Source organism: Narcine bancroftii, chromosome 1 (genome assembly GCF_036971445.1).
Source record: "Narcine bancroftii isolate sNarBan1 chromosome 1, sNarBan1.hap1, whole genome shotgun sequence".
NCBI classification, from domain to species: Eukaryota; Metazoa; Chordata; class Chondrichthyes; order Torpediniformes; family Narcinidae; genus Narcine; species Narcine bancroftii.
In genome coordinates, this window is record NC_091469.1 from 179,421,382 (window position 1) to 179,493,470 (window position 72,089).

The following is a 72,089-nucleotide window of genomic DNA, read 5'->3' on the forward strand; positions in this document are numbered from 1 at the left end:
AGCTTCTGATTCCCTGCCTCTGATTCCCCGCCTCTGATTCCCTGCCTCTGATTCCCCATATCTGATTCCCCGCCTCTGATTCCCCAACTCTGATTCCCCGCTTCTGATTCCCCAGCTCTGAATCCCCGCCTCTGATTCCCCGCGTCTGATTCCCTGCCTCTGATTCCCCGCCTCTAATTCCCCATCTGTGATTCACAACTTCTGATGCCCCACCTCTGATTCCCCATATCTGATTCCCCGCCTCTGTTTCCCCACCTCTGATTCCCTGCCTCTGATTCCCTGCCTCTGATTCCCAACCTCGGATTCCCCACCTCTGATTCCCTGCCTCTGATTCCCTGCCTCTGATTCCCAACCTCGGATTCCCCACCTCTGATTCCCCATATCTGATTCCACGCCTCTGTTTCCCCGCCTCTGTTTCCCCGCCTCTGATTCCCTGCCTCTGTTTCCCTATATCTAATTGCCCACCTCTGATGCCCCAACTCTGATTCCCCGCCCCTGATTCCCCAGCTCTGATTCCCCGCCTCTGATTCCCTGCATCCGATTCCCCATATCTGATTCCCCGCCTCTGTTTCCCCGCCACTGATTCCCCGCCTCTGTTTCCCCATATCTGATTCCCCGCCTCTGATTCCCCACCTCTGATTCCCCATATCTAATTCCCCGCCTCTGTTTTCCCGCCTCTGATTCCCCGCCTCTGTTTCCCCATATCTGATTCCCCGCCTCTGAATCCCCAACTCTGATTCCCTGCCTCAGATTCCCCAGCTCTGATTCCCCGCCTTTGATTCCCCCCGTCTGATTCCCAGCCTCTGAATCCCCGTGCCTGATTTCCTGCCTCTGATTCCCCGCCTCTGATTCCCCATCTCTGATTCACCGCCTCTGATTCCCCACCTCTGATTCCCCATCTCGGATTCCGCACATCCAATTCCCTGCCTCTGATTCCCCAACTCTGATTCCCCACCTCTGATTCCCCAGCTCTGATTCCCCGCCTCAGATTCCCAGCTTCTGATTCCCTGCCTCTGATTCCCCGCCTCTGATTCCCTGCCTCTGATTCCCCATATCTGATTCCCCGCCTCTGATTCCCCAACTCTGATTCCCCGCTTCTGATTCCCCAGCTCTGAATCCCCGCCTCTGATTCCCCGCGTCTGATTCCCTGCCTCTGATTCCCCGCCTCTAATTCCCCATCTGTGATTCACAACTTCTGATGCCCCACCTCTGATTCCCCATATCTGATTCCCCGCCTCTGTTTCCCCACCTCTGATTCCCTGCCTCTGATTCCCTGCCTCTGATTCCCAACCTCGGATTCCCCACCTCTGATTCCCTGCCTCTGATTCCCTGCCTCTGATTCCCAACCTCGGATTCCCCACCTCTGATTCCCCATATCTGATTCCACGCCTCTGTTTCCCCGCCTCTGTTTCCCCGCCTCTGATTCCCTGCCTCTGTTTCCCTATATCTAATTGCCCACCTCTGATGCCCCAACTCTGATTCCCCGCCCCTGATTCCCCAGCTCTGATTCCCCGCCTCTGATTCCCTGCATCCGATTCCCCATATCTGATTCCCTGCCTCTGTTTCCCCGCCACTGATTCCCCGCCTCTGTTTCCCCATATCTGATTCCCCGCCTCTGATTCCCAACTATGATTCCCCGCCTCTGATTCCCCAGCTCTGATTCCCTGCCTCTGATTCCCCGCGTTCTATTCCCTGCCTCTGATTCCCCGCCTGTGATTCCCCATCACTGATTCACCACCTCTGACTCCCCACCTCTGATTCCCCATATCTAATTCCCCGCCTCTGTTTTCCCGCCTCTGATTCCCCGCCTCTGTTTCCCCATATCTGATTCCCCGCCTCTGAATCCCCAACTCTGATTCCCTGCCTCAGATTCCCCAGCTCTGATTCCCCGCCTTTGATTCCCCCCGTCTGATTCCCAGCCTCTGAATCCCCGTGTCTGATTTCCTGCCTCTGATTCCCCGCCTCTGATTCCCCATCTCTGATTCACCGCCTCTGATTCCCCACCTCTGATTCACTGCCTCCATTTCCGCTCAACTTTCCTGGCCTACGTTTCCCCACATATCTTTCCCCGCCTCTGAATTCCCGCCTCTGATTCCACGCCTCTGATTCCCCGCCTCTCATTCCCCGCCTCTGATTCCCCGCCTCTGATTCCCCGCCTCTGATTCCCCGCCTCTGATTCCCCGCCTCTGATTCCCCACCTATGTTTACCCGCCACTGATTCCCCGCCTCTGTTTCCCCATATCTGATTCCCCGCCTCTGATTCCCAACTATGATTCCCCGCCTCTGATTCCCCGCCTCTGATTCACCGCCTCCCTTTCCGTGCATCTTTCCTGGCCTACGTTTCCCCACATCTCTTTCCCCACCTCTGATTCCACGCCTCAGATTCGCCGTCTCTGATTTCCCGCCTCTGATTCCCTGCCTCTGATTCCCAACCTCTGATTCCACACCTCTGATTCCCCATATCTGATTCCCCGCCTCTATTTCCCCATATCTGATTCCCCGCCTCTGATTCCCCAACTCTGATTCCCCGCCTCTGATTCCCCAGCTCTGATTCCCCGCCTCTGATTCCCGGCGTCCGATTCCCTGCCTCTGATTCCCCGCCTCTGATTCCCCATCTCTGATTCACCACCTCTGATTCCCCACCTCTGATTCCCCATATCTAATTCCCCGCCTCTGTTTTCCCGCCTCTGATTCCCCGCCTCTGTTTCCCCATATCTGTTTCCCCGCCTCTGAATCCCCAACTCTGATTCCCTGCCTCAGATTCCCCAGCTCTGATTCCCCGCCTTTGATTCCCCCCGTCTGATTCCCAGCCTCTGAATCCCCGTGTCTGATTTCCTGCCTCTGATTCCCCGCCTCTGATTCCCCATCTCTGATTCACCGCCTCTGATTCCCCACCTCTGATTCCCCATCTCTGATTCCGCACATCCAATTCCCTGCCTCTGATTCCCCAACTCTGATTCCCCACCTCTGATTCCCCAGCTCTGATTCCCCGCCTCAGATTCCCAGCTTCTGATTCCCTGCCTCTGATTCCCCGCCTCTGATTCCCTGCCTCTGATTCCCCATATATGATTCCCCGCCTCTGATTCCCCAACTCTGATTCCCCGCTTCTGATTCCCCAGCTCTGAATCCCCGCCTCTGATTCCCCGCGTCTGATTCCCTGCCTCTGATTCCCCGCCTCTAATTCCCCATCTGTGATTCACAACTTCTGATGCCCCACCTCTGATTCCCCATATCTGATTCCCCGCCTCTGTTTCCCCGCCTCTGATTCCCTGCCTCTGATTCCCTGCCTCTGATTCCCAACCTCGGATTCCCCACCTCTGATTCCCCATATCTGATTCCCCGCCTCTGTTTCCCCGCCTCTGTTTCCCCGCCTCTGATTCCCCGCCTCTGTTTCCCTATATCTAATTGCCCACCTCTGATGCCCCAACTCTGATTCCCCGCCCCTGATTCCCCAGCTCTGATTCCCCGCCTCTGATTCCCTGCATCCGATTCCCCATATCTGATTCCCCGCCTCTGTTTCCCCGCCACTGATTCCCCGCCTCTGTTTCCCCATATCTGATTCCCCGCCTCTGATTCCCAACTATGATTCCCCGCCTCTGATTCCCCAGCTCTGATTCCCTGCCTCTGATTCCCCGCGTTCTATTCCCTGCCTCTGATTCCCCGCCTGTGATTCCCCATCACTGATTCACCACCTCTGATTCCCCACCTCTGATTCCCCATATCTAATTCCCCGCCTCTGTTTTCCCGCCTCTGATTCCCCGCCTCTGTTTCCCCATATCTGATTCCCCGCCTCTGAATCCCCAACTCTGATTCCCTGCCTCAGATTCCCCAGCTCTGATTCCCCGCCTTTGATTCCCCCCGTCTGATTCCCAGCCTCTGAATCCCCGTGTCTGATTTCCTGCCTCTGATTCCCCGCCTCTGATTCCCCATTTCTGATTCACCGCCTCTGATTCCCCACCTCTGATTCACTGCCTCCATTTCCGCTCAACTTTCCTGGCCTACGTTTCCCCACATATCTTTCCCCGCCTCTGAATTCCCGCCTCTGATTCCACGCCTCTGATTCCCCGCCTCTGATTCCCCGCCTCTGATTCCCCGCCTCTGATTCCCCGCCTCTGATTCCCCGCCTCTGATTCCCCGCCTCTGATTCCCCGCCTATGTTTACCCGCCTCTGTTTACCCGCCTGTTTCCCCGCCTCAGATTCCCTGCCTCAGATTCCCTGCATCAGATTCCCTTCATCAGATTCCCTGCCTCTGATTCCCTGCCTCTGATTCCCCACCTCTGATTCCCTGCCTCTGATTCCCCACCGCAGATTCCCCCCTCTGATTCCCCGCCTCTGATTCCCCGCCTCTGATTCCCCGCCTCTGAATCCACCCTCTGATTCCCCGCCTCTGATTCCCCGCCTCTGATTCCCCACATCAGATTCCCTGCCTCCGATTCCCTGCCTCAGATTCCCTGCCTCAGATTCCCTGCATCAGATTCCCTTCATCTGATTCCCTGCCTCTGATTCCCCGCCTCTGATTCCCCGCCACTGATTCGCCACCTCTGTCTCTACGCCTCTATTTTGCCTGCACTCTCTCCCCTCCACTCTTTCCGTGCCTCTCTTTCCCTCCCTCAATTTCAACAACTCTGTTTGATCTGTTCTGTGTAACTCATTTTCAACATACAAGTTCCAACCACTATGTTTCGCCCATCTCTTTCGCCGCCTCTATTTGTGCACCTATGTTTACCCGCTTCTGTTTACCCGCCTGTTTCCCCACATCTCTTTCCACACCTCTGATTCCACGCCTCTGATTCGCCGCCTCTGATTGCTCCCCTCTGATTCCCTGCCTCTGATTCCCCGCCTCTGATTCACCGCCTCCCTTTCCGCGCAACTTTCCTGGCCTACGTTTCCCCACATCTCTTTCCCCACCTCTGATTCCACGCCTCAGATTCGCCGTCTCTGATTTCCCGCCTCTGATTCCCTGCCTCTGATTCCCCGCCTCTGATTCCCTGCCTCTGATTCCCCCCTCTGATTCCCCGCCTCTGATTCCCCACCTCTGATTCCCCGCCTCTGATTCCCTGCCTCTCTTTCCCTGCCTCTATTTCCGTGCCTCTTTCTCTGCATCTCGTTTCCCAAATCTCATTTCCCCCTTCTGATAACCCTCATCAGATTCCCTGCCACAGATTCCCTGCCTCAGATTCCCTGCCTCAGATTCCCTGCATCAGATTCCCTTCATCTGATTCCCTGCCTCTGATTCCCCGCCTCTGATTCCCCACCTCTGACTCCCTGCCTCAGATTCCCTGCCTCTGATTCCCTGCCTCTGATTCCCTGCCTCTGATTTCCGGCATCTGATTGCCCGCCTATGATTCTCCGCCTATGATTCCCCGCCTCTGATTCCCCGCCTCTGATTCCCTGCCTCTGATTCCCCGTCTCTGATTCCCCGCATCTGATTCCCTGCCTCTGATAACCTGCCTCTGATTCCCTGCCTCTGATTCCCTGCCTCTGAGTCCCCACCTCTGATTCCCCGCGTCCGATTCCGCACCCATGTTTCACCGCCTCTGTTGCTATGCTTCTGATTTCCCGGCTCAGATTCACCGGCTCTGATTCCGCACCTCTGATTCCACGCCTCTCTTTCTGTGTCTCTGATTCCCCGCCTCTGATTCCATGCCTCTGATTACCCGCCTCTGATACCCTGCCTCTCTTTCCCTGCCTCTATTTCCGTGCCTCTTTCTCTGCATCTCGTTTCCCACATCTCATTTCCCCCTTCTGATAACCCGCATCAGATTTTCTGCCACAGATTCCCTGCCTCAGATTCCCTACCTCAGATTCCCTGCATCTGATTGCCCGCCTCTGATTCCCTGCCTCTGATTCCCTGCCTCTGATTCCCTGCATCTGATTGCCCGCCTCTGATTCCCTGCCTCTGATTCCCTCCTCTGATTCCCCGCCTCTGATTCCCCGCCTCTGATTCCCCACCTCTGATTCCCCACTTCTGATTCCCCGCCTCTGATTCCCCGCCTCTGATTCCCCGCCTCTGATTCCCCGCCTCTGATTCCCCACCTCTGATTCACTGCCTCCATTTCCGCTCAACTTTCCTGGCCTACGTTTCCCCACATATCTTTCCCCGCCTCTGAATTCCCGCCTCTGATTCCACGCCTCTGATTCCCCGCCTCTGAATCCCCAACTCTGATTCCCTGCCTCAGATTCCCCAGCTCTGATTCCCCGCCTTTGATTCCCCCCGTCTGATTCCCAGCCTCTGAATCCCCGTGTCTGATTTCCTGCCTCTGATTCCCCGCCTCTGATTCCCCATCTCTGATTCACCGCCTCTGATTCCCCACCTCTGATTCCCCATCTCTGATTCCGCACATCCAATTCCCTGCCTCTGATTCCCCAACTCTGATTCCCCACCTCTGATTCCCCAGCTCTGATTCCCCGCCTCAGATTCCCCGCTTCTGATTCCCTGCCTCTGATTCCCCGCCTCTGATTCCCTGCCTCTGATTCCCCATATCTGATTCCCCGCCTCTGATTCCCCAACTCTGATTCCCCGCTTCTGATTCCCCAGCTCTGAATCCCCGCCTCTGATTCCCCGCGTCTGATTCCCTGCCTCTGATTCCCCGCCTCTAATTCCCCATCTGTGATTCACAACTTCTGATGCCCCACCTCTGATTCCCCATATCTGATTCCCCGCCTCTGTTTCCCCGCCTCTGATTCCCTGCCTCTGATTCCCTGCCTCTGATTCCCAACCTCGGATTCCCCACCTCTGATTCCCCATATCTGATTCCCCGCCTCTGTTTCCCCGCCTCTGTTTCCCCGCCTCTGATTGCCCGCCTCTGTTTCCCTATATCTAATTGCCCACCTCTGATGCCCCAACTCTGATTCCCCGCCCCTGATTCCCCAGCTCTGATTCCCCTCCTCTGATTCCCTGCATCCGATTCCCCATATCTGATTCCCCGCCTCTGTTTCCCCGCCACTGATTCCCCGCCTCTGTTTCCCCATATCTGATTCCCCGCCTCTGATTCCCAACTATGATTCCCCGCCTCTGATTCCCCACCTCTGATTCACCGCCTCCCTTTCCGTGCATCTTTCCTGGCCTACGTTTCCCCACATCTCTTTCCCCACCTCTGATTCCACGCCTCAGATTCGCCGTCTCTGATTTCCCGCCTCTGATTCCCTGCCTCTGATTCCCAACCTCTGATTCCACACCTCTGATTCCCCATATCTGATTCCCCGCCTCTATTTCCCCATATCTGATTCCCCGCCTCTGATTCCCCAACTCTGATTCCCCGCCTCTGATTCCCCAGCTCTGATTCCCCGCCTCTGATTCCCGGCGTCCGATTCCCTGCCTCTGATTCCCCGCCTCTGATTCCCCATCTCTGATTCACCACCTCTGATTCCCCACCTCTGATTCCCCATATCTAATTCCCCGCCTCTGTTTTCCCGCCTCTGATTCCCCGCCTCTGTTTCCCCATATCTGATTCCCCGCCTCTGAATCCCCAACTCTGATTCCCTGCCTCAGATTCCCCAGCTCTGATTCCCCGCCTTTGATTCCCCCCGTCTGATTCCCAGCCTCTGAATCCCCGTGCCTGATTTCCTGCCTCTGATTCCCCGCCTCTGATTCCCCATCTCTGATTCACAGCCTCTGATTCCCCACCTCTGATTCCCCATCTCGGATTCCGCACATCCAATTCCCTGCCTCTGATTCCCCGCCTCAGATTCCCAGCTTCTGATTCCCTGCCTCTGATTCCCCGCCTCTGATTCCCTGCCTCTGATTCCCCATATCTGATTCCCCGCCTCTGATTCCCCAACTCTGATTCCCCGCTTCTGATTCCCCAGCTCTGAATCCCCGCCTCTGATTCCCCGCGTCTGATTCCCTGCCTCTGATTCCCCGCCTCTAATTCCCCATCTGTGATTCACAACTTCTGATGCCCCACCTCTGATTCCCCATATCTGATTCCCCGCCTCTGTTTCCCCACCTCTGATTCCCTGCCTCTGATTCCCTGCCTCTGATTCCCAACCTCGGATTCCCCACCTCTGATTCCCTGCCTCTGATTCCCTGCCTCTGATTCCCAACCTCGGATTCCCCACCTCTGATTCCCCATATCTGATTCCACGCCTCTGTTTCCCCGCCTCTGTTTCCCCGCCTCTGATTCCCTGCCTCTGTTTCCCTATATCTAATTGCCCACCTCTGATGCCCCAACTCTGATTCCCCGCCCCTGATTCCCCAGCTCTGATTCCCCGCCTATGATTCCCTGCATCCGATTCCCCATATCTGATTCCCCGCCTCTGTTTCCCCGCCACTGATTCCCCGCCTCTGTTTCCCCATATCTGATTCCCCGCCTCTGATTCCCCACCTCTGATTCCCCATATCTAATTCCCCGCCTCTGTTTTCCCGCCTCTGATTCCCCGCCTCTGTTTCCCCATATCTGATTCCCCGCCTCTGAATCCCCAACTCTGATTCCCTGCCTCAGATTCCCCAGCTCTGATTCCCCGCCTTTGATTCCCCCCGTCTGATTCCCAGCCTCTGAATCCCCGTGCCTGATTTCCTGCCTCTGATTCCCCGCCTCTGATTCCCCATCTCTGATTCACCGCCTCTGATTCCCCACCTCTGATTCCCCATCTCGGATTCCGCACATCCAATTCCCTGCCTCTGATTCCCCAACTCTGATTCCCCACCTCTGATTCCCCAGCTCTGATTCCCCGCCTCAGATTCCCAGCTTCTGATTCCCTGCCTCTGATTCCCCGCCTCTGATTCCCTGCCTCTGATTCCCCATATCTGATTCCCCGCCTCTGATTCCCCAACTCTGATTCCCCGCTTCTGATTCCCCAGCTCTGAATCCCCGCCTCTGATTCCCCGCGTCTGATTCCCTGCCTCTGATTCCCCGCCTCTAATTCCCCATCTGTGATTCACAACTTCTGATGCCCCACCTCTGATTCCCCATATCTGATTCCCCGCCTCTGTTTCCCCACCTCTGATTCCCTGCCTCTGATTCCCTGCCTCTGATTCCCAACCTCGGATTCCCCACCTCTGATTCCCTGCCTCTGATTCCCTGCCTCTGATTCCCAACCTCGGATTCCCCACCTCTGATTCCCCATATCTGATTCCACGCCTCTGTTTCCCCGCCTCTGTTTCCCCGCCTCTGATTCCCTGCCTCTGTTTCCCTATATCTAATTGCCCACCTCTGATGCCCCAACTCTGATTCCCCGCCCCTGATTCCCCAGCTCTGATTCCCCGCCTCTGATTCCCTGCATCCGATTCCCCATATCTGATTCCCCGCCTCTGTTTCCCCGCCACTGATTCCCCGCCTCTGTTTCCCCATATCTGATTCCCCGCCTCTGATTCCCAACTATGATTCCCCGCCTCTGATTCCCCAGCTCTGATTCCCTGCCTCTGATTCCCCGCGTTCTATTCCCTGCCTCTGATTCCCCGCCTGTGATTCCCCATCACTGATTCACCACCTCTGACTCCCCACCTCTGATTCCCCATATCTAATTCCCCGCCTCTGTTTTCCCGCCTCTGATTCCCCGCCTCTGTTTCCCCATATCTGATTCCCCGCCTCTGAATCCCCAACTCTGATTCCCTGCCTCAGATTCCCCAGCTCTGATTCCCCGCCTTTGATTCCCCCCGTCTGATTCCCAGCCTCTGAATCCCCGTGTCTGATTTCCTGCCTCTGATTCCCCGCCTCTGATTCCCCATCTCTGATTCACCGCCTCTGATTCCCCACCTCTGATTCACTGCCTCCATTTCCGCTCAACTTTCCTGGCCTACGTTTCCCCACATATCTTTCCCCGCCTCTGAATTCCCGCCTCTGATTCCACGCCTCTGATTCCCCGCCTCTCATTCCCCGCCTCTGATTCCCCGCCTCTGATTCCCCGCCTCTGATTCCCCGCCTCTGATTCCCCGCCTCTGATTCCCCACCTATGTTTACCCGCCTCTGTTTACCCGCCTGTTTCCCCGCCTCAGATTCCCTGCCTCAGATTCCCTGCATCAGATTCCCTTCATCTGATTCCCTGCCTCTGATTCCCTGCCTCTGATTCCCCGCCTCTGATTCCCTGCCTCTGATTCCCCACCTCAGATTCCCCCCTCTGATTCCCCGCCTCTGATTCCCCGCCTCTGATTCCCCGCCTCTGAATCCACCCTCTGATTCCCCGCCTCTGATTCCCCGCCTCTGATTCCCCACATCAGATTCCCTGCCTCCGATTCCCTGCCTCAGATTCCCTGCCTCAGATTCCCTGCATCAGATTCCCTTCATCTGATTCCCTGCCTCTGATTCCCCGCCTCTGATTCCCCGCCACTGATTCGCCACCTCTGTCTCTACGCCTCTATTTTGCCTGCACTCTATCCCCTCCACTCTTTCCGTGCCTCTCTTTCCCTCCCTCAATTTCAACAACTCTGTTTGATCTGTTCTGTGTAACTCATTTTCAACATACAAGTTCCAACCACTATGTTTCGCCCATCTCTTTCGCTGCCTCTATTTGTGCACCTATGTTTACCCGCTTCTGTTTACCCGCCTGTTTCCCCACATCTCTTTCCACACCTCTGATTCCACGCCTCTGATTCGCCGCCTCTGATTGCTCCCCTCTGATTCCCTGCATCTGATTCCCCGCCTCTGATTCGCCGCCTCTGATTCACCGCCTCTGATTCACCGCCTCCCTTTCCGCGCAACTTTCCTGGCCTACGTTTCCCCACATCTCTTTCCCCACCTCTGATTCCACGCCTCAGATTCGCCGTCTCTGATTTCCCGCGTCTGATTCCCTGCCTCTGATTCCCCGCCTCTGATTCCCTGCCTCTGATTCCCCCCTCTGATTCCCCGCCTCTGATTCCCCACCTCTGATTCCCCGCCTCTGATTCCCTGCCTCTCTTTCCCTGCCTCTATTTCCGTGCCTCTTTCTCTGCATCTCGTTTCCCAAATCTCATTTCCCCCTTCTGATAACCCTCATCAGATTCCCTGCCACAGATTCCCTGCCTCAGATTCCCTGCCTCAGATTCCCTGCATCAGATTCCCTTCATCTGATTCCCTGCCTCTGATTCCCCGCCTCTGATTCCCCACCTCTGACTCCCTGCCTCAGATTCCCTGCCTCTGATTCCCTGCCTCTGATTCCCTGCCTCTGATTTCCTGCATCTGATTGCCCGCCTATGATTCTCCGCCTCTGATTCCCCGCCTCTGATTCCCCGCCTCTGATTCCCCGCCTCTGATTCCCCGCCTCTGATTCCCCGCATCTGATTCCCTGCCTCTGATAACCTGCCTCTGATTCCCTGCCTCTGATTCCCTGCCTCTGAGTCCCCACCTCTGATTCCCCGCGTCAGATTCCGCACCCATGTTTCACCGCCTCTGTTGCTATGCTTCTGATTTCCCGGCTCAGATTCACCGGCTCTGATTCCGCACCTCTGATTCCACACCTCTCTTTCTGTGTCTCTGATTCCCCGCCTCTGATTCCATGCCTCTGATTACCCGCCTCTGATACCCTGCCTCTCTTTCCCTGCCTCTATTTCCGTGCCTCTTTCTCTGCATCTCGTTTCCCACATCTCATTTCCCCCTTCTGATAACCCGCATCAGATTTTCTGCCACAGATTCCCTGCCTCAGATTCCCTACCTCAGATTCCCTGCATCTGATTGCCCGCCTCTGATTCCCTGCCTCTGATTCCCTGCCTCTGATTCCCTGCATCTGATTGCCCGCCTCTGATTCCCTGCCTCTGATTCCCCGCCTCTGATTCCCCGCCTCTGATTCCCCGCCTCTGATTCCCCACCTCTGATTCCCCACTTCTGATTCCCCGCCTCTGATTCCCCGCCTCTGATTCCCCGCCTCTGATTCCCCGCCTCTGATTCCCCACCTCTGATTCACTGCCTCCATTTCCGCTCAACTTTCCTGGCCTACGTTTCCCCACATATCTTTCCCCGCCTCTGAATTCCCGCCTCTGATTCCACGACTCTGATTCCCCGCCTCTGATTCCCCACCTCTGATTCCCCGCCTCTGATTCCCCTCCTCTGATACCCCGCTTCTGATTCCCCACCTCTGATTCCCCGCATCTGATTCCCCGCATCTGATTCCCCGCCTCTGATTCCCCGCCTCTGATTCCCCGCCTCTGATTCCCCGCCTCTGATTCCATGCCTCTGATTCCCCGCCTATGTTTACCCGCCTCTGTTTACCCGCCTGTTTCCCCGCCTCAGATTCCCTGCCTCAGATTCACTGCATCAGATTCCCTTCATCTGATTCCCTGCCTCTGATTCCCCGCCTCTGTTTACCCGACTGTTTCCCCGCCTCTGATTCACCACCTCATATTCGCCATCTCAGGTTCCCTGCCTCAGATTCCCTGCCTCAGATTCCCTGCATCAGATTCCCTTCATTTGATTCCCTGCGTCTGATTCCCTGCCTCTGATTCCCTGCATCTGATTCCCCGCCTCTGATTCCCCGCCTCTGATTCGCCGCCTCTGATTCACCGCCTCCCTATCCGCGCAACTTTCCTGGCCTACGTTTCCTCACATCTCTTTCCCCACCTCTGATTCCACGCCTCAGATTCGCCATCTCTGATTTCCCGCCTCTGATTCCCTGCCTCTGATTCCCCGCCTCTGATTCCCTGCCTCTGATTCCCCCCTCTGATTCCCCGCCTCTGATTCCCCACCTCTGATTCCCCGCCTCTGATTCCCTGCCTCTCTTTCCCTGCCTCTATTTCCGTGCCTCTTTCTCTGCATCTCGTTTCCCAAATCTCATTTCCCCTTCTGATAACCCTCATCAGATTCCCTGCCACAGATTCCCTGCCTCAGATTCCCTGCCTCAGATTCCCTGCATCAGATTCCCTTCATCTGATTCCCTGCCTCTGATTCCCCGCCTCTGATTCCCCACCTCTGACTCCCTGCCTCAGATTCCCTGCCTCTGATTCCCTGCCTCTGATTCCCTGCCTCTGATTTCCTGCATCTGATTGCCCGCCTATGATTCTCCGCCTCTGATTCCCCGCCTCTGATTCCCCGCCTCTGATTCCCCGCCTCTGATTCCCCGCCTCAGATTCCCAGCTTCTGATTCCCTGCCTCTGATTCCCCGCCTCTGATTCCCTGCCTCTGATTCCCCATATCTGATTCCCCGCCTCTGATTCCCCAACTCTGATTCCCCGCTTCTGATTCCCCAGCTCTGAATCCCCGCCTCTGATTCCCCGCGTCTGATTCCCTGCCTCTGATTCCCCGCCTCTAATTCCCCATCTGTGATTCACAACTTCTGATGCCCCACCTCTGATTCCCCATATCTGATTCCCCGCCTCTGTTTCCCCGCCTCTGATTCCCTGCCTCTGATTCCCTGCCTCTGATTCCCAACCTCGGATTCCCCACCTCTGATTCCCCATATCTGATTCCCCGCCTCTGTTTCCCCGCCTCTGTTTCCCCGCCTCTGATTCCCCGCCTCTGTTTCCCTATATCTAATTGCCCACCTCTGATGCCCCAACTCTGATTCCCCGCCCCTGATTCCCCAGCTCTGATTCCCCGCCTCTGATTCCCTGCATCCGATTCCCCATATCTGATTCCCCGCCTCTGTTTCCCCGCCACTGATTCCCCGCCTCTGTTTCCCCATATCTGATTCCCCGCCTCTGATTCCCAACTATGATTCCCCGCCTCTGATTCCCCAGCTCTGATTCCCTGCCTCTGATTCCCCGCGTTCTATTCCCTGCCTCTGATTCCCCGCCTGTGATTCCCCATCACTGATTCACCACCTCTGATTCCCCACCTCTGATTCCCCATATCTAATTCCCCGCCTCTGTTTTCCCGCCTCTGATTCCCCGCCTCTGTTTCCCCATATCTGATTCCCCGCCTCTGAATCCCCAACTCTGATTCCCTGCCTCAGATTCCCCAGCTCTGATTCCCCGCCTTTGATTCCCCCCGTCTGATTCCCAGCCTCTGAATCCCCGTGTCTGATTTCCTGCCTCTGATTCCCCGCCTCTGATTCCCCATCTCTGATTCACCGCCTCTGATTCCCCACCTCTGATTCACTGCCTCCATTTCCGCTCAACTTTCCTGGCCTACGTTTCCCCACATATCTTTCCCCGCCTCTGAATTCCCGCCTCTGATTCCACGCCTCTGATTCCCCGCCTCTCATTCCCCGCCTCTGATTCCCCGCCTCTGATTCCCCGCCTCTGATTCCCCGCCTCTGATTCACCGCCTCTGATTCCCCGCCTATGTTTACCCGCCTCTGTTTACCCGCCTGTTTCCCCGCCTCAGATTCCCTGCCTCAGATTCCCTGCATCAGATTCCCTTCATCTGATTCCCTGCCTCTGATTCCCTACCTCTGATTCCCCGCCTCTGATTCCCTGCCTCTGATTCCCCACCTCAGATTCCCCCCTCTGATTCCCCGCCTCTGATTCCCCGCCTCTGATTCCCCGCCTCTGAATCCACCCTCTGATTCCCCGCCTCTGATTCCCCGCCTCTGATTCCCCACATCAGATTCCCTGCCTCCGATTCCCTGCCTCAGATTCCCTGCCTCAGATTCCCTGCATCAGATTCCCTTCATCTGATTCCCTGCCTCTGATTCCCCGCCTCTGATTCCCCGCCACTGATTCGCCACCTCTGTCTCTACGCCTCTATTTTGCCTGCACTCTATCCCCTCCACTCTTTCCGTGCCTCTCTTTCCCTCCCTCAATTTCAACAACTCTGTTTGATCTGTTCTGTGTAACTCATTTTCAACATACAAGTTCCAACCACTATGTTTCGCCCATCTCTTTCGCCGCCTCTATTTGTGCACCTATGTTTACCCGCTTCTGTTTACCCGCCTGTTTCCCCACATCTCTTTCCACACCTCTGATTCCACGCCTCTGATTCGCCGCCTCTGATTGCTCCCCTCTGATTCCCTGCCTCTGATTCCCCGCCTCTGATTCGCCGCCTCTGATTCACCGCCTCTGATTCACCGCCTCCCTTTCCGCGCAACTTTCCTGGCCTACGTTTCCCCACATCTCTTTCCCCACCTCTGATTCCACGCCTCAGATTCGCCGTCTCTGATTTCCCGCCTCTGATTCCCTGCCTCTGATTCCCCGCCTCTGATTCCCTGCCTCTGATTCCCCCCTCTGATTCCCCGCCTCTGATTCCCCACCTCTGATTCCCCGCCTCTGATTCCCTGCCTCTCTTTCCCTGCCTCTATTTCCGTGCCTCTTTCTCTGCATCTCGTTTCCCAAATCTCATTTCCCCCTTCTGATAACCCTCATCAGATTCCCTGCCACAGATTCCCTGCCTCAGATTCCCTGCCTCAGATTCCCTGCATCAGATTCCCTTCATCTGATTCCCTGCCTCTGATTCCCCGCCTCTGATTCCCCACCTCTGAATCCCTGCCTCAGATTCCCTGCCTCTGATTCCCTGCCTCTGATTCCCTGCCTCTGATTTCCTGCATCTGATTGCCCGCCTATGATTCTCCGCCTCTGATTCCCCGCCTCTGATTCCCCGCCTCTGATTCCCCGCCTCTGATTCCCCGCCTCTGATTCCCCGCATCTGATTCCCTGCCTCTGATAACCTGCCTCTGATTCCCTGCCTCTGATTCCCTGCCTCTGAGTCCCCACCTCTGATTCCCCGCGTCCGATTCCGCACCCATGTTTCACCGCCTCTGTTGCTATGCTTCTGATTTCCCGGCTCAGATTCACCGGCTCTGATTCCGCACCTCTGATTCCACGCCTCTCTTTCTGTGTCTCTGATTCCCCGCCTCTGATTCCATGCCTCTGATTACCCGCCTCTGATACCCTGCCTCTCTTTCCCTGCCTCTATTTCCGTGCCTCTTTCTCTGCATCTCGTTTCCCACATCTCATTTCCCCCTTCTGATAACCCGCATCAGATTTTCTGCCACAGATTCCCTGCCTCAGATTCCCTACCTCAGATTCCCTGCATCTGATTGCCCGCCTCTGATTCCCTGCCTCTGATTCCCTGCCTCTGATTGCCTGCATCTGATTGCCCGCCTCTGATTCCCTGCCTCTGATACCCCGCCTCTGATTCCCCGCCTCTGATTCCCCGCCTCTGATTCCCCACCTCTGATTCCCCACTTCTGATTCCCCGCCTCTGATTCCCCGCCTCTGATTCCCCGCCTCTGATTCCCCGCCTCTGATTCCCCACCTCTGATTCACTGCCTCCATTTCCGCTCAACTTTCCTGGCCTACGTTTCCCCACATATCTTTCGCCGCCTCTGAATTCCCGCCTCTGATTCCACGACTCTGATTCCCTGCCTCTGATTCCCCACCTCTGATTCCCCGCCTCTGATTCCCCTCCTCTGATACCCCGCTTCTGATTCCCCACCCCTGATTCCCCGCATCTGATTCCCCGCATCTGATTCCCCGCCTCTGATTCCCCGCCTCTGATTCCCCGCCTCTGATTCCCCGCCTCTGATTCCATGCCTCTGATTCCCCGCCTATGTTTACCCGCCTCTGTTTACCCGCCTGTTTCCCCGCCTCAGATTCCCTGCCTCAGATTCACTGCATCAGATTCCCTTCATCTGATTCCCTGCCTCTGATTCCCCGCCTCTGTTTACCCGACTGTTTCCCCGCCTCTGATTCACCACCTCATATTCGCCATCTCAGGTTCCCTGCCTCAGATTCCCTGCCTCAGATTCCCTGCATCAGATTCCCTTCATTTGATTCCCTGCGTCTGATTCCCTGCCTCTGATTCCCTGCATCTGATTCCCCGCCTCTGATTCCCCGCCTCTGATTCGCCGCCTCTGATTCACCGCCTCCCTATCCGCGCAACTTTCCTGGCCTACGTTTCCCCACATCTCTTTCCCCACCTCTGATTCCACGCCTCAGATTCGCCGTCTCTGATTTCCCGCCTCTGATTCCCTGCCTCTGATTCCCCGCCTCTGATTCCCTGCCTCTGATTCCCCCCTCTGATTCCCCGCCTCTGATTCCCCACCTCTGATTCCCCGCCTCTGATTCCCTGCCTCTCTTTCCCTGCCTCTATTTCCGTGCCTCTTTCTCTGCATCTCATTTCCCAAATCTCATTTCCCCTTCTGATAACCCTCATCAGATTCCCTGCCACAGATTCCCTGCCTCAGATTCCCTGCCTCAGATTCCCTGCATCAGATTCCCTTCATCTGATTCCCTGCCTCTGATTCCCCGCCTCTGATTCCCCACCTCTGACTCCCTGCCTCAGATTCCCTGCCTCTGATTCACTGCCTCTGATTCCCTGCCTCTGATTTCCTGCATCTGATTGCCCGCCTATGATTCTCCGCCTCTGATTCCCCGCCTCTGATTCCCCGCCTCTGATTCCCCGCCTCTGATTCCCCGCCTCTGATTCCCCACATCTGATTCCCTGCCTCTGATAACCTGCCTCTGATTCCCTGCCTCTGATTCCCTGCCTCTGAGTCCCCACCTCTGATTCCCCGCGTCCGATTCCGCACCCATGTTTCACCGCCTCTGTTGCTATGCTTCTGATTTCCCGGCTCAGATTCACCGGCTCTGATTCCGCACCTCTGATTCCACGCCTCTCTTTCTGTGTCTCTGATTCCCCGCCTCTGATTCCATGCCTCTGATTACCCGCCTCTGATACCCTGCCTCTCTTTCCCTGCCTCTATTTCCGTGCCTCTTTCTCTGCATCTCGTTTCCCACATCTCATTTCCCCCTTCGGATAACCCGCATCAGATTTTCTGCCACAGATTCCCTGCCTCAGATTCCCTACCTCAGATTCCCTGCATCTGATTGCCCGCCTCTGATTGCCCGCCTCTGATTCCCTGCCTCTGATTCCCTGCATCTGATTGCCCGCCTCTGATTCCCTGCCTCTGATTCCCCGCCTCTGATTCCCCGCCTCTGATTCCCCGCCTCTGATTCCCCACCTCTGATTCCCCACTTCTGATTCCCCGCCTCTGATTCCCCGCCTCTGATTCCCCGCCTCTGATTCCCCGCCTCTGATTCCCCACCTCTGATTCACCGCCTCCATTTCCGCTCAACTTTCCTGGCCTACGTTTCCCCACATATCTTTCCCCGCCTCTGAATTCCCGCCTCTGATTCCACGCCTCTGATTCCCCGCCTCTGATTCCCCACCTCTGATTCCCCGCCTCTGATTCCCCTCCTCTGATACCCCGCTTCTGATTCCCCACCTCTGATTCCCCGCATCTGATTCCCCGCATCTGATTCCCCGCCTCTGATTCCCCGCCTCTGATTCCCCGCCTCTGATTCCCCGCCTCTGATTCCACGCCTCTGATTCCCCGCCTATGTTTACCCGCCTCTGTTTACCCGCCTGTTTCCCCGCCTCAGATTCACCACCTCATATTCGGCATCTCAGGTTCCCTGCCTCAGATTCCCTGCCTCTGTTTACCCGACTCTTTCCCCGCCTCTGATTTCTCACCTCATATTCGGCATCTCAGGTTCCCTGCCTCAGATTCCCTGCCTCAGATTCCCTGCATCAGATTCCCTTCATTTGATTCCCTGCGTCTGATTCCCTGCCTCTGATTCCCTGCATCTGATTCCCCGCCTCTGATTCCCCGCCTCTGATTCCCCGCCTCTGATTCCCCACCTCTGATTCCCCACTTCTGATTCCCCGCCTCTGATTCCCCGCCTCTGATTCCCCGCCTCTGATTCACCGCCTCTGATTCCCCGCCTCTGATTCCCCACCTCTGATTCCCCACTTCTGATTGCCCGCCTCTGATTCCACGCCTCTGATTCCCCGCCTCTGATTCCCTACCTCTGATTCCCCACTTCTGATTCCCCACCTCTGATTCCCCGCCTCTGATTCCACGCCTCTGATTCCCCACTTCTGAATCCCCACCTCTGATTCTCCGCCTCTGATACCCTGCCTCTGATAACTTTTTACTGATTCCCTGCCGCAGATTCCCTGCCTCCGATTCCCTGCCTCAGATTCCCTGCCTCAGATTCCCTGCATCAGATTCCCTTCATCTGATTCCCCGCCTCTGATTCCCCACCTCTGTCTCTACGCCTCTATTTTGCCTGCACTCTTTCCCCTCCACTCTTTCTGTGCCTCTCTTTCCCTCCCTCAATTTCAACAACTCTGTTTGATCTGTTCTGTGTACCTAATTTTCAACACACAAGTTCCAACCACTATGTTTCGCCCATCTCTTTCGCTGCCTCTATTTATGCAGCTATGTTTACCCGCTTCTGTTTACCCGCCTGATTCCCCACATCTCTTTCCCCACCTCTGATTCCACGCCTCTGATTCCCCGCCTCTGATTCCCCGCCTCTGATTCCCCGCCTCTGATTCCCCTCCTCTGATACCCCGCTTCTGATTCCCCACCTCTGATTCCCCGCATCTGATTCCCCGCATCTGATTCCCCGCCTCTGATTCCCCGCCTCTGATTCCCCGCCTCTGATTCCCCGCCTCTGATTCCATGCCTCTGATTCCCCGCCTATGTTTACCCGCCTCTGTTTACCCGCCTGTTTCCCCGCCTCAGATTCCCTGCCTCAGATTCACTGCATCAGATTCCCTTCATCTGATTCCCTGCCTCTGATTCCCCGCCTCTGTTTACCCGACTGTTTCCCCGCCTCTGATTCACCACCTCATATTCGCCATCTCAGGTTCCCTGCCTCAGATTCCCTGCCTCAGATTCCCTGCATCAGATTCCCTTCATTTGATTCCCTGCGTCTGATTCCCTGCCTCTGATTCCCTGCATCTGATTCCCCGCCTCTGATTCGCCGCCTCTGATTCACCGCCTCTGATTCACCGCCTCCCTTTCCGCGCAACTTTCCTGGCCTACGTTTCCCCACATCTCTTTCCCCACCTCTGATTCCACGCCTCAGATTCGCCGTCTCTGATTTCCCGCCTCTGATTCCCTGCCTCTGATTCCCCGCCTCTGATTCCCTGCCTCTGATTCCCCCCTCTGATTCCCCGCCTCTGATTCCCCACCTCTGATTCCCCGCCTCTGATTCCCTGCCTCTCTTTCCCTGCCTCTATTTCCGTGCCTCTTTCTCTGCATCTCGTTTCCCAAATCTCATTTCCCCCTTCTGATAACCCTCATCAGATTCCCTGCCACAGATTCCCTGCCTCAGATTCCCTGCCTCAGATTCCCTGCATCAGATTCCCTTCATCTGATTCCCTGCCTCTGATTCCCCGCCTCTGATTCCCCACCTCTGACTCCCTGCCTCAGATTCCCTGCCTCTGATTCCCTGCCTCTGATTCCCTGCCTCTGATTTCCGGCATCTGATTGCCCGCCTATGATTCTCCGCCTCTGATTCCCCGCCTCTGATTCCCCGCCTCTGATTCCCCGCCTCTGATTCCCCGCCTCTGATTCCCCGCATCTGATTCCCTGCCTCTGATAACCTGCCTCTGATTCCCTGCCTCTGATTCCCTGCCTCTGAGTCCCCACCTCTGATTCCCCGCGTCCGATTCCGCACCCATGTTTCACCGCCTCTGTTGCTATGCTTCTGATTTCCCGGCTCAGATTCACCGGCTCTGATTCCGCACCTCTGATTCCACGCCTCTCTTTCTGTGTCTCTGATTCCCCGCCTCTGATTCCATGCCTCTGATTACCCGCCTCTGATACCCTGCCTCTCTTTCCCTGCCTCTATTTCCGTGCCTCTTTCTCTGCATCTCGTTTCCCACATCTCATTTCCCCCTTCTGATAACCCGCATCAGATTTTCTGCCACAGATTCCCTGCCTCAGATTCCCTACCTCAGATTCCCTGCATCTGATTGCCCGCCTCTGATTCCCTGCCTCTGATTCCCTGCCTCTGATTCCCTGCATCTGATTGCCCGCCTCTGATTCCCTGCCTCTGATTCCCTCCTCTGATTCCCCGCCTCTGATTCCCCGCCTCTGATTCCCCACCTCTGATTCCCCACTTCTGATTCCCCGCCTCTGATTCCCCGCCTCTGATTCCCCGCCTCTGATTCCCCGCCTCTGATTCCCCACCTCTGATTCACTGCCTCCATTTCCGCTCAACTTTCCTGGCCTACGTTTCCCCACATATCTTTCCCCGCCTCTGAATTCCCGCCTCTGATTCCACGCCTCTGATTCCCCGCTTCTGAATCCCCAACTCTGATTCCCTGCCTCAGATTCCCCAGCTCTGATTCCCCGCCTTTGATTCCCCCCGTCTGATTCCCAGCCTCTGAATCCCCGTGTCTGATTTCCTGCCTCTGATTCCCTGCCTCTGATTCCCCATCTCTGATTCACCGCCTCTGATTCCCCACCTCTGATTCCCCATCTCTGATTCCGCACATCCAATTCCCTGCCTCTGATTCCCCAACTCTGATTCCCCACCTCTGATTCCCCAGCTCTGATTCCCCGCCTCAGATTCCCCGCTTCTGATTCCCTGCCTCTGATTCCCCGCCTCTGATTCCCTGCCTCTGATTCCCCATATCTGATTCCCCGCATCTGATTCCCCAACTCTGATTCCCCGCTTCTGATTCCCCAGCTCTGAATCCCCACCTCTGATTCCCCGCGTCTGATTCCCTGCCTCTGATTCCCCGCCTCTAATTCCCCATCTGTGATTCACAACTTCTGATGCCCCACCTCTGATTCCCCATATCTGATTCCCCGCCTCTGTTTCCCCGCCTCTGATTCCCTGCCTCTGATTCCCTGCCTCTGATTCCCAACCTCGGATTCCCCACCTCTGATTCCCCATATCTGATTCCCCGCCTCTGTTTCCCCGCCTCTGTTTCCCCGCCTCTGATTCCCCGCCTCTGTTTCCCTATATCTAATTGCCCACCTCTGATGCCCCAACTCTGATTCCCCGCCCCTGATTCCCCAGCTCTGATTCCCCTCCTCTGATTCCCTGCATCCGATTCCCCATATCTGATTCCCCGCCTCTGTTTCCCCGCCACTGATTCCCCGCCTCTGTTTCCCCATATCTGATTCCCCGCCTCTGATTCCCAACTATGATTCCCCGCCTCTGATTCCCCGCCTCTGATTCACCGCCTCCCTTTCCGTGCATCTTTCCTGGCCTACGTTTCCCCACATCTCTTTCCCCACCTCTGATTCCACGCCTCAGATTCGCCGTCTCTGATTTCCCGCCTCTGATTCCCTGCCTCTGATTCCCAACCTCTGATTCCACACCTCTGATTCCCCATATCTGATTCCCCGCCTCTATTTCCCCATATCTGATTCCCCGCCTCTGATTCCCCAACTCTGATTCCCCGCCTCTGATTCCCCAGCTCTGATTCCCCGCCTCTGATTCCCGGCGTCCGATTCCCTGCCTCTGATTCCCCGCCTCTGATTCCCCATCTCTGATTCACCACCTCTGATTCCCCACCTCTGATTCCCCATATCTAATTCCCCGCCTCTGTTGTCCCGCCTCTGATTCCCCGCCTCTGTTTCCCCATATCTGATTCCCCGCCTCTGAATCCCCAACTCTGATTCCCTTCCTCAGATTCCCCAGCTCTGATTCCCCGCCTTTGATTCCCCCCGTCTGATTCCCAGCCTCTGAATCCCCGTGTCTGATTTCCTGCCTCTGATTCCCCGCCTCTGATTCCCCATCTCTGATTCACCGCCTCTGATTCCCCACCTCTGATTCCCCATCTCTGATTCCGCACATCCAATTCCCTGCCTCTGATTCCCCAACTCTGATTCCCCACCTCTGATTCCCCAGCTCTGATTCCCCGCCTCAGATTCCCAGCTTCTGATTCCCTGCCTCTGATTCCCCGCCTCTGATTCCCTGCCTCTGATTCCCCATATCTGATTCCCCGCCTCTGATTCCCCAACTCTGATTCCCCGCTTCTGATTCCCCAGCTCTGAATCCCCGCCTCTGATTCCCCGCGTCTGATTCCCTGCCTCTGATTCCCCGCCATTAATTCCCCATCTGTGATTCACAACTTCTGATGCCCCACCTCTGATTCCCCATATCTGATTCCCCGCCTCTGTTTCCCCGCCTCTGATTCCCTGCCTCTGATTCCCTGCCTCTGATTCCCAACCTCGGATTCCCCACCTCTGATTCCCCATATCTGATTCCCCGCCTCTGTTTCCCCGCCTCTGTTACCCCGACTCTGATTCCCCGCCTCTGTTTCCCTATATCTAATTGCCCACCTCTGATGCCCCAACTCTGATTCCCCGCCCCTGATTCCACAGCTCTGATTCCCCGCCTCTGATTCCCTGCATCCAATTCCCCATATCTGATTCCCCGCCTCTGTTTCCCCGCCACTGATTCCCCGCCTCTGTTTCCCCATATCTGATTCCCCGCCTCTGATTCCCAACTATGATTCCCCGCCTCTGATTCCCCAGCTCTGATTCCCTGCCTCTGATTCCCCGCGTTCTATTCCCTGCCTCTGATTCCCCGCCTGTGATTCCCCATCACTGATTCACCACCTCTGATTCCCCACCTCTGATTCCCCATATCTAATTCCCCGCCTCTGTTTTCCCGCCTCTGATTCCCCGCCTCTGTTTCCCCATATCTGATTCCCCGCCTCTGAATCCCCAACTCTGATTCCCTGCCTCAGATTCCCCAGCTCTGATTCCCCGCCTTTGATTCCCCCCGTCTGATTCCCAGCCTCTGAATCCCCGTGTCTGATTTCCTGCCTCTGATTCCCCGCCTCTGATTCCCCATCTCTGATTCACCGCCTCTGATTCCCCACCTCTGATTCACTGCCTCCATTTCCGCTCAACTTTCCTGGCCTACGTTTCCCCACATATCTTTCCCCGCCTCTGAATTCCCGCCTCTGATTCCACGCCTCTGATTCCCCGCCTCTGATTCCCCGCCTCTGATTCCCCGCCTCTGATTCCCCGCCTCTGATTCCCCGCCTCTGATTCACCGCCTCTGATTCCCCGCCTATGTTTACCCGCCTCTGTTTACCCGCCTGTTTCCCCGCCTCAGATTCCCTGCCTCAGATTCCCTGCATCAGATTCCCTTCATCTGATTCCCTGCCTCTGATTCCCTGCCTCTGATTCCCCGCCTCTGATTCCCTGCCTCTGATTCCCCACCTCAGATTCCCCCCTCTGATTCCCCGCCTCTGATTCCCCGCCTCTGATTCCCCGCCTCTGAATCCACCCTCTGATTCCCCGCCTCTGATTCCCCGCCTCTGATTCCCCACATCAGATTCCCTGCCTCCGATTCCCTGCCTCAGATTCCCTGCCTCAGATTCCCTGCATCAGATTCCCTTCATCTGATTCCCTGCCTCTGATTCCCCGCCTCTGATTCCCCGCCACTGATTCGCCACCTCTGTCTCTACGCCTCTATTTTGCCTGCACTCTATCCCCTCCACTCTTTCCGTGCCTCTCTTTCCCTCCCTCAATTTCAACAACTCTGTTTGATCTGTTCTGTGTAACTCATTTTCAACATACAAGTTCCAACCACTATGTTTCGCCCATCTCTTTCGCCGCCTCTATTTGTGCACCTATGTTTACCCGCTTCTGTTTACCCGCCTGTTTCCCCACATCTCTTTCCACACCTCTGATTCCACGCCTCTGATTCGCCGCCTCTGATTGCTCCCCTCTGATTCCCTGCCTCTGATTCCCCGCCTCTGATTCGCCGCCTCTGATTCACCGCCTCTGATTCACCGCCTCCCTTTCCGCGCAACTTTCCTGGCCTACGTTTCCCCACATCTCTTTCCCCACCTCTGATTCCACGCCTCAGATTCGCCGTCTCTGATTTCCCGCCTCTGATTCCCTGCCTCTGATTCCCCGCCTCTGATTCCCCGCCTCTGATTCCCCCCTCTGATTCCCCGCCTCTGATTCCCCACCTCTGATTCCCCGCCTCTGATTCCCTGCCTCTCTTTCCCTGCCTCTATTTCCGTGCCTCTTTCTCTGCATCTCGTTTCCCAAATCTCATTTCCCCCTTCTGATAACCCTCATCAGATTCCCTGCCACAGATTCCCTGCCTCAGATTCCCTGCCTCAGATTCCCTGCATCAGATTCCCTTCATCTGATTCCCTGCCTCTGATTCCCCGCCTCTGATTCCCCACCTCTGACTCCCTGCCTCAGATTCCCTGCCTCTGATTCCCTGCCTCTGATTCCCTGCCTCTGATTTCCTGCATCTGATTGCCCGCCTATGATTCTCCGCCTCTGATTCCCCGCCTCTGATTCCCCGCCTCTGATTCCCCGCCTCTGATTCCCCGCATCTGATTCCCTGCCTCTGATAACCTGCCTCTGATTCCCTGCCTCTGATTCCCTGCCTCTGAGTCCCCACCTCTGATTCCCCGCGTCCGATTCCGCACCCATGTTTCACCGCCTCTGTTGCTATGCTTCTGATTTCCCGGCTCAGATTCACCGGCTCTGATTCCGCACCTCTGATTCCACGCCTCTCTTTCTGTGTCTCTGATTCCCCGCCTCTGATTCCATGCCTCTGATTACCCGCCTCTGATACCCTGCCTCTCTTTCCCTGCCTCTATTTCCGTGCCTCTATCTCTGCATCTCGTTTCCCACATCTCATTTCCCCCTTCTGATAACCCGCGTCTGATTCCCTGCCTCTGATTCCCCGCCATTAATTCCCCATCTGTGATTCACAACTTCTGATGCCCCACCTCTGATTCCCCATATCTGATTCCCCGCCTCTGTTTCCCCGCCTCTGATTCCCTGCCTCTGATTCCCTGCCTCTGATTCCCAACCTCGGATTCCCCACCTCTGATTCCCCATATCTGATTCCCCGCCTCTGTTTCCCCGCCTCTGTTTCCCCGACTCTGATTCCCCGCCTCTGTTTCCCTATATCTAATTGCCCACCTCTGATGCCCCAACTCTGATTCCCCACCCCTGATTCCACAGCTCTGATTCCCCGCCTCTGATTCCCTGCATCCAATTCCCCATATCTGATTCCCCGCCTCTGTTTCCCCGCCACTGATTCCCCGCCTCTGTTTCCCCATATCTGATTCCCCGCCTCTGATTCCCAACTATGATTCCCCGCCTCTGATTCCCCAGCTCTGATTCCCTGCCTCTGATTCCCCGCGTTCTATTCCCTGCCTCTGATTCCCCGCCTGTGATTCCCCATCACTGATTCACCACCTCTGATTCCCCACCTCTGATTCCCCATATCTAATTCCCCGCCTCTGTTTTCCCGCCTCTGATTCCCCGCCTCTGTTTCCCCATATCTGATTCCCCGCCTCTGAATCCCCAACTCTGATTCCCTGCCTCAGATTCCCCAGCTCTGATTCCCCGCCTTTGATTCCCCCCGTCTGATTCCCAGCCTCTGAATCCCCGTGTCTGATTTCCTGCCTCTGATTCCCCGCCTCTGATTCCCCATCTCTGATTCACCGCCTCTGATTCCCCACCTCTGATTCACTGCCTCCATTTCCGCTCAACTTTCCTGGCCTACGTTTCCCCACATATCTTTCCCCGCCTCTGAATTCCCGCCTCTGATTCCACGCCTCTGATTCCCCGCCTCTGATTCCCCGCCTCTGATTCCCCGCCTCTGATTCCCCGCCTCTGATTCCCCGCCTCTGATTCACCGCCTCTGATTCCCCGCCTATGTTTACCCGCCTCTGTTTACCCGCCTGTTTCCCCGCCTCAGATTCCCTGCCTCAGATTCCCTGCATCAGATTCCCTTCATCTGATTCCCTGCCTCTGATTCCCTGCCTCTGATTCCCCGCCTCTGATTCCCTGCCTCTGATTCCCCACCTCAGATTCCCCCCTCTGATTCCCCGCCTCTGATTCCCCGCCTCTGATTCCCCGCCTCTGAATCCACCCTCTGATTCCCCGCCTCTGATTCCCCGCCTCTGATTCCCCACATCAGATTCCCTGCCTCCGATTCCCTGCCTCAGATTCCCTGCCTCAGATTCCCTGCATCAGATTCCCTTCATCTGATTCCCTGCCTCTGATTCCCCGCCTCTGATTCCCCGCCACTGATTCGCCACCTCTGTCTCTACGCCTCTATTTTGCCTGCACTCTATCCCCTCCACTCTTTCCGTGCCTCTCTTTCCCTCCCTCAATTTCAACAACTCTGTTTGATCTGTTCTGTGTAACTCATTTTCAACATACAAGTTCCAACCACTATGTTTCGCCCATCTCTTTCGCCGCCTCTATTTGTGCACCTATGTTTACCCGCTTCTGTTTACCCGCCTGTTTCCCCACATCTCTTTCCACACCTCTGATTCCACGCCTCTGATTCGCCGCCTCTGATTGCTCCCCTCTGATTCCCTGCCTCTGATTCCCCGCCTCTGATTCGCCGCCTCTGATTCACCGCCTCTGATTCACCGCCTCCCTTTCCGCGCAACTTTCCTGGCCTACGTTTCCCCACATCTCTTTCCCCACCTCTGATTCCACGCCTCAGATTCGCCGTCTCTGATTTCCCGCCTCTGATTCCCTGCCTCTGATTCCCCGCCTCTGATTCCCCGCCTCTGATTCCCCCCTCTGATTCCCCGCCTCTGATTCCCCACCTCTGATTCCCCGCCTCTGATTCCCTGCCTCTCTTTCCCTGCCTCTATTTCCGTGCCTCTTTCTCTGCATCTCGTTTCCCAAATCTCATTTCCCCCTTCTGATAACCATCATCAGATTCCCTGCCACAGATTCCCTGCCTCAGATTCCCTGCCTCAGATTCCCTGCATCAGATTCCCTTCATCTGATTCCCTGCCTCTGATTCCCCGCCTCTGATTCCCCACCTCTGACTCCCTGCCTCAGATTCCCTGCCTCTGATTCCCTGCCTCTGATTCCCTGCCTCTGATTTCCTGCATCTGATTGCCTGCCTATGATTCTCCGCCTCTGATTCCCCGCCTCTGATTCCCCGCCTCTGATTCCCCGCCTCTGATTCCCCGCATCTGATTCCCTGCCTCTGATAACCTGCCTCTGATTCCCTGCCTCTGATTCCCTGCCTCTGAGTGCCCACCTCTGATTCCCCGCGTCCGATTCCGCACCCATGTTTCACCGCCTCTGTTGCTATGCTTCTGATTTCCCGGCTCAGATTCACCGGCTCTGATTCCGCACCTCTGATTCCACGCCTCTCTTTCTGTGTCTCTGATTCCCCGCCTCTGATTCCATGCCTCTGATTACCCGCCTCTGATACCCTGCCTCTCTTTCCCTGCCTCTATTTCCGTGCCTCTATCTCTGCATCTCGTTTCCCACATCTCATTTCCCCCTTCTGATAACCCGCATCAGATTTTCTGCCACAGATTCCCTGCCTCAGATTCCCTACCTCAGATTCCCTGCATCTGATTGCCCGCCTCTGATTCCCTGCCTCTGATTCCCTGCCTCTGATTCCCTGCATCTGATTGCCCGCCTCTGATTCCCTGCCTCTGATTCCCCGCCTCTGATTCCCCGCCTCTGATTCCCCGCCTCTGATTCCCCACCTCTGATTCCCCACTTCTGATTCCCCGCCTCTGATTCCCCGCCTCTGATTCCCCACCTCTGATTCCCCGCCTCTGATTCCCCACCTCTGATTCACTGCCTCCATTTCCGCTCAACTTTCCTGGCCTACGTTTCCCCACATATCTTTCCCCGCCTCTGAATTCCCGCCTCTGATTCCACGACTCTGATTCCCCGCCTCTGATTCCCCACCTCTGATTCCCCACCTCTGATTCCCCTCCTCTGATACCCCGCTTCTGATTCCCCACCTCTGATTCCCCGCATCTGATTCCCCGCATCTGATTCCCCGCCTCTGATTCCCCGCCTCTGATTCCCCGCCTCTGATTCCCCGCCTCTGATTCCATGCCTCTGATTCCCCGCCTATGTTTACCCGCCTCTGTTTACCCGCCTGTTTCCCCGCCTCAGATGCCCTGCCTCAGATTCACTGCATCAGATTCCCTTCATCTGATTCCCTGCCTCTGATTCCCCGCCTCTGTTTACCCGACTGTTTCCCCGCCTCTGATTCACCACCTCATATTCGCCATCTCAGGTTCCCTGCCTCAGATTCCCTGCCTCAGATTCCCTGCATCAGATTCCCTTCATTTGATTCCCTGCGTCTGATTCCCTGCCTCTGATTCCCTGCATCTGATTCCCCGCCTCTGATTCCCCGCCTCTGATTCGCCGCCTCTGATTCACCGCCTCCCTATCCGCGCAACTTTCCTGGCCTACGTTTCCCCACATCTCTTTCCCCACCTCTGATTCCACGCCTCAGATTCGCCGTCTCTGATTTCCCGCCTCTGATTCCCTGCCTCTGATTCCCCGCCTCTGATTCCCTGCCTCTGATTCCCCCCTCTGATTCCCCGCCTCTGATTCCCCACCTCTGATTCCCCGCCTCTGATTCCCTGCCTCTCTTTCCCTGCCTCTATTTCCGTGCCTCTTTCTCTGCATCTCGTTTCCCAAATCTCATTTCCCCCTTCTGATAACCCTCATCAGATTCCCTGCCACAGATTCCCTGCCTCAGATTCCCTGCCTCAGATTCCCTGCATCAGATTCCCTTCATCTGATTCCCTGCCTCTGATTCCCCGCCTCTGATTCCCCACCTCTGATTCCCTGCCTCAGATTCCCTGCCTCTGATTCCCTGCCTCTGATTTCCTGCATCTGATTGCCCGCCTATGATTCTCCGCCTCTGATTCCCCGCCTCTGATTCCCCGCCTCTGATTCCCCGCCTCTGATTCCCCGCCTCTGATTCCCCGCATCTGATTCCCTGCCTCTGATAACCTGCCTCTGATTCCCTGCCTCTGATTCCCTGCCTCTGAGTCCCCAACTCTGATTCCCCGCGTCCGATTCCGCACCCATGTTTCACCGCCTCTGTTGCTATGCTTCTGATTTCCCGGCTCAGATTCACCGGCTCTGATTCCGCACCTCTGATTCCACGCCTCTCTTTCTGTGTCTCTGATTCCCCGCCTCTGATTCCATGCCTCTGATTACCCGCCTCTGATACCCTGCCTCTCTTTCCCTGCCTCTATTTCCGTGCCTCTTTCTCTGCATCTCGTTTCCCACATCTCATTTCCCCCTTCTGATAACCCGCATCAGATTTTCTGCCACAGATTCCCTGCCTCAGATTCCCTACCTCAGATTCCCTGCATCTGATTGCCCGCCTCTGATTCCCTGCCTCTGATTCCCTGCCTCTGATTCCCTGCATCTGATTGCCCGCCTCTGATTCCCTGCCTCTGATTCCCCGCCTCTTATTCCCCGCCTCTGATTCCCCGCCTCTGATTCCCCACCTCTGATTCCCCACTTCTGATTCCCCACCTCTGATTCCCCGCCTCTGATTCCCCGCCTCTGATTCCCCGCCTCTGATTCCCCACCTCTGATTCACCGCCTCCATTTCCGCTCAACTTTCCTGGCCTACGTTTCCCCACATATCTTTCCCAGCCTCTGATTTCCCGCCTCTGATTCCACGCCTCTGATTCCCCGCCTCTGATTCCCCACCTCTGATTCCCCGCCTCTGATTCCCCTCCTCTGATACCCCGCTTCTGATTCCCCACCTTTGATTCCCCGCATCTGATTCCCCGCATCTGATTCCCCGCCTCTGATTCCCCGCCTCTGATTCCCCGCCTCTGATTCCCCGCCTCTGATTCCACGCCTCTGATTCCCCGCCTATGTTTACCCGCCTCTGTTTACCCGCCTGTTTCCCCGCCTCAGATTCCCTGCCTCAGATTCACTGCATCAGATTCCCTTCATCTGATTCCCTGCCTCTGATTCCCCGCCTCTGTTTACCCGACTGTTTCCCCGCCTCTGATTCACCACCTCATATTCGGCATCTCAGGTTCCCTGCCTCAGATTCCCTGCCTCAGATTCCCTGCATCAGATTCCCTTCATTTGATTCCCTGCGTCTGATTCCCTGCCTCTGATTCCCTGCATCTGATTCCCCGCCTCTGATTCCCCGCCTCTGATTCCCCGCCTCTGATTCCCCACCTCTGATTCCCCACTTCTGATTCCCCGCCTCTGATTCCCCGCCTCTGATTCCCCGCCTCTGATTCACCGCCTCTGATTCCCCGCCTCTGATTCCCCACCTCTGATTCCCCACTTCTGATTGCCCGCCTGTGATTCCACGCCTCTGATTCCCCGCCTCTGATTCCCTACCTCTGATTCCCCACTTCTGATTCCCCACCTCTGATTCCCCGCCTCTGATTCCACGCCTCTGATTCCCCACTTCTGAATCCCCACCTCTGATTCTCCGCCTCTGATACCCTGCCTCTGATAACTTTTTACTGATTCCCTGCCGCAGATTCCCTGCCTCCGATTCCCTGCCTCAGATTCCCTGCCTCAGATTCCCTGCATCAGATTCCCTTCATCTGATTCCCCGCCTCTGATTCCCCACCTCTGTCTCTACGCCTCTATTTTGCCTGCACTCTTTCCCCTCCACTCTTTCTGTGCCTCTCTTTCCCTCCCTCAATTTCAACAACTCTGTTTGATCTGTTCTGTGTACCTAATTTTCAACACACAAGTTCCAACCACTATGTTTCGCCCATCTCTTTCGCTGCCTCTATTTATGCAGCTATGTTTACCCGCTTCTGTTTACCCGCCTGATTCCCCACATCTCTTTCCCCACCTCTGATTCCACGCCTCTGATTCCCCGCCTCTGATTCCCCGCCTCTGATTCCCCGCCTCTGATTCCCCTCCTCTGATACCCCGCTTCTGATTCCCCACCTCTGATTCCCCGCATCTGATTCCCCGCATCTGATTCCCCGCCTCTGATTCCCCGCCTCTGATTCCCCGCCTCTGATTCCCCGCCTCTGATTCCATGCCTCTGATTCCCCGCCTATGTTTACCCGCCTCTGTTTACCCGCCTGTTTCCCCGCCTCAGATTCCCTGCCTCAGATTCACTGCATCAGATTCCCTTCATCTGATTCCCTGCCTCTGATTCCCCGCCTCTGTTTACCCGACTGTTTCCCCGCCTCTGATTCACCACCTCATATTCGCCATCTCAGGTTCCCTGCCTCAGATTCCCTGCCTCAGATTCCCTGCATCAGATTCCCTTCATTTGATTCCCTGCGTCTGATTCCCTGCCTCTGATTCCCTGCATCTGATTCCCCGCCTCTGATTCCCCGCCTCTGATTCGCCGCCTCTGATTCACCGCCTCCCTTTCCGCGCAACTTTCCTGGCCTACGTTTCCCCACATCTCTTTCCCCACCTCTGATTCCACGCCTCAGATTCGCCGTCTCTGATTTCCCGCCTCTGATTCCCTGCCTCTGATTCCCCGCCTCTGATTCCCTGCCTCTGATTCCCCCCTCTGATTCCCCGCCTCTGATTCCCCACCTCTGATTCCCCGCCTCTGATTCCCTGCCTCTCTTTCCCTGCCTCTATTTCCGTGCCTCTTTCTCTGCATCTCGTTTCCCAAATCTCATTTCCCCCTTCTGATAACCCTCATCAGATTCCCTGCCACAGATTCCCTGCCTCAGATTCCCTGCCTCAGATTCCCTGCATCAGATTCCCTTCATCTGATTCCCTGCCTCTGATTCCCCGCCTCTGATTCCCCACCTCTGACTCCCTGCCTCAGATTCCCTGCCTCTGATTCCCTGCCTCTGATTCCCTGCCTCTGATTTCCGGCATCTGATTGCCCGCCTATGATTCTCCGCCTCTGATTCCCCGCCTCTGATTCCCCGCCTCTGATTCCCCGCCTCTGATTCCCCGCCTCTGATTCCCCGCATCTGATTCCCTGCCTCTGATAACCTGCCTCTGATTCCCTGCCTCTGATTCCCTGCCTCTGAGTCCCCACCTCTGATTCCCCGCGTCCGATTCCGCACCCATGTTTCACCGCCTCTGTTGCTATGCTTCTGATTTCCCGGCTCAGATTCACCGGCTCTGATTCCGCACCTCTGATTCCACGCCTCTCTTTCTGTGTCTCTGATTCCCCGCCTCTGATTCCATGCCTCTGATTACCCGCCTCTGATACCCTGCCTCTCTTTCCCTGCCTCTATTTCCGTGCCTCTTTCTCTGCATCTCGTTTCCCACATCTCATTTCCCCCTTCTGATAACCCGCATCAGATTTTCTGCCACAGATTCCCTGCCTCAGATTCCCTACCTCAGATTCCCTGCATCTGATTGCCCGCCTCTGATTCCCTGCCTCTGATTCCCTGCCTCTGATTCCCTGCATCTGATTGCCCGCCTCTGATTCCCTGCCTCTGATTCCCCGCCTCTGATTCCCCGCCTCTGATTCCCCGCCTCTGATTCCCCACCTCTGATTCCCCACTTCTGATTCCCCGCCTCTGATTCCCCGCCTCTGATTCCCCGCCTCTGATTCCCCGCCTCTGATTCCCCACCTCTGATTCACCGCCTCCATTTCCGCTCAACTTTCCTGGCCTACGTTTCCCCACATATCTTTCCCCGCCTCTGAATTCCCGCCTCTGATTCCACGCCTCTGATTCCCTGCCTCTGATTCCCCACCTCTGATTCCCCGCCTCTGATTCCCCTCCTCTGATACCCCGCTTCTGAATCCCCACCTCTGATTCCCCGCATCTGATTCCCCGCATCTGATTCCCCGCCTCTGATTCCCCGCCTCTGATTCCCCGCCTCTGATTCCCCGCCTCTGATTCTACGCCTCTGATTCCCCGCCTATGTTTACCCGCCTCTGTTTACCCGCCTGTTTCCCCGCCTCAGATTCCCTGCCTCAGATTCACTGCATCAGATTCCCTTCATCTGATTCCCTGCCTCTGATTCCCCGCCTCTGTTTACCCGACTGTTTCCCCGCCTCTGATTCACCACCTCATATTCGGCATCTCAGGTTCCCTGCCTCAGATTCCCTGCCTCAGATTCCCTGCATCAGATTCCCTTCATTTGATTCCCTGCGTCTGATTCCCTGCCTCTGATTCCCTGCATCTGATTCCCCGCCTCTGATTCCCCGCCTCTGATTCCCCGCCTCTGATTCCCCACCTCTGATTCCCCACTTCTGATTCCCCGCCTCTGATTCCCCGCCTCTGATTCCCCGCCTCTGATTCACCGCCTCTGATTCCCCGCCTCTGATTCCCCACCTCTGATTCCCCACTTCTGATTGCCCGCCTCTGATTCCACGCCTCTGATTCCCCGCCTCTGATTCCCCACCTCTGATTCCCCACTTCTGATTCCCCACCTCTGATTCCCCGCCTCTGATTCCACGCCTCTGATTCCCCACTTCTGAATCCCCACCTCTGATTCTCCGCCTCTGATACCCTGCCTCTGATAACTTTTTACTGATTCCCTGCCGCAGATTCCCTGCCTCCGATTCCCTGCCTCAGATTCCCTGCCTCAGATTCCCTGCATCAGATTCCCTTCATCTGATTCCCCGCCTCTGATTCCCCACCTCTGTCTCTACGCCTCTATTTTGCCTGCACTCTTTCCCCTCCACTCTTTCTGTGCCTCTCTTTCCCTCCCTCAATTTCAACAACTCTGTTTGATCTGTTCTGTGTACCTAATTTTCAACACACAAGTTCCAACCACTATGTTTCGCCCATCTCTTTCGCTGCCTCTATTTATGCAGCTATGTTTACCCGCTTCTGTTTACCCGCCTGATTCCCCACATCTCTTTCCCCACCTCTGATTCCACGCCTCTGATTCCCCGCCTCTGATTCCCCGCCTCTGATTCCCCCGCCTCTGATTCACCGCCTCCCTTTCCGCGCAACTTTCCTGGCCTACGTTTCCCCACATCTCTTTCCCCACCTCTGATTCCACGCCACAGATTCGCCGCCTCTGATTTCCCGCCTCTGATTCCCTGCCTCTGATTCCCTGCCTCTGATTCCCCACCTCTGATTCCCCCCTCTGATTCCCCGCCTGATTCCCAGCCTCTGATTCCCCACCTCTGATTCCCCGCCTCTCTTTCTGTGTCTCTGATTCCCCGCCTCTGATTCCACGCCTCTGATTACCCGCCTCTGATACACTGCCTCTCTTTCCCTGCCTCTATTTCCGTGCCTCTTTCTCTGCATCTCGTTTCCAACATCTCATTTCCCCCTTCTGATAACCCGCACCAGATTCCCTGCCACAGATTCCCTGCCTCAGATACCCTGCCTCAGATTCCCTGCATCAGATTCCCTTCATCTGATTCCCTGCCTCTGATTCCCCGCGGCTGATTCCCTGCCTCTGATTCCCCGCCTCTGTTTACCCGACTGTTTCCCCGCCTCTGATTCACCACCTCATATTCGCCATCTCAGGTTCCCTGCCTCTGATTCCCTGCCTCTGATTCCCTGCCTCTGATTCCCTGCATCTGATTGCCCGCCTCTGATACCCTGCCTCTGATTCCCCGCCTCTGATTCCCCGCCTCTGATTCCCAGCCTCTGATTTCCCACCTCTGATTCCCCACTTCTGATTCCCCGCCTCTGATTCCCCGTCTCTGATTCCACGCCTCTGATTCCCCGCCTCTGATTCCGCGCCTCTGATTCCCCGCCTCTGATACCCCGCCTCTGATTCCCCGCCTCCGATTCCCTGCATCTGATTCCCCGCCTCAGATTCCCCGCCTCTGATTCCCCGACTCTGATTCCCCGCCTCTGATTCCCCGCCTCTGATTCCCCGCCTCTGATTCCCCGCCTATGTTTACCTGCCCTGATTCCCCATCTCTGTTTCACCGCCTTTGATTCGCCACCTCTGATTCCCCATATCTGATTCCCCGCCTCTGTTTCCCCGCCTCTGATTCCCTGCCTCTGATTCCCAACCTCTGATTCCACACCTCTGACTCCCCATATCTGATTCCCCGCCTCTATTTCCACATATCTGATTCCCCGCCTCTGATTCCCCAACTCTGATTCCCCGCCTCTGTTTCCCCAGCTCTGATTCCCCGCCTCTGATTCCCCAACTCTGATTCCCCGCCTATGTTTACCCGCCTCTGTTTACCCGCCTGTTTCCCCGCCTCAGATTCCCTGCCTCAGATTCACTGCATCAGATTCCCTTCATCTGATTCCCTGCCTCTGATTCCCCGCCTCTGTTTACCCGACTGTTTCCCCGCCTCTGATTCACCACCTCATATTCGCCATCTCAGGTTCCCTGCCTCAGATTCCCTGCCTCAGATTCCCTGCATCAGATTCCCTTCATTTGATTCCCTGCGTCTGATTCCCTGCCTCTGATTCCCTGCATCTGATTCCCCGCCTCTGATTCCCCGCCTCTGATTCGCCGCCTCTGATTCACCGCCTCCCTTTCCGCGCAACTTTCCTGGCCTACGTTTCCCCACATCTCTTTCCCCACCTCTGATTCCACGCCTCAGATTCGCCGTCTCTGATTTCCCGCCTCTGATTCCCTGCCTCTGATTCCCCGCCTCTGATTCCCTGCCTCTGATTCCCCCCTCTGATTCCCCGCCTCTGATTCCCCACCTCTGATTCCCCGCCTCTGATTCCCTGCCTCTCTTTCCCTGCCTCTATTTCCGTGCCTCTTTCTCTGCATCTCGTTTCCCAAATCTCATTTCCCCCTTCTGATAACCCTCATCAGATTCCCTGCCACAGATTCCCTGCCTCAGATTCCCTGCCTCAGATTCCCTGCATCAGATTCCCTTCATCTGATTCCCTGCCTCTGATTCCCCGCCTCTGATTCCCCACCTCTGACTCCCTGCCTCAGATTCCCTGCCTCTGATTCCCTTCCTCTGATTCCCTGCCTCTGATTTCCGGCATCTGATTGCCCGCCTATGATTCTCCGCCTCTGATTCCCCGCCTCTGATTCCCCGCCTCTGATTCCCCGCCTCTGATTCCCCGCCTCTGATTCCCCGCATCTGATTCCCTGCCTCTGATAACCTGCCTCTGATTCCCTGCCTCTGATTCCCTGCCTCTGAGTCCCCACCTCTGATTCCCCGCGTCCGATTCCGCACCCATGTTTCACCGCCTCTGTTGCTATGCTTCTGATTTCCCGGCTCAGATTCACCGGCTCTGATTCCGCACCTCTGATTCCACGCCTCTCTTTCTGTGTCTCTGATTCCCCGCCTCTGATTCCATGCCTCTGATTACCCGCCTCTGATACCCTGCCTCTCTTTCCCTGCCTCTATTTCCGTGCCTCTTTCTCTGCATCTCGTTTCCCACATCTCATTTCCCCCTTCTGATAACCCGCATCAGATTTTCTGCCACAGATTCCCTGCCTCAGATTCCCTACCTCAGATTCCCTGCATCTGATTGCCCGCCTCTGATTCCCTGCCTCTGATTCCCTGCCTCTGATTCCCTGCATCTGATTGCCCGCCTCTGATTCCCTGCCTCTGATTCCCCGCCTCTGATTCCCCGCCTCTGATTCCCCGCCTCTGATTCCCCACCTCTGATTCCCCACTTCTGATTCCCCGCCTCTGATTCCCCGCCTCTGATTCCCCGCCTCTGATTCCCCGCCTCTGATTCCCCACCTCTGATTCACCGCCTCCATTTCCGCTCAACTTTCCTGGCCTACGTTTCCCCACATATCTTTCCCCGCCTCTGAATTCCCGCCTCTGATTCCACGCCTCTGATTCCCTGCCTCTGATTCCCCACCTCTGATTCCCCGCCTCTGATTCCCCTCCTCTGATACCCCGCTTCTGATTCCCCACCTCTGATTCCCCGCATCTGATTCCCCGCATCTGATTCCCCGCCTCTGATTCCCCGCCTCTGATTCCCCGCCTCTGATTCCCCGCCTCTGATTCCACGCCTCTGATTCCCCACCTATGTTTACCCGCCTCTGTTTACCCGCCTGTTTCCCCGCCTCAGATTCCCTGCCTCAGATTCACTGCATCAGATTCCCTTCATCTGATTCCCTGCCTCTGATTCCCCGCCTCTGTTTACCCGACTGTTTCCCCGCCTCTGATTCACCACCTCATATTCGGCATCTCAGGTTCCCTGCCTCAGATTCCCTGCCTCAGATTCCCTGCATCAGATTCCCTTCATTTGATTCCCTGCGTCTGATTCCCTGCCTCTGATTCCCTGCATCTGATTCCCCGCCTCTGATTCCCCGCCTCTGATTCCCCGCCTCTGATTCCCCACCTCTGATTCCCCACTTCTGATTCCCCGCCTCTGATTCCCCGCCTCTGATTCCCCGCCTCTGATTCACCGCCTCTGATTCCCCGCCTCTGATTCCCCACCTCTGATTCCCCACTTCTGATTGCCCGCCTCTGATTCCACGCCTCTGATTCCCCGCCTCTGATTCCCCACCTCTGATTCCCCACTTCTGATTCCCCACCTCTGATTCCCCGCCTCTGATTCCACGCCTCTGATTCCCCACTTCTGAATCCCCACCTCTGATTCTCCGCCTCTGATACCCTGCCTCTGATAACTTTTTACTGATTCCCTGCCGCAGATTCCCTGCCTCCGATTCCCTGCCTCAGATTCCCTGCCTCAGATTCCCTGCATCAGATTCCCTTCATCTGATTCCCCGCCTCTGATTCCCCACCTCTGTCTCTACGCCTCTATTTTGACTGCACTCTTTCCCCTCCACTCTTTCTGTGCCTCTCTTTCCCTCCCTCAATTTCAACAACTCTGTTTGATCTGTTCTGTGTACCTAATTTTCAACACACAAGTTCCAACCACTATGTTTCGCCCATCTCTTTCGCTGCCTCTATTTATGCAGCTATGTTTACCCGCTTCTGTTTACCCGCCTGATTCCCCACATCTCTTTCCCCACCTCTGATTCCACGCCTCTGATTCCCCGCCTCTGATTCCCCGCCTCTGATTCCCCCGCCTCTGATTCACCGCCTCCCTTTCCGCGCAACTTTCCTGGCCTACGTTTCCCCACATCTCTTTCCCCACCTCTGATTCCACGCCACAGATTCGCCGCCTCTGATTTCCCGCCTCTGATTCCCTGCCTCTGATTCCCTGCCTCTGATTCCCCACCTCTGATTCCCCCCTCTGATTCCCCGCCTGATTCCCAGCCTCTGATTCCCCACCTCTGATTCCCCGCCTCTCTTTCTGTGTCTCTGATTCCCCGCCTCTGATTCCACGCCTCTGATTACCCGCCTCTGATACACTGCCTCTCTTTCCCTGCCTCTATTTCCGTGCCTCTTTCTCTGCATCTCGTTTCCAACATCTCATTTCCCCCTTCTGATAACCCGCACCAGATTCCCTGCCACAGATTCCCTGCCTCAGATACCCTGCCTCAGATTCCCTGCATCAGATTCCCTTCATCTGATTCCCTGCCTCTGATTCCCCGCGGCTGATTCCCTGCCTCTGATTCCCCGCCTCTGTTTACCCGACTGTTTCCCCGCCTCTGATTCACCACCTCATATTCGCCATCTCAGGTTCCCTGCCTCTGATTCCCTGCCTCTGATTCCCTGCCTCTGATTCCCTGCATCTGATTGCCCGCCTCTGATACCCTGCCTCTGATTCCCCGCCTCTGATTCCCCGCCTCTGATTCCCAGCCTCTGATTTCCCACCTCTGATTCCCCACTTCTGATTCCCCGCCTCTGATTCCCCGTCTCTGATTCCACGCCTCTGATTCCCCGCCTCTGATTCCGCGCCTCTGATTCCCCGCCTCTGATACCCCGCCTCTGATTCCCCGCCTCCGATTCCCTGCATCTGATTCCCCGCCTCAGATTCCCCGCCTCTGATTCCCCGACTCTGATTCCCCGCCTCTGATTCCCCGCCTCTGATTCCCCGCCTCTGATTCCCCGCCTATGTTTACCTGCCCTGATTCCCCATCTCTGTTTCACCGCCTTTGATTCGCCACCTCTGATTCCCCATATCTGATTCCCCGCCTCTGTTTCCCCGCCTCTGATTCCCTGCCTCTGATTCCCAACCTCTGATTCCACACCTCTGACTCCCCATATCTGATTCCCCGCCTCTATTTCCACATATCTGATTCCCCGCCTCTGATTCCCCAACTCTGATTCCCCGCCTCTGTTTCCCCAGCTCTGATTCCCCGCCTCTGATTCCCGGCGTCCGATTCCCTGCCTCTGATTCCCCGCCTCTGATTCCCCATTTCTGATTCACCACCTCTGATTCCCCACCTCTGATTCCCCATATCTAATTCCCCGCCTCTGTTTTCCCGCCTCTGATTCCCCGCCTCTGTTTCCCCATATCTGATTCCCCGCCTCTGAACCCCCAACTCTGATACCCTGCTTCAGATTCCCCAGCTCTGATTCCCCGCCTTTGATTCCCCCCGTCTGCTTCCCAGCCTCTGAATCCCCGTGTCTGATTTCCTGCCTCTGATTCCCCGCCTCTGATTCCCCATCTCTGATTCACCGCCTCTGATTCCCCACCTCTGATTCCCCATCTCTGATTCCGCACATCCAATTCCCTGCCTCTGATTCCCCAACTCTAATTCCCCACCTCTGATTCCCCAGCTCTGATTCCCCGCCTCTGTTTCCCCGCCTCTGATTCCCCACCTCTGATTCCCTGCCTCTGATTCCCAACCTCGGATTCCCCACCTCTGATTCCCCATATCTGATTCCCCGCCTCTGTTTCCCCGCCTTTGTTTCCCCGCCTCTGATTCCCCGCCTCTGTTTCCCTATATCTAATTCCCCACCTCTGATGCCCCAACTCTGATTCCCCGCCACTGATTCCCCAGCTCTGATTCCCCGCCTCTGATTCCCTGCATCCGATTCCCCATATCTGATTCCCCGCCTCTGTTTCCCCGCCACTGATTCCCCGCCTCTGTTTCCCCATATCTGATTCCCCGCCTCTGATTCCCAACTATGATTCCCCGCCTCTGATTCCCCAGCTCTGATTCCCTGCCTCTGATTCCCCGCGTTCTATTCCCTGCCTCTGATTCCCCGCCTGTGATTCCCCATCACTGATTCACCACCTATGATTCCCCACCTCTGATTCCCCATATCTAATTCCCCGCCTCTGTTTTCCCGCCTCTGATTCCCCGCCTCTGTTTCCCCATATCTGATTCCCCGCCTCTGAATCCCCAACTCTGATTCCCTGCCTCAGATTCCCCAGCTCTGATTCCCCGCCTTTGATTCCCCCCGTCTGATTCCCAGCCTCTGAATCCCCGTGTCTGATTTCCTGCCTCTGATTCCCCGCCTCTGATTCCCCATCTCTGATTCACCGCCTCTGATTCCCCACTTCTGATTCCCCATCTCTGATTCCGCACATCCAATTCCCTGCCTCTGATTCCCCAACTCTGATTCCCCACCTCTGATTCCCCAGCTCTGATTCCCCGCCTCAGATTCCCCGCGTCTGATTCCCTGCCTCTGATTCCCCGCCTCTGATTCCCTGCCTCTGATTCCCCATATCTGATTCCACGCCTCTAATTCCCCAACTCTGATTCCCTGCTTCTGTTTCCCCAGCTCTGAATCCCCGCCTCTGATTCCCCGCGTCTGATTCCATGCCTCTGATTCCCCGCCTCTAATTCCCCATCTGTGATTCACAACCTCCGATGCCCCACCTCTGATTCCCCATATCTGATTCCCCGCCTCTGTTTCCCCGCCTCTGATTCCCCGCCTCTGATTCCCCATATCTGATTCCCCGCCTCTGATTGCCCACCTCTGATTCCCCGCGTCTGATTCCCTGCCTCTGATTCCCCGCCTCTGATTCCCCATATCTGATTCACCACCTCTGATTCCCGGCCTCTGATTCCCCATCTCTGATTCCGCACATCCGATTCCCTGCCTATGATTCCCCACCTCTGATTCCCCGCCTCTGATTCCCCATATCTTATTCCCTGCCTGTTTCCCCGCCTCTGATTCCCCACCTCTGTTTCCCCATATCTGATTCCCCGCCTCTGATTCCCCAACTCTAATACCCTGCCTCTGATTCCCCAGCTCTGATTCCCCGCCTCTGATTCCCCGCATCTGATACCCTGCCTCTGATTCCCCGCCTCTGATTCCAGGCCTCTGATTTCCCGCATCTGATTCCCTGCCTCTGATTCCCCGCCTCTGATTCCAGGCCTCTGATCCCAGCATCTGATTCCGGCCTCTGATTCCCAGCCTCTGATCCCTGCTTCTGATTCTGATTCCCTGCCTCTGATTCCCAATCTCTGATTCCGCACATCTGATTCCCTGCCTCTGATTCCCCACCTCTGATTCCCCATATCTGATTCCCCGCCTCTGTTTCCCCGCCTCTGATTCCCCGCCTCTGTTTCCCCATATCTGATTCCCCGCCTCTGATTCCCCAACTCTGATTCCCCTCCTCTAATTCGCCAGCTATGATTCCCCGCCTCTGATTTCCTGCGTCTGATTCCCTGCCTCTGATTCCCAGCCTCTGATTCCCCTTCTCTGATTACCAACTCTTAATCCCCACCTCTGATTCCCCATCTCTGATTCCGCACATCCGATTCCCTGCCTCTGATTCCCTGCCTCTGATTCCCCGCCTCTGATTCGCAACCTCTAATTCCCCACCTCTGATTCCCCATATCTGATTCCCCGCCTCTGTTTCCCTGCCTCTGATTCCCGGCCTCTGTTTCCCCATATCTGATTCCCCGCCTCTGTTTTCCCGCCTCTGATTCCCTGCCTCTGATTCCCCATATCTGATTCCCCGCCTCTGATTCCCCAACTCTGATTCCCCGCCTCTGATTCCCCAGCTCTGAATCCCCGCCTCTGATTCCCCGCGTCTGATTCCCTGCCTCTGATTCCCCGCCTCTGATTCCCCATCTGTGATTCACAACCTCTGATGCCCCACCTCTGATTCCCCATATCTGATTCCCTGCCTCTGTTTCCCCGCCTCTGATTCCCCGCCTCTGATTCCCCATATCTGATTCCCCGCCTCTGATTGCCCACCTCTGATTCCCCGCGTCTGATTCCCTGCCTCTGATTCCCCGCCTCTGATTCCCCATCTCTGATTCACCACCTCTGATTCCCGGCCTCTGATTCCCCATCTCTGATTCCGCACATCCGATTCGCTGCCTATGATTCCACACCTCTGATTCCCCGCCTCTGATTCACCATATCTGATTCCCTGCCTCTGTTTCCCCGCCTCTGATTCCCCACCTCTGTTTCCCCATATCTGATTCCCCGCCTCTGATTCCCCAACTCTAATACCCCGCCTCTGATTCCCCAGCTCTGATTCCCCGCCTCTGATTCCCCGCATCTGATTCCCTGCCTCTGATTCCCCGCCTCTGATTCCAGGCCTCTGATTCCCAGCATCTGATTCCGGCCTCTGATTCCCGGCCTCTGATTCCCTGCTTCTGATTCTGATTCCCTGCCTCTGATTCCCCATCTCTGATTCCGCACATCTGATTCCTTGCCTCTGATTCCCCACCTCTGATTCCCCATATCTGATTCCCCGCCTGGGTTTCCCCGCCTCTGATTCCCCGCCTCTGTTTCCCAATATCTAAGTCCCCGCCTCTGATTCCCCAAATCTGATTCCCCACCTCTGATTCCCCAGCTCTGATTCCCCGCCTCTGATTCCCCGCATCTGATTCCTTGCATCTGATTCCAAGCCTCTGATTCCCTGCCTCTGATTCCCAACCTCTGATTCCCCACCTCTGATTCCCCATATCTGATTCCCCGCCTCTGTTTCCCCGCCTCGGATTCCCCGCCTCTGTTTCCCCATATCTGATTCCCGGCCTCTGATTCCCCGCCTCTGATTCCCCGCCTCTGATTTCCTGCCTCTGATTCCCCATCTCCGATTCCGCACATCTGATTCTCTTCCTCTGATTCCCCGCCTCTGATTCCCCGCCTCTGATTCCCTGCCTCTGATTCCCAACCTCGGATTCCCCACCTCTGATTCCCCATATCAGATTCCCCGCCTCTGTTTCCCCGCCTCTGTTTCCCCGCCTCTGATTCCCCGCCTCTGTTTCCCTATATCTAATTCCCCACCTCTGATGCCCCAACTCTGATTCCCCGCCTCTGATTCCCCAGCTCTGATTCCCCGCCTCTGATTCCCTGCATCCGATTCCCCATATCTGATTCCCCGCCTCTGTTTCCCCGCCACTGATTCCCCGCCTCTGTTTCCCCATATCTGATTCCCCGCCTCTGATTCCCAACTATGATTCCCCGCCTCTGATTCCCCAGCTCTGATTCTCTGCCTCTGATTCCCCGCCTGTGATTCCCCATCACTGATTCACCACCTCTGATTCCCCACCTCTGATTCCCCATATCTAATTCCCCGCCTCTGTTTTCCCGCCTCTGATTCCCCGCCTCTGTTTCCCCATATCTGATTCCCCGCCTCTGAATCCCCAACTCTGATTCCCTGCCTCAGATTCCCCAGCTCTGATTCCCCGCCTTTGATTCCCCCCGTCTGATTCCCAGCCTCTGAATCCCCGTGTCTGATTTCCTGCCTCTGATTCCCCGCCTCTGATTCCCCATCTCTGATTCACCGCCTCTGATTCCCCACCTCTGGTTCCCCATCTCTGATTCCACACATCCAATTCCCTGCCTCTGATTCACCAACTCTGATTCCCCTCCTCTGATTCCCCAGCTCTGATTCCCTGCCTCTGATTCCCCATATCTGATTCCCCGCCTCTGATTCCCCAACTCTGATTCCCCGCTTCTGATTCCCCAGCTCTGAATCCCCGCCTCTGATTCCCCCGTCTGATTCCCTGCCTCTGATTCCCCGCCTCTAATTCCCCATCTGTGATTCACAACCTCTGATGCCCCACCTCTGATTCCCCATATCTGATTCCCCGCCTCTGTTTCCCCGCCTCTGATTCCCCGCCTCTGATTCCCCATATCTGATTCCCCGCCTCTGATTGCCCACCTCTGATTCCCCGCGTCTGATTCCCTGCCTCTGATTCCCCGCCTCTGATTCCCCATATCTGATTCACCACTTCTGATTCCCGGCCTCTGATTCCCCATCTCTGATTCCGCACATCCGATTCCCTGCCTATGATTCCACACCTCTGATTCCCCGCCTCTGATTCCCCATATCTGATTCCCTGCCTCTGTTTCCCCGCCTCTGATTCCCCACCTCTGTTTCCCCATATCTGATTCCCCGCCTCTGATTCCCCAACTCTAATACCCTGCCTCTGATTCCCCAACTCTGATTCCCCGCCTCTGATTCCCCGCATCTGATTCCCTGCCTCTGATTCCCCGCCTCTGATTCCAGGCCTCTGATTTCCCGCATCTGATTCCCTGCCTCTGATTCCCCGCCTCTGATTCCAGGCCTCTGATTCCCAGCATCTGATTCCGGCCTCTGATTCCCGGCCTCTGATTCCCTGCTTCTGATTCTAATTCCCTGCCTCTGATTCCCCATCTCTGATTTCGCACATCTGATTCCCTGCCTCTGATTCCCCACCTCTGATTCCCCATATCTGATTCCCCGCCTCTGTTTCCCCGCCTCTGATTCCCCACCTCTGTTTCCCCATATCTGATTCCCCGCCTCTGATTCCCCAACTCTGATTCCCCTCCTCTAATTCGCCAGCTATGATTCCCCGCCTCTGATTCCCTGCGTCTGATTCCTTGCCTCTGATTCCCAGCCTCTGATTCCCCGCCTCTGATTCCCCATATCTGATTCCCCGCCTCTGATTGCCCACCTCTGATTCCCCGCGTCTGATTCCCTGCCTCTGATTCCCCGCCTCTGATTCCCCATATCTGATTCACCACCTCTGATTCCCGGCCTCTGATTCCCCATCTCTGATTCCGCACATCCGATTCCCTGCCTATGATTCCCCACCTCTGATTCCCCGCCTCTGATTCCCCATATCTTATTCCCTGCCTGTTTCCCCGCCTCTGATTCCCCACCTCTGTTTCCCCATATCTGATTCCCCGCCTCTGATTCCCCAACTCTAATACCCTGCCTCTGATTCCCCAGCTCTGATTCCCCGCCTCTGATTCCCCGCATCTGATACCCTGCCTCTGATTCCCCGCCTCTGATTCCAGGCCTCTGATTTCCCGCATCTGATTCCCTGCCTCTGATTCCCCGCCTCTGATTCCAGGCCTCTGATCCCAGCATCTGATTCCGGCCTCTGATTCCCAGCCTCTGATCCCTGCTTCTGATTCTGATTCCCTGCCTCTGATTCCCAATCTCTGATTCCGCACATCTGATTCCCTGCCTCTGATTCCCCACCTCTGATTCCCCATATCTGATTCCCCGCCTCTGTTTCCCCGCCTCTGATTCCCCGTCTCTGTTTCCCCATATCTGATTCCCCGCCTCTGATTCCCCAACTCTGATTCCCCTCCTCTAATTCGCCAGCTATGATTCCCCGCCTCTGATTTCCTGCGTCTGATTCCCTGCCTCTGATTCCCAGCCTCTGATTCCCCTTCTCTGATTACCAACTCTTAATCCCCACCTCTGATTCCCCATCTCTGATTCCGCACATCCGATTCCCTGCCTCTGATTCCCTGCCTCTGATTCCCCGCCTCTGATTCGCAACCTCTAATTCCCCACCTCTGATTCCCCATATCTGATTCCCCGCCTCTGTTTCCCTGCCTCTGATTCCCGGCCTCTGTTTCCCCATATCTGATTCCCCGCCTCTGTTTTCCCGCCTCTGATTCCCTGCCTCTGATTCCCCATATCTGATTCCCCGCCTCTGATTCCCCAACTCTGATTCCCCGCCTCTGATTCCCCAGCTCTGAATCCCCGCCTCTGATTCCCCGCGTCTGATTCCCTGCCTCTGATTCCCCGCCTCTGATTCCCCATCTGTGATTCACAACCTCTGATGCCCCACCTCTGATTCCCCATATCTGATTCCCTGCCTCTGTTTCCCCGCCTCTGATTCCCCGCCTCTGATTCCCCATATCTGATTCCCCGCCTCTGATTGCCCACCTCTGATTCCCCGCGTCTGATTCCCTGCCTCTGATTCCCCGCCTCTGATTCCCCATCTCTGATTCACCACCTCTGATTCCCGGCCTCTGATTCCCCATCTCTGATTCCGCACATCCGATTCGCTGCCTATGATTCCACACCTCTGATTCCCCGCCTCTGATTCACCATATCTGATTCCCTGCCTCTGTTTCCCCGCCTCTGATTCCCCACCTCTGTTTCCCCATATCTGATTCCCCGCCTCTGATTCCCCAACTCTAATACCCCGCCTCTGATTCCCCAGCTCTGATTCCCCGCCTCTGATTCCCCGCATCTGATTCCCTGCCTCTGATTCCCCGCCTCTGATTCCAGGCCTCTGATTCCCAGCATCTGATTCCGGCCTCTGATTCCCGGCCTCTGATTCCCTGCTTCTGATTCTGATTCCCTGCCTCTGATTCCCCATCTCTGATTCCGCACATCTGATTCCTTGCCTCTGATTCCCCACCTCTGATTCCCCATATCTGATTCCCCGCCTGGGTTTCCCCGCCTCTGATTCCCCGCCTCTGTTTCCCAATATCTAAGTCCCCGCCTCTGATTCCCCAAATCTGATTCCCCACCTCTGATTCCCCAGCTCTGATTCCCCGCCTCTGATTCCCCGCATCTGATTCCTTGCATCTGATTCCAAGCCTCTGATTCCCTGCCTCTGATTCCCAACCTCTGATTCCCCACCTCTGATTCCCCATATCTGATTCCCCGCCTCTGTTTCCCCGCCTCGGATTCCCCGCCTCTGTTTCCCCATATCTGATTCCCGGCCTCTGATTCCCCGCCTCTGATTCCCCGCCTCTGATTTCCTGCCTCTGATTCCCCATCTCCGATTCCGCACATCTGATTCTCTTCCTCTGATTCCCCGCCTCTGATTCCCCGCCTCTGATTCCCTGCCTCTGATTCCCAACCTCGGATTCCCCACCTCTGATTCCCCATATCAGATTCCCCGCCTCTGTTTCCCCGCCTCTGTTTCCCCGCCTCTGATTCCCCGCCTCTGTTTCCCTATATCTAATTCCCCACCTCTGATGCCCCAACTCTGATTCCCCGCCTCTGATTCCCCAGCTCTGATTCCCCGCCTCTGATTCCCTGCATCCGATTCCCCATATCTGATTCCCCGCCTCTGTTTCCCCGCCACTGATTCCCCGCCTCTGTTTCCCCATATCTGATTCCCCGCCTCTGATTCCCAACTATGATTCCCCGCCTCTGATTCCCCAGCTCTGATTCTCTGCCTCTGATTCCCCGCCTGTGATTCCCCATCACTGATACACCACCTCTGATTCCCCACCTCTGATTCCCCATATCTAATTCCCCGCCTCTGTTTTCCCGCCTCTGATTCCCCGCCTCTGTTTCCCCATATCTGATTCCCCGCCTCTGAATCCCCAACTCTGATTCCCTGCCTCAGATTCCCCAGCTCTGATTCCCCGCCTTTGATTCCCCCCGTCTGATTCCCAGCCTCTGAATCCCCGTGTCTGATTTCCTGCCTCTGATTCCCCGCCTCTGATTCCCCATCTCTGATTCACCGCCTCTGATTCCCCACCTCTGGTTCCCCATCTCTGATTCCACACATCCAATTCCCTGCCTCTGATTCACCAACTCTGATTCCCCTCCTCTGATTCCCCAGCTCTGATTCCCTGCCTCTGATTCCCCATATCTGATTCCCCGCCTCTGATTCCCCAACTCTGATTCCCCGCTTCTGATTCCCCAGCTCTGAATCCCCGCCTCTGATTCCCCCGTCTGATTCCCTGCCTCTGATTCCCCGCCTCTAATTCCCCATCTGTGATTCACAACCTCTGATGCCCCACCTCTGATTCCCCATATCTGATTCCCCGCCTCTGTTTCCCCGCCTCTGATTCCCCGCCTCTGATTCCCCATATCTGATTCCCCGCCTCTGATTGCCCACCTCTGATTCCCCGCGTCTGATTCCCTGCCTCTGATTCCCCGCCTCTGATTCCCCATATCTGATTCACCACTTCTGATTCCCGGCCTCTGATTCCCCATCTCTGATTCCGCACATCCGATTCCCTGCCTATGATTCCACACCTCTGATTCCCCGCCTCTGATTCCCCATATCTGATTCCCTGCCTCTGTTTCCCCGCCTCTGATTCCCCACCTCTGTTTCCCCATATCTGATTCCCCGCCTCTGATTCCCCAACTCTAATACCCTGCCTCTGATTCCCCAACTCTGATTCCCCGCCTCTGATTCCCCGCATCTGATTCCCTGCCTCTGATTCCCCGCCTCTGATTCCAGGCCTCTGATTTCCCGCATCTGATTCCCTGCCTCTGATTCCCCGCCTCTGATTCCAGGCCTCTGATTCCCAGCATCTGATTCCGGCCTCTGATTCCCGGCCTCTGATTCCCTGCTTCTGATTCTAATTCCCTGCCTCTGATTCCCCATCTCTGATTTCGCACATCTGATTCCCTGCCTCTGATTCCCCACCTCTGATTCCCCATATCTGATTCCCCGCCTCTGTTTCCCCGCCTCTGATTCCCCACCTCTGTTTCCCCATATCTGATTCCCCGCCTCTGATTCCCCAACTCTGATTCCCCTCCTCTAATTCGCCAGCTATGATTCCCCGCCTCTGATTCCCTGCGTCTGATTCCCTGCCTCTGATTCCCAGCCTCTGATTCCCCTTCTCTGATTCACCACCTCTGAATCCCCACCTCTGATTCCCCATCTCTGATTCCGCACATCCAATTCCCTGCCTCTGATTCCCCGCCTCTGATTCCCCGGCTCTGATTCGCAACCTTGAATTCCCCACCTCTGATTCCCCATATCTGATTCCCCGCCTCTGTTTCCCTGCCTCTGATTCCCGGCCTCTGTTTCCCCATATCTGATTCCCCTCCTCTGATTCCCCAACTCTGATTCCCCGCCTCTGATTCCCCAGCTCTGATTCCCCGCCTTTTATTCCCGGCCTCTGATTCCCTGCCACTGATTCCCCGCCCCTGATTCCCCACCTCTGATTCCCCATATCTGATTCCCCGCCTCTGTTTCCCCAGCTCTGATTCCCCACCTCTGATTCCCCAGCTCTGATTCCCTGCCACTGATTCCCCGCCCCTGATTCCCCACCTCTGATTCCCCATATCTGATTCCCCGCCTCTGTTTCCCCAGCTCTGATTCCCTGCCTCTGATTTCCTGCCCTGATTCCCCATCTCTGTTTCAACGCCTTTGATTCGCCACCTCTGATTTCCCATATCTGATTCCCCGCCTCTGTTTCCCCGCCTCTGATTCCCTGCCTCTGATTCCCAACCTCTGATTCCACACCTCTGATTCCCCATATCTGATTCCCCGCCTCTATTTCCCCATATCTGATTCCCCGCCTCTGATTCCCCAACTCTGATTCCCCGCCTCTGATTCCCCAGCTCTGATTCCCCACCTCTGATTCCCGGCGTCCGATACCCTGCCTCTGATTCCCCGCCTCTGATTCCCCATCTCTGATTCACCACCTCTGATTCCCCACCTCTGATTCCCCATATCTAATTCCCCGCCTCTGTTTTCCCGCCTCTGATTCCCCGCCTCTGTTTCCCCATATCTGATTCCGCGCCTCTGAATCCCCAACTCTGATTCCCTGCCTCAGATTCCCCAGCTCTGATTCCCCTCCTTTGATTCCCCCCGTCTGATTCCCAGCCTCTGAATCCCCGTGTCTGATTTCCTGCCTCTGATTCCCCGCCTCTGATTCCCCATCTCTGATTCACCGCCTCTGATTCCCCACCTCTGATTCCCCATCTCTGATTCCGCACATCCAATTCCCTGCCTCTGATTCCCCAACTCTGATTCCCCACCTCTGATTGCCCAGCTCTGATTCCCCGCCTCAGATTCCCCGCGTCTGATTCCCTGCCTCTGATTCCCCGCCCTTGATTCCCTGCCTCTGATTCCCCATATCTGATTCCCCGCCTCTGTTTCCCCGACTCTGATTCCCCGCCTCTGATTCCCGACTCTGATTCCCTGCCTCTGATTCCCAACCTCTGATTCCACACCTCTGATTCCCCATATCTGATTCCCCGCCTCTATTTCCCCATATCTGATTCCCCGCCTCTGATTCCCCAACTCTGATTCCCCGCCTCTGATTCCCCAGCTCTGATTCCCCGACTCTGATTCCCGGCATCCGATTCCCTGCCTCTGATTCCCCGCCTCTGATTCCCCATCTCTGATTCCCCGCCTCTGATTCCCCATGTCTGATTCCCTGCCTCTGATTCCCCGCCTCTGATTCCCCGCCTCTGATTCCCTGCCTCTGATTCCCAACCTCTGATTCCACACCTCTGATTCCCCATATCTGATTCCCCGCCTCTATTTCCCCATATCTGATTCCCCGCCTCTGATTCCCCAACTCTGATTCCCCGCCTCTGATTCCCCAGCTCTGATTCCCCACCTCTGATTCCCGGCGTCCGATACCCTGCCTCTGATTCCCCGCCTCTGATTCCCCATCTCTGATTCACCACCTCTGATTCCCCACCTCTGATTCCCCATATCTAATTCCCCGCCTCTGTTTTCCCGCCTCTGATTCCCCGCCTCTGTTTCCCCATATCTGATTCCGCGCCTCTGAATCCCCAACTCTGATTCCCTGCCTCAGATTCCCCAGCTCTGATTCCCCGCCTTTGATTCCCCCCGTCTGATTCCCAGCCTCTGAATCCCCGTGTCTGATTTCCTGCCTCTGATTCCCAGCCTCTGATTCCCCATCTCTGATTCACCGCCTCTGATTCCCCACCTCTGATTCCCCATCTCTGATTCCGCACATCCAATTCCCTGCCTCTGATTCCCCAACTCTGATTCCCCACCTCTGATTGCCCAGCTCTGATTCCCCGCCTCAGATTCCCCGCGTCTGATTCCCTGCCTCTGATTCCCCGCCCTTGATTCCCTGCCTCTGATTCCCCATATCTGATTCCCCGCCTCTGTTTCCCCGACTCTGATTCCCCGCCTCTGATTCCCAACTCTGATTCCCCGCCTCTGATTCCCCAGCTCTGATTCCCCGTGTTTGATTCCCTGCCTCTGATTCCCTGCCCTGATTCCCCATCTCTGTTTCACCGCCTTTGATTCGCTACCTCTGATTCCCCATATCTGATTCCCCGCCTCTGTTTCCCCGACTCTGATTCCCTGCCTCTGATTCCCAACCTCTGATTCCACACCTCTGATTCCACATATCTGATTCCCCGCCTCTATTTCCCCATATCTGATTCCCCGCCTCTGATTCCCCAACTCTGATTCCCCGCCTCTGATTCCCCAGCTCTGATTCCCCGACTCTGATTCCCGGCATCCGATTCCCTGCCTCTGATTCCCCGCCTCTGATTCCCCATCTCTGATTCCCCGCCTCTGATTCCCCATGTCTGATTCCCTGCCTCTGATTCCCCGCCTCTGATTCCCCGCCTCTGATTCCCTGCCACTGATTCCCTGCCCCTGATTCCCCACCTCTGATTCCCCATATCTGATTCCCCGCCTCTGTCTCCCCGCCTCTGATTCCCCGCCTCTGATTCCCCATATCTGATTCCCTGCCTCTGATTCCCCAACTCTGATTCCCCGCCTCTGATTCCCCAGCTCTGAATCCCCGCCTCTGATTCCCTGCGTCTGATTCCCTGCCTCTGATTCCCCGCCTTGATTCCCCATCTCTGATTCACAACCTCTGATTCCCCACCTCTGATTCCCTATATTTGATTCCCCGCCTCTGTTTCCCCGCCTCTGATTCCCCGCCTCTGATTCCCCATATCTGATTCCCCGCCTCTGATTGCCCACCTCTGATTCCCCGCCTCTGATTCGCCAGCTCCGATTCCCCGCCTCTGATTCCCTGCCTCTGATTCCCTGCCTCTGATTCCCCGCCTCTGATTCCCCGCCTCTGATTCCCTGCCACTGATTCCCTGCCCCTGATTCCCCACCTCTGATTCCCCATATCTGATTCCCCGCCTCTGTCTCCCCGCCTCTGATTCCCCGCCTCTGATTCCCCATATCTGATTCCCTGCCTCTGATTCCCTGCCTCTGATTCCCCGCCTCTGATTCCCCATCTCTGATTCCCCACCTCTGATTCCCCATCTCTGATTCCGCACATCCGATTCCCTGCCTCTGATTCCCCGCCTTTTATTCCCGGCCTCTGATTCCCTGCCACTGATTCCCTGCTTCTGATTCTGATTCCCTGCCTCTGATTCCCCATCTCTGATTCCGCACATCTGATTCCCTGCCTCTGATTCCCCACCTCTGATTCCCCATATCTGATTCCCCGCCTCTGTTTCCCCGCCTCTGATTCCCCGCCTCTGTTTCCCGATATCTGATTCCCCGCCTCTGATTCCCCAACTCTGATTCCCCTCCTCTAATTCGCCAGCTATGATTCCCCGCCTCTGATTCCCTGCGTCTGATTCCCTGCCTCTGATTCCCAGCCTCTGATTCCCCTTCTCTGATTCACCACCTCTGAATCCCCACCTCTGATTCCCCATCTCTGATTCCGCACTTCCGATTCCCTGCCTCTGATTCCCAGCCTCTGATTCCCCGCCTCTGATTCGCAACCTCTAATTCCCCACCTCTGATTCCCCATATCTGATTCCCCGCCTCTGTTTCCCTGCCTCTGATTCCCGGCCTCTGTTTCCCCATATCTGATTCCCCTCCTCTGATTCCCCAACTCTGATTCCCCGCCTCTGATTCCCCAGCTCTGATTCCCCGCCTTTTATTCCCGGCCTCTGATTCCCTGCCACTGATTCCCCGCCCCTGATTCCCCACCTCTGATTCCCCATATCTGATTCCCCGCCTCTGTTTCCCCAGCTCTGATTCCCCACCTCTGATTCCCCAGCTCTGATTCCCTGCCACTGATTCCCCGCCCCTGATTCCCCACCTCTGATTCCCCATATCTGATTCCCCGCCTCTGTTTCATCAGCTCTGATTCCCTGCCTCTGATTCCCTGCCCTGATTCCCCATCTCTGTTTCACCGCCTTTGATTCGCCACCTCTGAATCCCCACCTCTGATTCCCCATCTCTGATTCCGCACATCCAATTCCCTGCCTCTGATTCCCCGCCTCTGATTCCCCAGCTCTGATTCCCCGCCTTTTATTCCCGGCCTCTGATTCCCTGCCACTGATTCCCCGCCCCTGATTCCCCACCTCTGATTCCCCATATCTGATTCCCCGCCTCTGTTTCCCCAGCTCTGATTCCCTGCCTCTGATTTCCTGCCCTGATTCCCCATCTCTGTTTCAACGCATTTGATTCGCCACCTCTGATTCCCCATATCTGATTCCCCGCCTCTGTTTCCCCGCCTCTGATTCCCTGCCTCTGATTCACAACCTCTGATTCCACACCTCTGATTCCCCATATCTGATTCCCCGCCTCTATTTCCCCATATCTGATTCCCCGCCTCTGATTCCCCAACTCTGATTCCCCGCCTCTGATTCCCCAGCTCTGATTCCCCACCTCTGATTCCCGGCATCCGATTCCCTGCCTCTGATTCCCCGCCTCTGATTCCCCATCTCTGATTCACCACCTCTGATTCCCCACCTCTGATTCCCCATATCTAATTCCCCGCCTCTGTTTTCCCGCCTCTGATTCCCCGCCTCTGTTTCCCCATATCTGATTCCGCGCCTCTGAATCCCCAACTCTGATTCCCTGCCTCAGATTCCCCAGCTCTGATTCCCCGCCTTTGATTCCCCCCGTCTGATTCCCAGCCTCTGAATCCCCGTGTCTGATTTCCTGCCTCTGATTCCCCGCCTCTGATTCCCCATCTCTGATTCACCGCCTCTGATTCCCCACCTCTGATTCCCCATCTCTGATTCCGCACATCCAATTCCCTGCCTCTGATTCCCCAACTCTGATTCCCCACCTCTGATTGCCCAGCTCTGATTCCCCGCCTCAGATTCCCCGCGTCTGATTCCCTGCCTCTGATTCCCCGCCCTTGATTCCCTGCCTCTGATTCCCCATATCTGATTCCCCGCCTCTGTTTCCCCGACTCTGATTCCCCGCCTCTGATTCCCAACTCTGATTCCCCGCCTCTGATTCCCCTGCTCTGATTCCCCGTGTTTGATTCCCTGCCATTGATTCCCTGCCCTGATTCCCCATCTCTGTTTCACCGCCTTTGATTCGCTACCTCTGATTCCCCATATCTGATTCCCCGCCTCTGTTTCCCCGACTCTGATTCCCTGACTCTGATTCCCAACCTCTGATTCCACACCTCTGATTCCCCATATCTGATTCCCCGCCTCTGATTCCCTGCATCCGATTCCCCATGTCTGATTCACCGCCTCTGATTCCCCAGCTCTGATTCCCCGCCTCTGATTCCCTGCATCCGATTCCCCATATCTGATTCCCCGCCTCTGTTTCCCCGCCACTGATTCCCCGCCTCTGTTTCCCCATATCTGATTCCCCGCCTCTGATTCCCAACTATGATTCCCCGCCTCTGATTCCCCAGCTCTGATTCTCTGCCTCTGATTCCCCGCCTGTGATTCCCCATCACTGATTCACCACCTCTGATTCCCCACCTCTGATTCCCCATATCTAATTCCCCGCCTCTGTTTTCCCGCCTCTGATTCCCCGCCTCTGTTTCCCCATATCTGATTCCCCGCCTCTGAATCCCCAACTCTGATTCCCCGCCTCAGATTCCCCAGCTCTGATTCCCCGCCTTTGATTCCCCCCGTCTGATTCCCAGCCTCTGAATCCCCGTGTCTGATTTCCTGCCTCTGATTCCCCGCCTCTGATTCCCCATCTCTGATTCACCGCCTCTGATTCCCCACCTCTGATTCCCCATCTCTGATTCCACACATCCAATTCCCTGCCTCTGATTCACCAACTCTGATTCCCCACCTCTGATTCCCCAGCTCTGATTCCCTGCCTCTGATTCCCCATATCTGATTCCCCGCCTCTGATTCCCCAACTCTGATACCCCGCTTCTGATTCCCCAGCTCTGAATCCCCGCCTCTGATTCCCCCGTCTGATTCCCTGCCTCTGATTCCCCGCCTCTAATTCCCCATCTGTGATTCACAACCTCTGATGCCCCACCTCTGATTCCCCATATCTGAATCCCCGCCTCTGTTTCCCCGCCTCTGATTCCCCGCCTCTGATTCCCCATATCTGATTCCCCGCCTCTGATTGCCCACCTCTGATTCCCCGCGTCTGATTCCCTGCCTCTGATTCCCCGCCTCTGATTCCCCATATCTGATTCACCACTTCTGATTCCCGGCCTCTGATTCCCCATCTCTGATTCCGCACATCCGATTCCCTGCCTATGATTCCCCACCTCTGATTCCCCGCCTCTGATTCCCCATATCTGATTCCCTGCCTCTGTTTCCCCGCCTCTGATTCCCCACCTCTGTTTCCCCATATCTGATTCCCCGCCTCTGATTCCCCAACTCTAATACCCTGCCTCTGATTCCCCAACTCTGATTCCCCGCCTCTGATTCCCCGCATCTGATTCCCTGCCTCTGATTCCCCGCCTCTGATTCCAGGCCTCTGATTTCCCGCATCTGATTCCCTGCCTCTGATTCCCCGCCTCTGATTCCAGGCCTCTGATTCCCAGCATCTGATTCCGGCCTCTGATTCCCGGCCTCTGATTCCCTGCTTCTGATTCTAATTCCCTGCCTCTGATTCCCCATCTCTGATTTCGCACATCTGATTCCCTGCCTCTGATTCCCCACCTCTGATTCCCCATATCTGATTCCCCGCCTCTGTTTCCCCGCCTCTGATTCCCCGCCTCTGTTTCCCCATATCTGATTCCCCGCCTCTGATTCCCCAACTCTGATTCCCCTCCTCTAATTCGCCAGCTATGATTCACCGCTTCTGATTCCCTGCGTCTGATTCCCTGCCTCTGATTCCCAGCCTCTGATTCCCCTTCTCTGATTCACCACCTCTGAATCCCCACCTCTGATTCCCCATCTCTGATTCCGCACATCCAATTCCCTGCCTCTGATTCCCCGCCTCTGATTCCCCGGCTCTGATTCGCAACCTTGAATTCCCCACCTCTGATTCCCCATATCTGATTCCCCGCCTCTGTTTCCCTGCCTCTGATTCCCGGCCTCTGTTTCCCCATATCTGATTCCCCTCCTCTGATTCCCCAACTCTGATTCCCCGCCTCTGATTCCCCAGCTCTGATTCCCCGCCTTTTATTCCCGGCCTCTGATTCCCTGCCACTGATTCCCCGCCCCTGATTCCCCACCTCTGATTCCCCATATCTGATTCCCCGCCTCTGTTTCCCCAGCTCTGATTCCCCACCTCTGATTCCCCAGCTCTGATTCCCTGCCACTGATTCCCCGCCCCTGATTCCCCACCTCTGATTCCCCATATCTGATTCCCCGCCTCTGTTTCCCCAGCTCTGATTCCCTGCCTCTGATTTCCTGCCCTGATTCCCCATCTCTGTTTCAACGCCTTTGATTCGCCACCTCTGATTTCCCATATCTGATTCCCCGCCTCTGTTTCCCCGCCTCTGATTCCCTGCCTCTGATTCCCAACCTCTGATTCCACACCTCTGATTCCCCATATCTGATTCCCCGCCTCTATTTCCCCATATCTGATTCCCCGCCTCTGATTCCCCAACTCTGATTCCCCGCCTCTGATTCCCCAGCTCTGATTCCCCACCTCTGATTCCCGGCGTCCGATACCCTGCCTCTGATTCCCCGCCTCTGATTCCCCATCTCTGATTCACCACCTCTGATTCCCCACCTCTGATTCCCCATATCTAATTCCCCGCCTCTGTTTTCCCGCCTCTGATTCCCCGCATCTGTTTCCCCATATCTGATTCCGCGACTCTGAATCCCCAACTCTGATTCCCTGCCTCAGATTCCCCAGCTCTGATTCCCCGCCTTTGATTCCCCCCGTCTGATTCCCAGCCTCTGAATCCCCGTGTCTGATTTCCTGCCTCTGATTCCCCGCCTCTGATTCCCCATCTCTGATTCACCGCCTCTGATTCCCCACCTCTGATTCCCCATCTCTGATTCCGCACATCCAATTCCCTGCCTCTGATTCCCCAACTCTGATTCCCCACCTCTGATTGCCCAGCTCTGATTCCCCGCCTCAGATTCCCCGCGTCTGATTCCCTGCCTCTGATTCCCCGCCCTTGATTCCCTGCCTCTGATTCCCCATATCTGATTCCCCGCCTCTGTTTCCCCGACTCTGATTCCCCGCCTCTGATTCCCAACTCTGATTCCCCGCCTCTGATTCCCCAGCTCTGATTCCCCGTGTTTGATTCCCTGCCTCTGATTCCCTGCCCTGATTCCCCATCTCTGTTTCACCGCCTTTGATTCGCTACCTCTGATTCCCCATATCTGATTCCCGGCCTCTGTTTCCCCGACTCTGATTCCCTGCCTCTGATTCCCAACCTCTGATTCCACACCTCTGATTCCCCATATCTGATTCCCCGCCTCTATTTCCCCATATCTGATTCCCCGCCTCTGATTCCCCAACTCTGATTCCCCGCCTCAGATTCCCCAGCTCTGATTCCCCGACTCTGATTCCCGGCATCCGATTCCCTGCCTCTGATTCCCCGCCTCTGATTCCCCATCTCTGATTCCCCGCCTCTGATTCCCCATGTCTGATTCCCTGCCTCTGATTCCCCGCCTCTGATTCCCCGCCTCTGATTCCCTGCCTCTGATTCCCAACCTCTGATTCCACACCTCTGATTCCCCATATCTGATTCCGCGCCTCTATTTCCCCATATCTGATTCCCTGCCTCTGATTCCCCAACTCTGATTCCCCGCCTCTGATTCCCCAGCTCTGATTCCCCACCTCTGATTCCCGGCGTCCGATACCCTGCCTCTGATTCCCCGCCTCTGATTCCCCATCTCTGATTCACCACTTCTGATTCCCCACCTCTGATTCCCCATATCTAATTCCCCGCCTCTGTTTTCCCGCCTCTGATTCCCCGCCTCTGTTTCCCCATATCTGATTCCGCGCCTCTGAATCCCCAACTCTGATTCCCTGCCTCAGATTCCCCAGCTCTGATTCCCCGACTCTGATTCCCGGCATCCGATTCCCTGCCTCTGATTCCCCGCCTCTGATTCCCCATCTCTGATTCCCCGCCTCTGATTCCCCATGTCTGATTCCCTGCCTCTGATTCCCCGCCTCTGATTCCCCGCCTCTGATTCCCTGCCACTGATTCCCTGCCCCTGATTCCCCACCTCTGATTCCCCATATCTGATTCCCCGCCTCTGTCTCCCCGCCTCTGATTCCCCGCCTCTGATTCCCCATATCTGATTCCCTGCCTCTGATTCCCCAACTCTGATTCCCCGCCTCTGATTCCCCAGCTCTGAATCCCCGCCTCTGATTCCCTGCGTCTGATTCCCTGCCTCTGATTCCCCGCCTTGATTCCCCATCTCTGATTCACAACCTCTGATTCCCCACCTCTGATTCCCTATATTTGATTCCCCGCCTCTGTTTCCCCGCCTCTGATTCCCCGCCTCTGATTCCCCATATCTGATTCCCCGCCTCTGATTGCCCACCTCTGATTCCCCGCCTCTGATTCGCCAGCTCCGATTCCCCGCCTCTGATTCCCCGCATCTGATTCCCTGCCTCTGATTCCCCGCCTCTGATTCCCCATCTCTGCTTCACCGCCTTTGATTCGCCACCTCTGATTCCCCATATCTGATTCCCCACCTCTGTTTCCCCGCCTCTGATTCCCCGCCTCTGATTCTCCATATCTCATTCCCCGCCTCTGAATCCCCATCTCTGATTTCCGTACTCTGATTCCCCACCTCTGATTCCCGGCCTCTTATTCCCAGCATCTGATTCCCGGCCTCTTATTCCCGGCCTCTGATTCCCCGCTTCTGATTCTGATTCCCTGCCTTTGATTCCCCATCTCTGATTCCGCACATCTGATTCCCTGCCTCTGATTCCCCACCTCTGATTCCCCATATCTGATTCCCCGCCTCTGTTTCCCCGCCTCTGATTCCCCGCCTCTGTTTCCCTATATCTAATTCCCCACCTCTGATGCCCCAACTCTGATTCCCCGCCTCTGATTCCCCAGCTCTGATTCCCCGCCTCTGATTCCCTGCATCCGATTCCCCATATCTGATTCCCCGCCTCTGTTTCCCCGCCTCTGATTCCCCAACTCTGATTCCCCTCCTCTAATTCGCCAGCTATGATTCCCCGCCTCTGATTCCCTGCGTCTGATTCCCTGCCTCTGATTCCCAGCCTCTGATTCCCCTTCTCTGATTCACCACATCTGAATCACCACCTCTGATTCCCCATCTCTGATTCCGCACATCTGATTCCATGCCTCTGATTCCCCGCCTCTGATATCCCGCCTCTGATTCGCAACCTCTAATTCCCCACCTCTGATTTCCCATATCTGATTCCCCGCCTCTGTTTCCCTGCCTCTGATTCCCGGCCTCTGTTTCCCCATATCTGATTCCCCTCCTCTGATTCCCCAACTCTGATTCCCCGCCTCTGATTCCCCAGCTTTGATTCCCCGCCTTTTATTCCCGGCCTCTGATTCCCTGCCACTGATTCCCCGCCTCTGATTCCCCACCTCTGATTCCCCATATCTGATTCCCCGCCTCTGTTTCCCCACCTCTGATTCCCGGCCTCTTATTCCCAGCATCTGATTCCCGGCCTCTGATTCCATGCCTCTGATTCCCCGCCTCTGATTCCCCATCTCTGATTCCCCGCCTCTGATTCCCCGTGTCTGATTCCCTACCTCTGATTCCCCGTCTCTGATTCCCCGCGTTTGATTCCCTGCCACTGATTCCCTGCCCCTGATTCCCCACCTCTGATTCCCCATATCTGATTCCCCGCCTCTGTTTCCCCAACTCTGATTCCCTTCCTCTAATTCGCCAGCTATGATTCCCCGCCTCTGATTCCCTGCCACTGATTCCCTGCCCCTGATTCCCCACCTCTGATTCCCCATATATGATTCCCCGCCTCTGATTCCCCAACTCTGATTCCCCTCCTCTAATTCGCCAGCTATGATTCCCCGCCTCTGATTCCCTGCGTCTGATTCCCTGCCTCTGATTCCCAGCCTCTGATTCCCCTTCTCTGATTCACCACCTCTGAATCCCCACCTCTGATTCCCCATCTCTGATTCCGCACATCCGATTCCCTGCCTCTGATTCCCCGCCTCTGATTCCCCGCCTCTGATTCCCCGCCTCTGATTCCCCGCGTCTGATTCCCTGCCACTGATTCCCTGCCCCTGATTCCCCACCTCTGATTCCCCATATCTGATTCCCCGCCTCTGTTTCCCCACCTCTGATTCCCCGCCTCTGTTTCCCCATATCTGATTCCCCGCCTCTGATTCCCCAACTCTGATTCCCCTCCTCTAATTCGCCAGCTATGATTCCCCGCCTCTGATTCCCTGCATCTGATTCCCTGCCTCTGATTCCCAGCCTCTGATTCCCCTTCTCTGATTCACCACCTCTGAATCCCCACCTCTGATTCCCCATCTCTGATTCCGCACATCCGATTCCCTGCCTCTGATTCCCCGCCTTTTATTCCCGGCCTCTGATTCCCTGCCACTGATTCCCTGCTTCTGATTCTGATTCCCTGCCTCTGATTCCCCATCTCTGATTCCGCACATCTGATTCCCTGCCTCTGATTCCCCACCTCTGATTCCCCATATCTGATTCCCCGCCTCTGTTTCCCCGCCTCTGATTCCCCGCCTCTGTTTCCCGATATCTGATTCCCCGCCTCTGATTCCCCAACTCTGATTCCCCTCCTCTAATTCGCCAGCTATGATTCCCCGCCTCTGATTCCCTGCGTCTGATTCCCTGCCTCTGATTCCCAGCCTCTGATTCCCCTTCTCTGATTCACCACCTCTGAATCCCCACCTCTGATTCCCCATCTCTGATTCCGCACTTCCGATTCCCTGCCTCTGATTCCCAGCCTCTGATTCCCCGCCTCTGATTCGCAACCTCTAATTCCCCACCTCTGATTCCCCATATCTGATTCCCCGCCTCTGTTTCCGTGCCTCTGATTCCCGGCCTCTGTTTCCCCATATCTGATTCCCCTCCTCTGATTCCCCAACTCTGATTCCCCGCCTCTGATTCCCCAGCTCTGATTCCCCGCCTTTTATTCCCGGCCTCTGATTCCCTGCCACTGATTCCCCGCCCCTGATTCCCCACCTCTGATTCCCCATATCTGATTCCCCGCCTCTGTTTCCCCAGCTCTGATTCCCCACCTCTGATTCCCCAGCTCTGATTCCCTGCCACTGATTCCCCGCCCCTGATTCCCCACCTCTGATTCCCCATATCTGATTCCCCGCCTCTGTTTCCCCAGCTCTGATTCCCTGCCTCTGATTCCCTGCCCTGATTCCCCATCTCTGTTTCACCGCCTTTGATTCGCCACCTCTGAATCCCCACCTCTGATTCCCCATCTCTGATTCCGCACATCCAATTCCCTGCCTCTGATTCCCCGCCTCTGATTCCCCAGCTCTGATTCCCCGCCTTTTATTCCCGGCCTCTGATTCCCTGCCACTGATTCCCCGCCCCTGATTCCCCACCTCTGATATCCCATATCTGATTCCCCGCCTCTGTTTCCCCAGCTCTGATTCCCTGCCTCTGATTTCCTGCCCTGATTCCCCATCTCTGTTTCAACGCATTTGATTCGCCACCTCTGATTCCCCATATCTGATTCCCCGCCTCTGTTTCCCCGCCTCTGATTCCCTGCCTCTGATTCACAACCTCTGATTCCACACCTCTGATTCCCCATATCTGATTCCCCGCCTCTATTTCCCCATATCTGATTCCCCGCCTCTGATTCCCCAACTCTGATTCCCCGCCTCTGATTCCCCAGCTCTGATTCCCCACCTCTGATTCCCGGCGTCCGATTCCCTGCCTCTGATTCCCCGCCTCTGATTCCCCATCTCTGATTCACCACCTCTGATTCCCCACATCTGATTCCCCATATCTAATTCCCCGCCTCTGTTTTCCCGCCTCTGATTCCCCGCCTCTGTTTCCCCATATCTGATTCCGCGCCTCTGAATCCCCAACTCTGATTCCCTGCCTCAGATTCCCCAGCTCTGATTCCCCGCCTTTGATTCCCCCCGTCTGATTCCCAGCCTCTGAATCCCCGTGTCTGATTTCCTGCCTCTGATTCCCCGCCTCTGATTCCCCATCTCTGATTCACCGCCTCTGATTCCCCACCTCTGATTCCCCATCTCTGATTCCGCACATCCAATTCCCTGCCTCTGATTCCCCAACTCTGATTCCCCACCTCTGATTGCCCAGCTCTGATTCCCCGCCTCAGATTCCCCGCGTCTGATTCCCTGCCTCTGATTCCCCGCCCTTGATTCCCTGCCTCTGATTCCCCATATCTGATTCCCCGCCTCTGTTTCCCCGACTCTGATTCCCCGCCTCTGATTCCCAACTCTGATTCCCCGCCTCTGATTCCCCTGCTCTGATTCCCCGTGTTTGATTCCCTGCCATTGATTCCCTGCCCTGATTCCCCATCTCTGTTTCACCGCCTTTGATTCGCTACCTCTGATTCCCCATATCTGATTCCCCGCCTCTGTTTCCCCGACTCTGATTCCCCGCCTCTGATTCCCCATATCTGATTCCCTGCCTCTGATTCCCCAACTCTGATTCCCCGCCTCTGATTCCCCAGCTCTGATTCCCCACCTCTGATTCCCGGCGTCCGATACCCTGCCTCTGATTCCCCGCCTCTGATTCCCCATCTCTGATTCACCACCTCTGATTCCCCACCTCTGATTCCCCATATCTAATTCCCCGCCTCTGTTTTCCCGCCTCTGATTCCCCGCCTCTGTTTCCCCATATCTGATTCCGCGCCTCTGAATCCCCAACTCTGATTCCCTGCCTCAGATTCCCCAGCTCTGATTCCCCGCCTTTGATTCCCCCCGTCTGATTCCCAGCCTCTGAATCCCCGTGTCTGATTTCCTGCCTCTGATTCCCCGCCTCTGATTCCCCATCTCTGATTCACCGCCTCTGATTCCCCACCTCTGATTCCCCATCTCTGATTCCGCACATCCAATTCCCTGCCTCTGATTCCCCAACTCTGATTCCCCACCTCTGATTGCCCAGCTCTGATTCCCCGCCTCAGATTCCCCGCGTCTGATTCCCTGCCTCTGATTCCCCGCCCTTGATTCCCTGCCTCTGATTCCCCATATCTGATTCCCCGCCTCTGTTTCCCCGACTCTGATTCCCCGCCTCTGATTCCCAACTCTGATTCCCCGCCTCTGATTCCCCAGCTCTGATTCCCCGTGTTTGATTCCCTGCCTCTGATTCCCTGCCCTGATTCCCCATCTCTGTTTCACCGCCTTTGATTCGCTACCTCTGATTCCCCATATCTGATTCCCCGCCTCTGTTTCCCCGACTCTGATTCCCTGCCTCTGATTCCCAACCTCTGATTCCACACCTCTGATTCCCCATATCTGATTCCCCGCCTCTATTTCCCCATATCTGATTCCCCGCCTCTGATTCCCCAACTCTGATTCCCCGCCTCTGATTCCCCAGCTCTGATTCCCCGACTCTGATTCCCGGCATCCGATTCCCTGCCTCTGATTCCCCGCCTCTGATTCCCCATCTCTGATTCCCCGCCTCTGATTCCCCATGTCTGATTCCCTGCCTCTGATTCCCCGCCTCTGATTCCCCGCCTCTGATTCCCTGCCACTGATTCCCTGCCCCTGATTCCCCACCTCTGATTCCCCATATCTGATTCCCCGCCTCTGTCTCCCCGCCTCTGATTCCCCGCCTCTGATTCCCCATATCTGATTCCCTGCCTCTGATTCCCCAACTCTGATTCCCCGCCTCTGATTCCCCAGCTCTGAATCCCCGCCTCTGATTCCCTGCGTCTGATTCCCTGCCTCTGATTCCCCGCCTTGATTCCCCATCTCTGATTCACAACCTCTGATTCCCCACCTCTGATTCCCTATATTTGATTCCCCGCCTCTGTTTCCCCGCCTCTGATTCCCCGCCTCTGATTCCCCATATCTGATTCCCCGCCTCTGATTGCCCACCTCTGATTCCCCGCCTCTGATTCGCCAGCTCCGATTCCCCGCCTCTGATTCCCCGCATCTGATTCCCTGCCTCTGATTCCCCGCCTCTGATTCCCCATCTCTGCTTCACCGCCTTTGATTCGCCACCTCTGATTCCCCATATCTGATTCCCCACCTCTGTTTCCCCGCCTCTGATTCCCCGCCTCTGATTCTCCATATCTCATTCCCCGCCTCTGAATCCCCATCTCTGATTTCCGTACTCTGATTCCCCACCTCTGATTCCCGGCCTCTTATTCCCAGCATCTGATTCCCGGCCTCTTATTCCCGGCCTCTGATTCCCCGCTTCTGATTCTGATTCCCTGCCTTTGATTCCCCATCTCTGATTCCGCACATCTGATTCCCTGCCTCTGATTCCCCACCTCTGATTCCCCATATCTGATTCCCCGCCTCTGTTTCCCCGCCTCTGATTCCCCGCCTCTGTTTCCCTATATCTAATTCCCCACCTCTGATGCCCCAACTCTGATTCCCCGCCTCTGATTCCCCAGCTCTGATTCCCCGACTCTGATTCCCTGCATCCGATTCCCCATATCTGATTCCCCGCCTCTGATTCTCCATATCTCATTCCCCGCCTCTGAATCCCCATCTCTGATTTCCGTACTCTGATTCCCCACCTCTGATTCCCGGCCTCTTATTCCCAGCATCTGATTCCCGGCCTCTTATTCCCGGCCTCTGATTCCCCGCTTCTGATTCCCCGCCTCTGTTTCCCCGACTCTGATTCCCCGCCTCTGTTTCCCGATATCTGATTCCCCGCCTCTGATTCCCCAACTCTGATTCCCCTCCTCTAATTCGCCAGCTATGATTCCCCGCCTCTGATTCCCTGCGTCTGATTCCCTGCCTCTGATTCCCAGCCTCTGATTCCCCTTCTCTGATTCACCACCTCTGAATCCCCACCTCTGATTCCCCATCTCTGATTCCGCACATCCGATTCCCTGCCTCTGATTCCCCGCCTCTGATTCCCCGCCTCTGATTCCCCGCCTCTGATTCCCCGCGTCTGATTCCCTGCCACTGATTCCCTGCCCCTGATTCCCCACCTCTGATTCCCCATATCTGATTCCCCGCCTCTGTTTCCCCACCTCTGATTCCCCGCCTCTGTTTCCCCATATCTGATTCCCCGCCTCTGATTCCCCAACTCAGATTCCCCTCCTCTAATTCGCCAGCTATGATTCCCCGCCTCTGATTCCCTGCATCTGATTCCCTGCCTCTGATTCCCAGCCTCTGATTCCCCTTCTCTGATTCACCACCTCTGAATCCCCACCTCTGATTCCCCATCTCTGATTCCGCACATCCGATTCCCTGCCTCTGATTCCCCGCCTTTTATTCCCGGCCTCTGATTCCCTGCCACTGATTCCCTGCTTCTGATTCTGATTCCCTGCCTCTGATTCCCCATCTCTGATTCCGCACATCTGATTCCCTGCCTCTGATTCCCCACCTCTGATTCCCCATATCTGATTCCCCGCCTCTGTTTCCCCGCCTCTGATTCCCCGCCTCTGTTTCCCGATATCTGATTCCCCGCCTCTGATTCCCCAACTCTGATTCCCCTCCTCTAATTCGCCAGCTATGATTCCCCGCCTCTGATTCCCTGCGTCTGATTCCCTGCCTCTGATTCCCAGCCTCTGATTCCCCTTCTCTGATTCACCACCTCTGAATCCCCACCTCTGATTCCCCATCTCTGATTCCGCACTTCCGATTCCCTGCCTCTGATTCCCAGCCTCTGATTCCCCGCCTCTGATTCGCAACCTCTAATTCCCCACCTCTGATTCCCCATATCTGATTCCCCGCCTCTGTTTCCGTGCCTCTGATTCCCGGCCTCTGTTTCCCCATATCTGATTCCCCTCCTCTGATTCCCCAACTCTGATTCCCCGCCTCTGATTCCCCAGCTCTGATTCCCCGCCTTTTATTCCCGGCCTCTGATTCCCTGCCACTGATTCCCCGCCCCTGATTCCCCACCTCTGATTCCCCATATCTGATTCCGCGCCTCTGAATCCCCAACTCTGATTCCCTGCCTCAGATTCCCCAGCTCTGATTCCCCGCCTTTGATTCCCCCCGTCTGATTCCCAGCCTCTGAATCCCCGTGTCTGATTTCCTGCCTCTGATTCCCCGCCTCTGATTCCCCATCTCTGATTCACCGCCTCTGATTCCCCACCTCTGATTCCCCATCTCTGATTCCGCACATCCAATTCCCTGCCTCTGATTCCCCAACTCTGATTCCCCACCTCTGATTGCCCAGCTCTGATTCCCCGCCTCAGATTCCCCGCGTCTGATTCCCTGCCTCTGATTCCCCGCCCTTGATTCCCTGCCTCTGATTCCCCATATCTGATTCCCCGCCTCTGTTTCCCCGACTCTGATTCCCCGCCTCTGATTCCCAACTCTGATTCCCCGCCTCTGATTCCCCAGCTCTGATTCCCCGTGTTTGATTCCCTGCCTCTGATTCCCTGCCCTGATTCCCCATCTCTGTTTCACCGCCTTTGATTCGCTACCTCTGATTCCCCATATCTGATTCCCCGCCTCTGTTTCCCCGACTCTGATTCCCTGCCTCTGATTCCCAACCTCTGATTCCACACCTCTGATTCCCCATATCTGATTCCCCGCCTCTATTTCCCCATATCTGATTCCCCGCCTCTGATTCCCCAACTCTGATTCCCCGCCTCTGATTCCCCAGCTCTGATTCCCCGACTCTGATTCCCGGCATCCGATTCCCTGCCTCTGATTCCCCGCCTCTGATTCCCCATCTCTGATTCCCCGCCTCTGATTCCCCATGTCTGATTCCCTGCCTCTGATTCCCCGCCTCTGATTCCCCGCCTCTGATTCCCTGCCACTGATTCCCTGCCCCTGATTCCCCACCTCTGATTCCCCATATCTGATTCCCCGCCTCTGTCTCCCCGCCTCTGATTCCCCGCCTCTGATTCCCCATATCTGATTCCCTGCCTCTGATTCCCCAACTCTGATTCCCCGCCTCTGATTCCCCAGCTCTGAATCCCCGCCTCTGATTCCCTGCGTCTGATTCCCTGCCTCTGATTCCCCGCCTTGATTCCCCATCTCTGATTCACAACCTCTGATTCCCCACCTCTGATTCCCTATATTTGATTCCCCGCCTCTGTTTCCCCGCCTCTGATTCCCCGCCTCTGATTCCCCATATCTGATTCCCCGCCTCTGATTGCCCACCTCTGATTCCCCGCCTCTGATTCGCCAGCTCCGATTCCCCGCCTCTGATTCTCCGCATCTGATTCCCTGCCTCTGATTCCCCGCCTCTGATTCCCCATCTCTGCTTCACCGCCTTTGATTCGCCACCTCTGATTCCCCATATCTGATTCCCCACCTCTGTTTCCCCGCCTCTGATTCCCCGCCTCTGATTCTCCATATCTCATTCCCCGCCTCTGAATCCCCATCTCTGATTTCCGTACTCTGATTCCCCACCTCTGATTCCCGGCCTCTTATTCCCAGCATCTGATTCCCGGCCTCTTATTCCCGGCCTCTGATTCCCCGCTTCTGATTCTGATTCCCTGCCTTTGATTCCCCATCTCTGATTCCGCACATCTGATTCCCTGCCTCTGATTCCCCACCTCTGATTCCCCATATCTGATTCCCCGCCTCTGTTTCCCCGCCTCTGATTCCCCGCCTCTGTTTCCCTATATCTAATTCCCCACCTCTGATGCCCCAACTCTGATTCCCCGCCTCTGATTCCCCAGCTCTGATTCCCCGCCTCTGATTCCCTGCATCTGATTCCCCATATCTGATTCCCCGCCTCTGTTTCCCCGCCTCTGATTCCCCAACTCTGATTCCCCTCCTCTAATTCGCCAGCTATGATTCCCCGCCTCTGATTCCCTGCGTCTGATTCCCTGCCTCTGATTCCCAGCCTCTGATTCCCCTTCTCTGATTCACCACATCTGAATCACCACCTCTGATTCCCCATCTCTGATTCCGCACATCTGATTCCATGCCTCTGATTCCCCGCCTCTGATATCCCGCCTCTGATTCGCAACCTCTAATTCCCCACCTCTGATTTCCCATATCTGATTCCCCGCCTCTGTTTCCCTGCCTCTGATTCCCGGCCTCTGTTTCCCCATATCTGATTCCCCTCCTCTGATTCCCCAACTCTGATTCCCCGCCTCTGATTCCCCAGCTTTGATTCCCCGCCTTTTATTCCCGGCCTCTGATTCCCTGCCACTGATTCCCCGCCTCTGATTCCCCACCTCTGATTCCCCATATCTGATTCCCCGCCTCTGTTTCCCCACCTCTGATTCCCGGCCTCTTATTCCCAGCATCTGATTCCCGGCCTCTGATTCCATGCCTCTGATTCCCCGCCTCTGATTCCCCATCTCTGATTCCCCGCCTCTGATTCCCCGTGTCTGACTCCCTACCTCTGATTCCCCGTCTCTGATTCCCCGCGTTTGATTCCCTGCCACTGATTCCCTGCCCCTGATTCCCCACCTCTGATTCCCCATATCTGATTCCCCGCCTCTGTTTCCCCAACTCTGATTCCCTTCCTCTAATTCGCCAGCTATGATTCCCCGCCTCTGATTCCCTGCCACTGATTCCCTGCCCCTGATTCCCCACCTCTGATTCCCCATATATGATTCCCCGCCTCTGATTCCCCAACTCTGATTCCCCTCCTCTAATTCGCCAGCTATGATTCCCCGCCTCTGATTCCCTGCGTCTGATTCCCTGCCTCTGATTCCCAGCCTCTGATTCCCCTTCTCTGATTCACCACCTCTGAATCCCCACCTCTGATTCCCCATCTCTGATTCCGCACATCCGATTCCCTGCCTCTGATTCCCCGCCTCTGATTCCCCGCCTCTGATTCCCCGCCTCTGATTCCCCGCGTCTGATTCCCTGCCACTGATTCCCTGCCCCTGATTCCCCACCTCTGATTCCCCATATCTGATTCCCCGCCTCTGTTTCCCCACCTCTGATTCCCCACCTCTGTTTCCCCATATCTGATTCCCCGCCTCTGATTCCCCAACTCTGATTCCCCTCCTCTAATTCGCCAGCTATGATTCCCCGCCTCTGATTCCCTGCATCTGATTCCCTGCCTCTGATTCCCAGCCTCTGATTCCCCTTCTCTGATTCACCACCTCTGAATCCCCACCTCTGATTCCCCATCTCTGATTCCGCACATCCGATTCCCTGCCTCTGATTCCCCGCCTTTTATTCCCGGCCTCTGATTCCCTGCCACTGATTCCCTGCTTCTGATTCTGATTCCCTGCCTCTGATTCCCCATCTCTGATTCCGCACATCTGATTCCCTGCCTCTGATTCCCCACCTCTGATTCCCCATATCTGATTCCCCGCCTCTGTTTCCCCGCCTCTGATTCCCCGCCTCTGTTTCCCGATATCTGATTCCCCGCCTCTGATTCCCCAACTCTGATTCCCCTCCTCTAATTCGCCAGCTATGATTCCCCGCCTCTGATTCCCTGCGTCTGATTCCCTGCCTCTGATTCCCAGCCTCTGATTCCCCTTCTCTGATTCACCACCTCTGAATCCCCACCTCTGATTCCCCATCTCTGATTCCGCACTTCCGATTCCCTGCCTCTGATTCCCAGCCTCTGATTCCCCGCCTCTGATTCGCAACCTCTAATTCCCCACCTCTGATTCCCCATATCTGATTCCCCGCCTCTGTTTCCGTGCCTCTGATTCCCGGCCTCTGTTTCCCCATATCTGATTCCCCTCCTCTGATTCCCCAACTCTGATTCCCCGCCTCTGATTCCCCAGCTCTGATTCCCCGCCTTTTATTCCCGGCCTCTGATTCCCTGCCACTGATTCCCCGCCCCTGATTCCCCACCTCTGATTCCCCATATCTGATTCCCCGCCTCTGTTTCCCCAGCTCTGATTCCCCACCTCTGATTCCCCAGCTCTGATTCCCTGCCACTGATTCCCCGCCCCTGATTCCCCACCTCTGATTCCCCATATCTGATTCCCCGCCTCTGTTTCCCCAGCTCTGATTCCCTGCCTCTGATTCCCTGCCCTGATTCCCCATCTCTGTTTCACCGCCTTTGATTCGCCACCTCTGAATCCCCACCTCTGATTCCCCATCTCTGATTCCGCACATCCAATTCCCTGCCTCTGATTCCCCGCCTCTGATTCCCCAGCTCTGATTCCCCGCCTTTTATTCCCGGCCTCTGATTCCCTGCCACTGATTCCCCGCCCCTGATTCCCCACCTCTGATTCCCCATATCTGATTCCCCGCCTCTGTTTCCCCAGCTCTGATTCCCTGCCTCTGATTTCCTGCCCTGATTCCCCATCTCTGTTTCAACGCATTTGATTCGCCACCTCTGATTCCCCATATCTGATTCCCCGCCTCTGTTTCCCCGCCTCTGATTCCCTGCCTCTGATTCACAACCTCTGATTCCACACCTCTGATTCCCCATATCTGATTCCCCGCCTCTATTTCCCCATATCTGATTCTCCGCCTCTGATTCCCCAACTCTGATTCCCCGCCTCTGATTCCCCAGCTCTGATTCCCCACCTCTGATTCCCGGCGTCCGATTCCCTGCCTCTGATTCCCCGCCTCTGATTCCCCATCTCTGATTCACCACCTCTGATTCCCCACATCTGATTCCCCATATCTAATTCCCCGCCTCTGTTTTCCCGCCTCTGATTCCCCGCCTCTGTTTCCCCATATCTGATTCCGCGCCTCTGAATCCCCAACTCTGATTCCCTGCCTCAGATTCCCCAGCTCTGATTCCCCGCCTTTGATTCCCCCGTCTGATTCCCAGCCTCTGAATCCCCGTGTCTGATTTCCTGCCTCTGATTCCCCGCCTCTGATTCCCCATCTCTGATTCACCGCCTCTGATTCCCCACCTCTGATTCCCCATCTCTGATTCCGCACATCCAATTCCCTGCCTCTGATTCCCCAACTCTGATTCCCCACCTCTGATTGCCCAGCTCTGATTCCCCGCCTCAGATTCCCCGCGTCTGATTCCCTGCCTCTGATTCCCCGCCCTTGATTCCCTGCCTCTGATTCCCCATATCTGATTCCCCGCCTCTGTTTCCCCGACTCTGATTCCCCGCCTCTGATTCCCAACTCTGATTCCCCGCCTCTGATTCCCCTGCTCTGATTCCCCGTGTTTTATTCCCTGCCATTGATTCCCTGCCCTGATTCCCCATCTCTGTTTCACCGCCTTTGATTCGCTACCTCTGATTCCCCATATCTGATTCCCCGCCTCTGTTTCCCCGACTCTGATTCCCTGCCTCTGATTCCCAACCTCTGATTCCACACCTCTGATTCCCCATATCTGATTCCCCGCCTCTATTTCCCCATATCTGATTCCCCGCCTCTGATTCCCCAACACTGATTCCCCGCCTCTGATTCCCCAGCTCTGATTCCCCGACTCTGATTCCCGGCATCCGATTCCCTGCCTCTGATTCCCCGCCTCTGATTCCCCATCTCTGATTCCCCGCCTCTGATTCCCCATGTCTGATTCCCTGCTTCTGATTCCCCGCCTCTGATTCCCCGCCTCTGATTCCCTGCCACTGATTCCCTGCCCCTGATTCCCCACCTCTGATTCCCCATATCTGATTCCCCGCCTCTGTCTCCCCGCCTCTGATTCCCCGCCTCTGATTCCCCATATCTGATTCCCTGCCTCTGATTCCCCAACTCTGATTCCCCGCCTCTGATTCCCCAGCTCTGAATCCCCGCCTCTGATTCCCTGCGTCTGATTCCCTGCCTCTGATTCCCCGCCTTGATTCCCCATCTCTGATTCACAACCTCTGATTCCCCACCTCTGATTCCCTATATTTGATTCCCCGCCTCTGTTTCCCCGCCTCTGATTCCCCGCCTCTGAATCCCCATATCTGATTCCCCGCCTCTGATTGCCCACCTCTGATTCCCCGCCTCTGATTCGCCAGCTCCGATTCCCCGCCTCTGATTCCCCGCCTCTGATTCCCTGCCTCTGATTCCCCGCCTCTGATTCCCCATCTCTGATTCACCGCCTTTGATTCGCCACCTCTGATTCCCCATATCTGATTCCCCACCTCTGTTTCCCCGCCTCTGATTCCCCGCCTCTGATTCTCCATATCTCATTCCCCGCCTCTGAATCCCCATCTCTGATTTCCGTACTCTGATTCC